General features: G+C 37.1%; 1 protein-coding gene across 4 annotated transcripts; it reads right to left on the reverse strand.

The window, feature by feature from the left end:
• Positions 1–41,412: 41,412 nt before the first annotated feature.
• Positions 41,413–56,824, reverse strand: LOC113347491 (acetyl-CoA carboxylase 1-like). Of its 4 annotated transcripts, none has more exons than XM_026591154.1 (32): positions 56,499–56,816; positions 52,329–52,704; positions 51,658–51,864; positions 51,413–51,574; positions 51,089–51,181; positions 50,887–50,982; positions 50,562–50,735; positions 50,309–50,402; positions 50,042–50,229; positions 49,903–49,953; positions 49,766–49,805; positions 49,293–49,417; positions 49,060–49,176; positions 48,864–48,938; positions 48,700–48,756; positions 48,460–48,564; positions 48,235–48,321; positions 47,961–48,152; positions 47,630–47,818; positions 47,348–47,458; positions 47,157–47,246; positions 46,883–47,059; positions 46,654–46,731; positions 46,419–46,541; positions 46,047–46,316; positions 45,610–45,950; positions 45,142–45,379; positions 44,690–45,042; positions 44,377–44,590; positions 44,080–44,259; positions 41,819–43,981; positions 41,413–41,715 (listed from the first exon to the last, which is right to left on the reverse strand). In XM_026591154.1, the coding sequence occupies exons 1-32, from the start codon at positions 56,666–56,668 to the stop codon at positions 41,656–41,658; spliced, it is 6,996 nt and encodes a 2,331-aa protein (XP_026446939.1). In that variant the 5' UTR covers positions 56,669–56,816; the 3' UTR covers positions 41,413–41,655. The 4 variants fall into 4 exon arrangements, with proteins under 4 accessions (XP_026446939.1, XP_026446941.1, XP_026446940.1 ...); XM_026591156.1 differs by lacking the exon at positions 56,499–56,816 and adding an exon at positions 53,339–53,698; XM_026591155.1 differs by lacking the exon at positions 56,499–56,816 and adding an exon at positions 53,124–53,324.
• Between the last annotated feature and the right edge of the window lie 15,265 nt (positions 56,825–72,089).

Genomic DNA, 72,089 nt, shown 5'->3' on the forward strand with positions numbered 1-72,089 from the left:
TGCATACTAGAGTCGATTCTCCTTTAACCTCTTGTTTTCTTTTCTCAAACGGGGTTAACGACTTAAATACTTCATTGGGATTGTGAAGCCAGACCGATACTACTTTTATCGTAGTTGTGTGATATGATCTTGCATCTTCTATCGTACGAGTACAATCAGATTGATTGGCTTGAGATTGATATCTCCGATAGGCAAGATATAAAAAGTAATCACAAACGTCTGCGTCTCATCGTTTGTGATTTCGCAACATCTTGTTTCGCTCCCATACGATTAAGATTGTTGTGAGGTGTTGATTAATCTAGGATGTTCTTCGGGAATATAAGATCGGATTATCAATTGGTTCATGTTCACCTTGACTATTATCAAAAGACGGAACAAAACCTTTAGGGTTTATCTCTGTGGGAGACAGATTGATCTTTTGATAGACTTGTCTGTGTGAGACAGATTTGTTTATTATCAAAGCCTGCGATTTTGGTTCGTAACAACTCTTTGTTGTGGGTGAGTTCATCTAAGGGAATCAAGTGCGCAGTATCCTGCTGGGATTAGAGGCGTAGGAACATAACTGTACCTTGGATCAGTGATAGATTGATTGGGGTTCAACTACAGTCCAGTCCGAAGTTAGCTTGGAGAAGGCTAGTGTTTGTAGCGGATTAATACAGTGTGTGTTCAATATGGACTAGGTCCCTGGATTTTTCTGCATTTGTGGTTTCCTCGTTAACAAAATTTTTGGTGTCTGTGTTATTACTATTTCCGCATTATATTCGTTTATATAGTTGAAATAATACATGTTGTGCGTTTGAATCAATCAACTGGAAATCCAACCTTTGATTGTTGATTGATATTGATTGATCCTTGGATATTGGTCTTTGGTACCATCCAAGTTATTCCTTGTATTTGATTAGAACTCGCAGTTCCTGCTTGAGTAAATCAAATCAAAAGAGAGATATAAACTTGTTGATATATTTTTAATTGATTGAGTCTTGTTGATTCTCTTAAAAGTATATTCGAGTTAGTATATACAGATTGCTAAGCTAAATATTGGGTGGTGTTGTTAGACCCACGCTTTTTCAATTGCTATCAGAGCAGGCAAACACGTTTAAGACCTCAAATATGTGTTTGTGGCGATTTGACTCTATGGACAGTTGTGCCATCTCAGTAAACGTACCACCAGTCTTCGATGGATCAAACTACCTATGGTGGAAAATTTCTATGCGTACTTTTTTTTCAATCGCGTGATTTCCAATCACGGGTTTATGTTGTTAATGGCTATGAGGCTCTCGTCGTTATAGTTGAAAATGCTACCATGCCTAAAGACATTGGTACATATACTGTTGTTGAGTCACTTGCTGCAAAGAAAAACTCCGACGGTTTGAATGCCATCATGCATGCCATTACCCCAGATCTTCGACACCATGTAGCTTCATGCTCCACGTCTAAATATGCTTGGGATACTTTAGAAACCGTATTTGAAGGTAACACCAACGAAAAGAAATCTAGGATTCAAAACCTTAACTCCGAATGGGAAAACCTTCATATGGCAGAAGAAGATTCATTTGATGAATTTTATCACATGTCTGAAATTGTTAATGCATCTTGTGCATTGGGTAAGACTATTCCTGAAAGGGAAATTATGATGAAGATTCTCAGATCGCTGCCATCTAAATACGAATCTAAAAAACATGCCATCGTTGAGGGAAATAACCTTGATAATCTTTCCAGAAATACTTTGGTTGGGAAGTTAAAGATCTTTGATCATGAGCATACATCCAAAGTCGGAAAGGATGTTGCCTTTAAAGCACAGAAGAACACTAAATTACTTGATAAAGGTAAAAGTGTTTATGTCTCTGAGGATGATCGGTCTGTGGATGATTTTTCGGATGAAGATCTTGACAAATCAATCTCCTTGATCACAAGACAGTTTAGGGATCTTCTATTGAAGATAAGTAAACGGTTTTCAAGAGACAAACCTAGGTCATTAGATAAACCTCACAATCGCGCTCTTCCTAAAAACAAGGATGCTGATGAGGCTGATAACGAGAATATGACACAATGCTTTAAGTGTAAAGGTTTTGGTCATTTTGCAAACGAGTTCCCAAATCGTAGAAAATACACTAGGAACAAAGGTCTTGTTGTAACACTTGATGAGATGTCTGAGATCTATGATTCTGATGAAGACATGGAATCAAGTGTCGGTCTTCTATGTGAAAACATTAATTTTGATAGTTGTAGCAATACATATATTAACCTTGATGGTTTCGGTGAAGAGGAGAATCCAATCAAGCTGGAAGAATCAATTGACCCATCCTTTGGAAACTCTGGTTGTAATATTTCAGGATCTACTATGTGTTTAGCTGCGTTGACACCAAAGATTCCTGAATACTATCCAAGTTTGAAGTGCTCGTTTTGTTCTCAGAAGGGTCATGAACTATCAAGATGTTACAAGTATAAACATCAAGTGAGGCACGCTAAAAAACTTCAACGAAGAGCAAATCGATTGACAAGGAAGCTTAAACTTGCTAAGAAGACTGCTGAGGTATGTAGGATTTTATATTCGTCTAAGAAGTTGGTTTCCAAAGACAAAATAAGACCATTAGGGAAGAAGGTATGGTCAAATCGCTTTGATAGACAGAAGTCTGAGGATTCCTCTCTAGAGGAAAATGGTGGACAAATTGTTGTTCACCACAACACAAATTGATTGTGTTGTTTGGTAAATCTTGTCTCATGTGCCTGATCAAAAGAGATAAGATTTTGTACTGCTCAGGATTTAGGAAAACCTTTTCTTTTAGTTTGTCTATCAAATAAAGTAAAGGGTTACTATCGACAATTCTACTCTTCATAGGGTTCAGAGTTGGGCGTCCAGGAACCTGTTTAAAGGTTGCGAACCCTACATTCCTTTTTCCTCTCTAATATCTTTTATATCTTAAGACTGCTTGATGAGATTGTGAATTCCACTTACAGAAACCAATTGTTTATAATTGTTCTCTGAGCATCATGTCTTTGGATGGAAAAGATGTCAATATGATTGTTAAGCCATCAATCAACGAAAAAGAAAAATCTCCAGTAACTCCTTCCTTGAAAAGAAAGAGAAGGATTACAAGAAAGCCAAGGGTTGTCCCTTCTAACTCTCAGAAGTTTTCCGATGTTCTTGATGAGTTGAAGGAAGTAAGAAAGGAGATTAGTGAAATAAAGGCTTGCGTTTTAAGATCTTTGGAAATTCAGAAGTCACTGGTTCAACATCATCAGCCAAGACGGTTCGTTGGTATTGACTCCTTCCTCCATGAACCCTATATTCCAATGGCTATTGACGACAAGGAGTTGGGTAATGATAAGGAATTTCTCAAAGATATTGTTTCCTAGTATGTCTTCTTTTTGACTTAGTTGGAAGAATAACTAGTGCTTGAATAACAATGATTGTGACTACACATAGCTATTATTTTTCATCTTCTTGTTCTTTTTAGGTTTATTTGGTTTAAATTCTAAAAATATTTGGAGGATGATGTTTTTGCAGTATTAATATTTATGATTTGTTATATTGCAATTTGTTATCGGATATGTATGTTTGCGTCCGTGAACTTGAAGGTCCCATATTTTGTCAAAAGTAAAGTCGTTCATGAGTTGGTATTCACGTACTGGTAAAAGAATGAATAGACTTTTGACAAATACAAAAGTTAAGCCTATATTTCAATTATTTGGTGGAAGATAGGTTAAAATCTTTTGTTTTCAAGGATTATGTCTATTAATTATCATTATGCAAATAGTGATTGAAGATAGAATGAATCCTTGAGTATTCCGCAGTATTGATCATCCCTGATCCATTTTTTATGTATTACTATGAGGCTCCATAATGTGTCTTATGTTGAGCACGATACGACCGAGTTGATTAATTTTTGATTAGCTTTGTTGGTTGTTCCGTAAGGTACTTTATGTTGAGCATTTTTGAACTAAATTAATCATCTTGTTTAGTTATTTAGTTATTGCTCCATAAGTCTTTTATGTTGAGCAAAACAAATGACAATTAAATTGATTACTTTTGTAATTAGTTTGGTTGTGTATTCCAATTAGATTAATTATGGGTTCTCTTGTAATTAATCTAGTTGAGTATCTTCATACTCCGTAGGATTCCTCTTATGTTGAGTATATGAACGACTATCCTATTCATTTTCTAATGGTTATGTTAGTCGTATGCTCTGTAAGTTCTCTTATGTCGAGCATAATCAATTGAGTTGATCACTTTTTGTGTTTAATTTGATTGACTATTCCGATTAAATTAATCATTGGTTTACTTGTGATTAATTTGATTGAGTTTTTGGATATAGAAAATCATTTTCATGGTTTTTGGTGTCCAATAAAATCCTTCTTTTCTTTTGAAATTAAGGTCGCACTTGTTTTTCTTTCGAGAATGACATCAAATGGGGGAAAGTTCTTTTGAACTTGTGCTTAATGGTAATATCTTGAGGGGAGTGCGGATGTGGAATATTAGAGGGGTAATCTTGTATATTTAAACTCCTTGATGAATGCTATTAGCTTCGGCTATATGATTGCATCTAAATTAGATGGTATGTATTTTTATTTTCGTCATGAAATATCTCTTACGGAAATTTCGTTATGATCCCGTTCTTGTACCTTTGCCAATTTTATTGACAAAAAGGGGGAGAATTAATATGTAGTTCACAATACAAATACATACCATCTGATCATTGTGTAAGGGGGAGTGGTTTCCATGTGAGATGGAGTATTGACTAAGGGGGAGTGATACATATCACCATAGTATTATTGTTGAAGTTGTGATACAATTGAACTTTGACACTGTGTAATAATACTATGACACTGTATAACAATGATCGAGACCGATGCTTTCTCATTGTCATAGCTACGGATCTTCAACAACAATGATACTAAACTTACAACCTTTGGGATCATTGGAGTACTTGGAAATGATGAAGATTTCTAGGAATGTTGAAGATTAGACACGTGGAATATGAGCTACTAAAGTTTCTTTATCTTTTTTGTATTCCATATGTATTGATAGTTTTGTCACTAAAATTGACAAAGGGGGAGATTGTTAGAGCATTACTCGGTCGAACTCGCATGCGTTGCTATCTCAAGCATGTTTGTCAATGTTAGTGATCAAAACTATAAGTCTTGATTTCTAGTCTATTATAGCTAAGTCTCGGACTAGGATATAAAGTGTAGTTGAGCTCAAGGAACTCATGGCGATTCATCATACAAGAAGAAGAACTACTCAAGTAACCGGTGGAACTTCTCGAAAAAAAGGTATGTGAAGACTTAAACTTATCTGTCACTCAAAAGTCTATCTACTCTATGTCCTACTCTTTGAGACAAGAAGTCGTATGCTAATATATAGACTTGGATTATACACATTTGGTATTTCGAGCCGAGTATAACTCGCCTATCTATATCTCAAAATATGTGTTGGTAAGCTTTTCGCTTCGATCAAGTTTATCTTTACCTAGTGACGAAAGTCATGATATGTTTCAATCACTTTGAAAATTGCTTTGAAGAGAAATAGTTTGTGAATAAAAACTATATAACGTCCTCTAAGAATGTTACAATGATTGAAACGAGAGTTTAGATTACATAACCAATGGTGGACATAAACATTGTTGTGGAAACACATTTACTTATAAGTCCTATTCCTTGAACCAAAGTTTGCGAACTTTGTTGATCAAGAGAAACCGCAAGAATAGCTTTGCCAAGTCCGCGAACTCAATCCGCGAACTGCCGAACTTCTCATCCCGAGAAATTCTGCTGGAGTTGACAAACTAAACTAGTCCGCCGGCCTAATCCGCGAACCGGCGGAAGGTCTTTGCCGAGATTTTCTGCTGGAGTCTGTAATACCGGTTGCTTAAGTCCGCGAACCTAGTCTGCGAACTTGAGAAAGGTTATATATCTGAAGATGATTTCTGAACTTAAACTTAAAAATACTAAGGAATGCAGTATGAAAACCGTGGCTATAAAAGTTCATGAACCAATTCAAGTGAATCAAATCATCTCTGCTTCAATTGTGTCTTGTGTAGTACATGAGATTTCCTTGCAATTGAACAACTCTCTAACTAGTTCATTTGAAGTCATTTGAACTAGTTATGGTGAAGAAGAACATGGTTGATATGAAATGCTCATACGGATAACCTTTTGGTTGACTATTATTGAACCAACAAGTGCACACGTTTGGGTACGGTAAACAAACCTAGAAGCGTACATTGTCAAGTGTGTGTAACAAGATAAGTTTTGGATCTAACGGTTGAGAAATATTAGCTTGAATCTAAATCAGGTTTTCATCTAACGGTGGATATTGTTTGCTTTGAGACCAAGGCAAAACCCTGATTTGAAAGACTATATAAAGGAGACATCTAGTATTGTGCAAAACTAATCCCCACACCTTACGTGTGATACTAGCTTGCATACTAGAGTCGATTCTCCTTTAACCTCTGGTTTTATTTTCTCAAACCGGGTTAACGACTTAAATACTTCATTGGGATTGTGAATCCAGACTGATACTACTTTTATCGTAGTTGTGTAATCTGATCTTGCATCTTCTATCGTACGAGTACAATCAGATTGATTGGCTTGAGATTGATATCTCCGATAGGAAAGATATAAAAAGTAATCACAAACGCCTTCGTCTCATCGTTTGTGATTCCGCAACATCTTGTTTCACTACCATACAATTAAGATTGTTGTGAGGTGATTGATTAATCTAGGCTATTCTTCGGGAATATAAGATCGGGTTATCAATTGGTTCCTGTTCACCTTGATTATTATCAAAAGACGGAACAAAACCTTTAGGGTTTATCTGTGGGAGACAGATTGATCCTTTGATAGACTTGTCTGTGTGAGACAGATTTGTTTATTGTCAAAGCCTGCGATTTTGGGTCGTAGCAACTCTTAGTTGTGGGTGAGATCAGCTAAGGGAATCAAGTGCGCAGTATCCTGCTGGGATCTGAGGCGTAGGAGCATATCTATACCTTGGATCAGTGGGAGATTGATTGGGGTTCAAATACAGTCCAGTCCGAAGTTAGCTTGGAGTAAGCTAGTGTCTGTAGCGGCTTAATGAAGTGTGTGTTCAACATGGACTAGATCCCTGGGTTTTTCTGCATTTGCAGTTTTTTCGTTAACAAAATTTCTGGTGTCTGTGTTATTTCTATTTTCGCATTATATTCGTTTATATAATTGAAATAATACAGGTTGTGCGTTTGAATCAATCAATTGGAAATCCAAACTTTGGTTGTTTATTGATATTGATTGATCCTTGGATATTGGTCTTTGGTACCATCCAAGTTATTCCTTGTATTTGATTAGAACTCGCAGTTCCTGCTTGAGTAAATCAAATCAAGAGAGAGAGATATACTCGTTGATATACTTTTAATTGATTGAGTCTTGTCGATTCTCTTAAAAGTATGTTCGAGTTAGTCCATACAAATTGCTAAGTGAAATATTGGGTGGTGTTGTTAGACCCCCGCTTATTCATAATGTAATAAACTTGACCATATAATCTGTAATTTTCATACTACCATTACATGTTTCCATATAAAATCGGAGATAATAAGAGATTTTGTCCGTGATAATGAGGGTCGAATTGAAAGCTTACCTGGAAGAAGGATATTTGTGATGGATCTCATGTGTTTTCTGGTGGTACAATAACATCAATAGGAGCAACAAGGCCAACACGTGCAGGGGCTCCAACCCGATGTGAACAGAAGATAGTTTATCAAACTGAATACACATGTGAAAAGAAAAACAAAAAAAATCTTGAAGTTCATTCATGTTGGTTTTTAAGAGTCTATTCCAACAATACCACCACTACCAACGAATATCAATGGATAACCACAAACTCCAACAATACCACCACTACCATCAGTACAACATCAACACACAAATAAAACCAGCCAATATTAACACTCCTAAAACAAGCATGTATAAATGCATGTGTAATTTGGAGTTACACATGGGAATTACACATGCAATATGCATATGTAATCAACAGTTACACATGCTATATCAGGGTATATTTTGCATTTATTCTCATACTAACCATCAAAGTTGCAGTTAGATGAACATCTTTGACGAATAGTTGGTATGATTTGTTCCCTTAAACATACCCATCACCCAAACCATGGTCTACACCATCATCCAAACCACCAGCTGCATAATAGCAAATTGAAATGAAGTAAGAACACTGATAACAAAATGAATACTGAGACGTAATAAAGTGAGAGCATTATAGCAACACTGAAATAAGAGATCAAAAAGAAACTATTTACTATTATCAAGTAATTAATTACCTGAAAGGATTTCAACAAATACCAATCAAGTGGAAACATATAGAGGATCTTACTCTAAACAAGGCATTGGTTTTAGTAATGTAACTGAAATTCTGAGCAAGACAATGACGAACAATCCAATATTCAGAAATGAACAAAAATGAAAGGAAAATCACACAATCAACAAATCCAAAATCCAGAGTAGTTTAGAAAGATGATTTAAATACTTACAACTATTTTTTCGGCTGCTTCACAGTTTTATCGACTTTGGCTTTTAATAATCCTTTAAATACCAGTAAACTCTACAAAAAAGAAGAGAAATTATATATTTATATATTTATTCTTTTCTCTTTTATTTTTGAAATTATGAAAAATAAATTAAATAGCAGGCAAGCGAGCAACAAGCTGCACCGCAAGCCCTTTTTTGAATTGCAAAACCTTTCCTCTTTAAAAATAAACTCTCTCGAACCGGGGGTCATGACATTACTGTGCATGACTTTATGAACTCTCTTGTGCATGAAGAGAAATCAATTAAAATTTTGACAAAACCATGACATTCTCAAGAACTTAAGATTCAAAATCAAAATGTGAGTTTTACCTTTTTGGTATGCATCGTCAATCTATTGCAGGTGTAAATTCCTGCATCTTGAAGCTTCTTAATGTCTATTAGTTGGCATGTGTATCTATAAGTTACACATCTAATTAGCATGTGTAACTAGTAGCTACACATCCATTTAGCTGGTGTACCTAAAAGTTACACATCTAGTTAGCATGTGTAACTAGTAGCTACACATACTTTTAGCTTCCAAGATAACATTGTTACCTACTATTAAGTCAGAATTGTTCGCTGCAATGTGCTAGTCCATATTTGAATCATTCAACGACTACAAGTTATAAACTTCTTTGCATGGATGATATTAACATAACTACTATCATTCAACGAGTGAACTTCAAAGTTGTTCTCAGAAATAAGATATATGACTTAAAGATATTCAAAAATGGTGCGATTGTTTATAAACCCTTGTTCTAAAAAATGGTGTAGATACAAATTAGTGTTCTGCTAGCTTCAAAGTGTTCAAGCTGTACTAATAGCAATCCATATAAAAATAATAATTCATTATTTAAACATACAAAAATTAAAAAGATCTTCCACAAAAAATGCATTTGAAGAACAAAACAAAACAAAACAAAATCAAAACCTTAAAAAATAACTAGAGAGATGTTATAATTATACCTTCAAAGTACATGAAGACATCGTCCTTATGGCGCCAAGCTTTACGTTGTCTAACGATAACAGCAAGCATAACTTTCTTTCTAAGATCTGGTTTACCTTTCCTAACAGTAGACATAACCATATCACCAACACAAGCATATGGTAATATATTAAGACGACCTTTAATACCTTTTACTGAAATGATATACAAATTCTTAGCTCCTGTATTATCAGCACAGTTCACAGTTGCTGCTACTGGTAGACCCAAGGACATCCTAAACTTGCTTCCTGCGGTTCCTCCCCGACTTGTTTATCAAAAGAAAAAAAAAGGTAAGTTTTACACATAAAAAATGCATAATATAAATATATATTGAGATAGCATAATGTAAACACTCCTAAAACAAGCATGTACAACTAGATGGTACACATAAAAATGCATGTGTAATTTGGAGTTACACATACATATGAAATGTGCAATTGGTAGTTACATATGCAACATGCATGTGTAATCAACAGTTACACTTGTTATATCAAGGTATTTTGCATTTATTCTCATACCAACCATCGATGCCGTAGTTAGATGAACTTCTGCGACGAATAGTTGGTCTAATTTTTTCAACAACAACCTGTTACACATAACTTTCAGTTACACATAAATTTGACTAAAGTTACACATGATTCGAACTTGAGTAACTGAGAGAGTAAATTCATATCGCATATGTCATTTTCATGAACTTACAAGCCTAAGTTACCTAAAGTACAATGTCAAATATTTTAGTGCTAGTGTAAGGTGCTAAGGTACATTGTTCAACAACAAATGGTTTATTCCCGATACAAATTTAATTGGTACATTGTGTTCCAAAGTGAGTTTCTGAATATAGTAAATCCAGTGATGCTAAGAACAAATCAATCTTCACTAAACTACCGAATCAGCATAATACTTACAGTACTGATATCAAGTAATCTAAAGAACACCATAAGTTGTATCTCTTAATCACATATCAATTTCCTAACCAAAAAGATCTATCAGACTATAATTAACAGTAATATCTTACAAAACATGAACAAATAGAGAGGCTACTCTAAGATCTGAACGTATTACCTACGCCATATTCTCTCAACTTAAAAGTTAAAATCAATCCTAATAACTAACTTACCTGATTTCAATCCCTATTTTTTCACTTTACCTGCACATCCTCCACATACCAAATATTCCCTGCAAGCAACACAAACACATTACTATATACAAATTGACATTGAAAACACCACTACCAGCACCAGCATTGGCTCCAAATTCTCATCTATAACCTGCACCTCCTCCACCACCACCTCCTAGAATCACAAACATCATAGAAAAGTTGAAACACTCTGCAATTCCACCACCACTGCTGAATATGAAACCTCCACTTACTTCTCCACCACTCAACATGTCAAAAATCCCCCACTAAAACCTGCACCTACTCCACCACCACCACCACCTCCTCCTACTCAGCATGGCTAGAAGCCAACAAAAATCATTCCCTGGAAAAGTTTTTCCCAACATAATCAAACTATGCTAGAAGATTGAACTGCCAATAAAATTGAAAGCATAATTTTCGATTAGATATATAGTTTGTGTCATGAAATTGCATCTGTTGTTATTGTTAAAACAACTGGAGATAAATTTCATAAAATTATCTATCAAGAACAGAATGAAGTCAAAAATTAAGAGTAGTTGAAATTAAAATTGAATCTATGGGTAATACAGACGATGATTTGCTGATATCAAATCTCAAATCAGTTTATAGATCGGAGCTACAAATTAAGATTTAGGTCATTTTGATGAAGAACGGATCTGAAATGTTTGTTCAAAATTCTTCAAAAAAATTACATCAAAACAACCAGAGTGAGTAGATTTTGTAGATCTATGCTCTGATTTGGTTTAAGATAAGTTAATTGAAAAGAATATGAAGATTTATGTTTTGAAAACCCTAATATCCTTTACTGAAATCAATCAACTGAAATCTCTCAATAAGATTAAACTTATTTTGGTTCGTTTTTGTAGATGTTTCTCTTCGATTGAATTGAATCGAGTTTCTTTATGCTTAGATTTAGGTTCGTATCACTTGATTGATTCTACACTGACATGATTCTGCTTCAGATCTTCTCATCACTGTTTCATTTGATTGGATATAATAAAAAGAAACCAAATTTTACTGATATTCAAGTGGAGATTCATAAGCATCATCATTAGATATTGAACCAGAGATCGCTGGAGCTCTGAAAACCCAAGAATTCTTAGCCGAGAGAGAGAAAGTGAAAAAGAAAATGAATCTGGAAATGAACCCTACCACTAGTTTCATTAGAAATATATAATAAATGGCATTCTTGGTATTACCAAATTCCCCCATCCGAAAACTTTATTGACAAGCCCTGAATTCTTAAGTTCTGGGCCTAGAAAAATCAAAATGTGAAAGAATGGAGTTGATAGTGAAGGATCCATTTTGAGGGGCTTCTATATATTGAACCCATATAGTAGGGGGATTATGGTATTTTTTACATCTCACAATACATCAAGTTTTTTGACCATCTTATAAAGAAAAAGAAGTCAACATCTTGTTTGACTGAGTTTCTGACTCCTCTCTGTCAAGAAAATGAGAAAATGAGAAAACTCTTTAAGGGTTACGATTGTGGGTATAATCTCTTACAATATCTTCTTAAATATCGTGAATAAGATGTACGTTCAAAGAATTTTGAATATGAAAATCTTCGTCAAAATCTTTTTGTGTTGAAAGAAAAACTTGCAGAATCAGAATCAACATGTAGCTCTCAACAAAGTTGTTTTAATGACAGAGAAAATGTTTTTCTCGAGCGAGAAAAAAAATTGGAGGCTGGCCTGTTAGAGCACTTCTCGGTCGAACTCGCATGCATTGCTATCTCAAGCATGTTTGTCAATGTTAGTGATCAAAACTATAAGTCTTGATTTCTAGTCTACTATAGCTAAGTCTCGGACTAGGATAGAAAGTGTAGTTGAGCTAAAAAACTCCATGAGATCATCATACAAGACGGAGAACTACTCAAGGAACTGGTGGAACTTCATCGACTAAAAGGTATGTGGAGACTTGAACTTATCTATCACTCAAAAGTCAATATACTCTATCTCCTATCTTGAGACAAAAGTCGTTTTGATATATATACTTTGATTATACACATTTGATATTTCGAGCCGAGTTTATCTCGCCTATCTATTTCTCGAAATATGTGTTGGTAAGCTTTCGCTTTGGCCAAGTTCATCTTTACCTAGTGACAAAAGTCATGTTATGTTTCAATCACATTGAAAATGGCTTTGACGAAAAATGGTTTGTGAATAACAACTATATAATGTCCTCTAAGAATGTTTCAATGATTGAAATGAGAGTTTAGAATATATAGCCAATATTGGATATAAGTATTGTGTGGTAACACATATATGTATAAGTCCTTATTCCTTGAAACAAAGTATGCTTACTTTTTTGATCAGGAAAACCGGAACAAGAGTCGTGAACTCAGTCCGCGAACTGGCGGAGGTTCTCATCCCGAGAAAATCTGTTGGACTTTGTGAACTCCTTCCGGGAACTTAAGTCCGAGAACTTAGTCCGCGTACTTGAGTTGGTTATTTCTAAAGACAATTATTTGTGAACTTATATTTATATAAACTAAGGAGTGCAAGTTTGTAAACCGTGGCTATAAAGTTCATGAATCGATTCGAGTGAATCAAATCGTTTTTTCTTCGATTTTGTCTTGTATACTTCTATGAGATCTAAGCAATTGAACAACTCTCTAACTAGTTCATTTGAGTCATTTCAACTAGTTATGGTGAAGAAGAATATGTTTGATATGGAAGTGCTCATATGGCTAACCATTTAGTTAACTATTGTTGAACCAACAAATGTACATGTTTGGGTACGGTTACACAAACCTAAAATCGTGCATTTCATTTGTGTGTAACAAGCTAAGTTTTCGATCCAACAGTTGAAAGATATTATCTTGAATCTAATCAGGTTTTCATCTAACGGTGAATATTGAATACTTTGTTACCAAGCTAATAGTGATTGCAAACCCTGATTTGAAAGACTATATAAGGGAGAACTTTAGCAACTGGGAAACCTAATCCCCACACTTCCTGTGTGATACTAGTTGTATAAGTTAGAGTCGATTATCCTTTAACCTTAGGTTTCTTCTTGAAAACCAGGTTAACGACTTAAAGACTTCATTGGGATTGTGAATCCATAACGATACTACTTTTTCGTAGTTGTGTGATCTGATCTTGCATATTCTATCGTACGAGTACAATCGCAAATATTGGCTTGAGATTGATATCTCCGATTGGCAAGATACAAAAGTAATCACAAACATATTCGTCTCATCGTTTGTGATTCCACAATATCTTCTTTCACCGCGTCGATTAAGATTATTGTGAGGTGATTGATAATACTAATATGTTCTTCGGGAATATAAGTCTGGTTTATCAATTGGTTCATGTTCACCTTGATTTATCCAAAGACGGAACAAAACTCGTAGGTATTTCTGTGGGAGACAGATTTATCTATTACCATAGACTTATCTGTGTGATACAAATTTCTTTATTAAATTCTTCGACTTTGGGTCGTAGCAACTCTTAGTTGTGGATGAGATCATCTAAGGGAATCAAGTGCGTAGTATCCTGCTGGGATCAGAGACGTAAGGAACATAACTGTACCTTAGATCAGTGTGAGATTGATTGGGGTTCAACTACAGTCCATACCGAAGTTAGTTTGTAGTAGGCTAGTGTCTGTAGCGGCTTAATACAGTGTGTGTTCAATTTGTACTAGGTCCCGGGGTTTTTCTGCATTTGCGGCTTCCTCGTTAACAAAATTCTGGTGTCTGTGTTATTTCTTTTCCGCATTATATTTTTTATATAATTGAAATATCACAAGTTGTGTGTTAGTTCAGTCAATTAGAATATCCGACCTTTGTTGATTTACATTGATTGACACTTGGATATTGGTCTTTGGTAACATCCAAGTTATCTCTCTTATATTTAATCGGACTCGCAGATTTATATTTGCTTGAGCAAGGATTAAATCGAGAGATCGAGATATTATAACTCTTTGATATACTTTATTAAGATTGAGTCTAGTTGATTCTCTTGAAAGTATATTGGAGTTAGTCCATACAGATTGCTAAGTGAAATATTGGGTGTGGTTGTTGTAACCCCGCTTTTTCAATTGGTATCAGAGCAGGCAAACACGTTAAAGACCTTACAAGTCTGTGTTTGTAGCGATCTGATATGGATAAAAGTGTTATCTCAATAAATACACCACCAGATCCAGGGATTTCAGAATTCTCTTCCATGACTGATTAAATAAAATATGTAGAAGAAATTATATCTAAACCTCATTCAGGTTTAAAATCCCTTGAAGTGTTTTCAGGGCTTGAAAAGAAACTTGAAAGCTTATCTCTTGATGTTGAGTTATACCTCCATAAAGAACAAGAATCTCTTGAAAATCTAAATCAAGTTATGATGAATAATACTCATGTCGAGGTTGATATTGATTTACTAATTGGTAAGAGCAATGATCCTCCTCTGTGTAATCCACTTGGTTGTAGTAAACTAAACGTATTACAAGAGGAATTTAAATCCCAGTCATCTGACGGTATCACCTCAAAGCATGAATCAGTTCATTGATCAATTCCTGATACACTGTGTCATGATAATTGTTTTGTTTACTGTTGTAAACATGTCAGGATGTATGGTTACACCAAAAGAGTTTCCCTGCACAGTACTAAACATTATCCGCAAACACTGCTTTTATTAAGTTTTAAAATGAGACATCAGGGACTCAAATTTTTGTGTATCTCTCTAAAGTCTTTTGCAAAACTTGTAAAAACAGATTCTTGGATGTTTCCCAACTTTGTTGAATGCAAAATTAGTTGGAAAGAAACTCTTTCTTGGTGCCATGGTGAGCAAGACATTTTTCACCTCAACGCAACTTGATTGTGTTGTAAGTGCATCCTCACCAAGAAATGCCCTGCTATGTATACGGTGAGGGAAGCACGAGAATTGGGGCACACAGATTATGTTCGGTAAGGCTGTAGAATTCGACTGGATTCTTATAAAAAGGTATGTCTATAAACCTGAGAAAGATTTATGTTTCTATTTGCTTAGAGTACTTATAATGATCCATGTACCATGCTTATTGTTCATTTCTACCTAACTTGATCTGTGTTTAAGGTTCTTAAAAGTTTAGGTTTGAAAATAGTAGTTCGGGATGTTTGGACTTCATGGTACACCTACCTGGTATGCATAACATCATTTAAAAATCAAAATCCAAGTGTTTAAGTACGCATACCCGTTTGCATACTGCTCCAGGATACGAAAATTTGTTTGCAAACCCGTATGCATACTTGACGTCGAAATTCGATAAATTTGTTTTGGCCGTAACTTCTTCGTACAAACTCTAAATGACCTAATTATTTTTGCATTCTCTTCCTCTTTGAAATATATTCAAAATGGTGATGAGAAATACTAAATTTGAATGAGTTGAGGTTGGTCCTTGTTCTGTATCTTGTTTTGAGTAATTTGTTCCGTTTCGTCGCACTTGTTCTACTTTTGTTGGACTTGGGCACTTGGATTCTTGGAGTAATTCTCTTATAAGCTCATTTATAGATTTTACAAGAATGATGTTGGTGAATCACAACGAAGGAAGTTCAAGAATAGGCAGTAGTACGAATTGCTATGGGATTCTTGAATGTTCACAATCATCTTATGTGAACTATGATGCATGGTCTTTAACGAATTTGTATGTTCTTATTTGCTAAGAAAATATTTTTATACGCCTTTGGTAGATATTCTTGATGTAAATCCGGGAGAAAAAGATTGATTCTACCCTCTAAGGACAAATCATCTTATATGTGCATTACGAGTTTGTGTTGATGCCTAGGAAACTTCTTATGAGAATTTATTCTTGTTTTTGAGAAGGATTACTAGGGTTTGGAATAGCCATTATTGTGAGTACACATAGCTATGTCTGACGATTTTCATTTTCTATGTTTTTAGATTTATTTATTTAAATTCTAAGTTTTTTGGAAGATGATTTTTGCAATTTTAATCTTTACGATTTTATATATCGCAAATTGTTATGGGATATGTTGTTTACGTCCGTGAACCTGTGATTGTCCCATACTTGTTCAAAAGTTATCTCTATTATGTCGATATGAATGTATTGATGGAAGATAGAATGAACTTTTGACATTACAAAAGTTAAATCCTTTTATGTCATGTTTTGATAAAAAGAAAGGATAAAACTTTCGTTTACAAGGATTAAGTCTAGTATATGTCATTGTGCAAATAGTGATGAAAAATAGAATGAATCCTTGTCTATTCCGCAGTATTTGGTCGATCTCCGATCCACAATCTTTGTACATATACTATGTTGTTCCATAAGGTTTTTTATGTTGAGCACAATCTATTGAGTTGTTCATTCTTATGATTAAATTAGTTGTTGCTCTATAAGGCTCCCTATGTCGAACATGATCAACTAAAGTAATCATTCTCTTTTGGTTATTTTAGTTGTTGCTCCGTAAGTTCGTTTATGTCGAGCATGACCAATTAAATTGATCGCTTTTTGTGGTTAATTTGGTTGTGTATTCCATTTGAATTAATCATGGGTTTTCTTGTGATTAATTTGGTTGTTATTCGATTGAACTAACTACGAGTTCTCTTGTGGTTATTTCAATTGAATTTTTTGGATACAAAATTCATGTTTTCATGTGATTTGGTTGTCCAAAGAAATCCTTCTTTTCTTGTGAAAGTAAGGTCTCCTTTGTTGTTCCTTCGGGAATGACATTTTATGGGGGAGAGCTCTTAATTGAACTTGTGCTTAATTGCCAAATATTTGTGGGGAGTGCGGTTGTGGAATATTGTAGGAGTTATCTTGTATCTTTATAAACTCCTTGATGAAAGCATTTAGCTTCGGCTATATGATTGCATCTAAATAAGTTGATATGTGCTTACTTTTGGTCATTAAATGTCTCTATGGAATTTTCATTAGGATCCCGTTCTTGTACCTTTGCCAATTTTATTGACAAAAAGGGGGAGAATTAATATGTAGTTCACACTACAAATACATATGGTTTTCGGATCATTATGTAAGGAGGAAGAGTTTCTATGTGAGATGGAGTATTGAATAAGGGGGAGTGATACATATCACCATAGTATTGCTGTCAAAGTAGTGATACAATTGAACTTTGATGCTGCATAATGATACTATGACACTTTATAACAGTGATCAAGAATTCTGTTTCTCATTGTTATAGCTACGGATTTTCAACAACGATGATGCTGAACTTACAACCTTTGGAATCATTGGAGTACTTGGAAGTGACGAAGATTTCAAGTAATGTTGAAGATTAGGCATGTGGCATAGGAGCTACAAAAGTTTATTTATTTTTGTATTCCATATGTATTAATAGTTTTACCACTAAAATTGTCAAAGAGGGAGATTGTTAGAGCACTGCTCGGTCGAACTCGCATGCGGTTCCTATCTCAGGCATGTTTGTCAATGTTAGTGATAAAAAATACAAGTCTTGATTTCTAGTCTACTATAGCTAAGTCTCGGACTAGGATAGAAAGTGTAGTTGAGCTCAAGAACTCTATGACAATCATCATACAAGACGGAGAACTACTCAAGGAACTGGTGGAACTTCATCGACTAAAAGTTATGCGGAGACTTAAACTTATCTATCGCTCAAAAGTATATCTACTCTATCTCCTATCTTGAGACAAAAGTCGTTTTGCTATATAGACTTTGATTATACACATTTGCTATTTCGAGCCGAGTTTATCTCGCCTATCTATTTCTCGAAATATGTGTTGGTAAGCTTTCGCTTTGGCCAAGTTCATCTTTACCTAGTGACGAAAGTCATGTTATGTTTCAATCACTTTGAAAATGTCTTTGACGAAAAATGGTTTGTGAATAACAATTATATAACGTCCTCTAAGAATGTTTCAATGATTGAAATAGGAGTTTAGAATATATAACCAATGTTGGATATAAGCATTGTGTGGTAACACATATATGTATAAGTCCTTATACCTTGAACCAAAGTATGCGTACTTTGTTGATCGAAAAAATCGGAACAAGAGCCGTGAACTCAATCCGCGAACTCAGTCCGTGAACCCAGTTCACGAACTGGCGGAGGTTCTCATCCCGAGAAAATCTGCTGGAGTTTGTGAACTCTTTCCGGGAACTTAAGTCCGCGAACTTAGTTCGCGTACTTGAGTTGGTTATTTCTAAAGACGATTATTTGTGAACTTATATTTATATAAACTAAGGAATGCAAGTTTGCAAACCGTGTCTATAAAGTTCATGAATTCATTCGAGTGAATCAAATCATTTTTGCTTCGATTGTGTCTTGTATACTTCTATAATATCTAAGCAATTGAACAACTCTCTAACTAGTTCATTTGAGTCATTTGAACTAGTTATGGTGAAGAAGAATATGGTTGATATGGAAGTGCTCGTATGGCTAACCATTTGGTTAACTATTGTTGAACCAATAAATGTACATGTTTGGGTACGGTTACACAAACCTAAAATTTTGCATTTCATTTGTGTGTAACAAGCTAAGTTTTCGATCCAACGGTTAAAAGATATTAGCTTGAATCTAATCAGGTTTTCATCTAACAGTGAATATTGAATGCTTTGTTACAAGCCAACATTGATTGCAAACCCTGATTTGAAAGACTATACAAGGGAGAACTCTAGCAACTGGGAAACCTAATCCTCACACCTCCTGTGTGATACTAGTTGTATAATCTAGAGTCGATTATCCTTTAACCTTAGGTTTCTTCTTGAAAACCAGGTTAACGACTTAAAGACTTCATTGGGATTGTGAATCCAGACCGATACTGCTTTCTCGTAGTTGTGTGATCTGATCTTGCATATTCTATCGTACGAGTACAATCGCAAAGACTGGATTGAGATTGATATCTCCGATAGGCAAGATATAAAATTAATCACAAACATCCTCGTCTCATCGTTTGTGATTCTATAATATCTTCTTTCACCGCGTCGATTAAGATTACTGCGAGGTGATTGATAATATTAAGCTGTTCTTTGGAAATATAAGTCTGGTTTATCAATTGGTTCCTATTCACCTTGATTTATCAAAAGACGGAACAAAACTCGTAGGTATTTCTATGGGAGACAGATTTATCTATTACCATAGACTTTTCTGTGTGATACATATTTGTTTATTAAAGTCTCCGACTTTGGGTCGTAGCAACTCTTAGTTGTGGGTGAGATCATCTAAGGGAATCAAGTGCGTAGTATCCTGCTGGGATCAGAGACGTAAGGAGCATAACTGTATCTTGGATCAGTGTGACATTGATTTGGGTTGAACTACAGTCCAGAACGAAGTTAGTTTTTAGTAGGCTAGTGTCTGTAGCGGCTTAATACAGTGTGTGTTCAATTTGGACTAGGTCCCGAGGTTTTTCTGCATTTGCGGTTTCCTCGTTAACAAAATTCTTGTGTCTGTGTTATTTCTTTTCCGCATTATATTTTTTTTATATAATTGAAATATCACAGGTTATGCGTCAGTTCAATCAATTAGAATATCCGACCTTTGGTTGTTGAGTTACATTGATTGACACTTGGATATTGGTCTTTGGTACCATCCAAGTTATCTCTCTTATATTAAATCGGACTCGCATATTTCTATTTGCTTGAGCAAGGATTAAATCGAGAGATCGATATATTATAACTCTTTGATATACTTTATTAAGACTGAGTCTAGTTGATTCTCTTGAAAGTATATTGGAGTTAGTCCATACAGATTGCTAAGCGAAATATTGGGTGTGGTTGTTGTACCCACGCTTTTTCATGACCTTTCTGCGGCTCTCAATAAGGTCAAATTACCGGAAGAAAACTTGAATAAGTTTAACGTTAGTTCAACAAAATTGTCCATTATGCTGGGAGCTTGTAAAAAACATCGTGACACACGAGGTTTGGGATATGAAGGAATAGACGCCCCAAGTAGTAGTTTGATTGATTTTGTTGGTTCTAATAACAATCTCCAGCAGAGAAATCTCATTGATGGCAAAAGTAAAAAGTTACCTTCAGCGGCAGAAGTTTTTAAGAACAAGGGCAGTCAACCTCCAAAGACAGCTCATATGAGAACAAATAATAACATTTCATTCAAGTGTTATTATTACGGAAACAAAGGTCACCTTTAAAAGAGATGTCGTTTTCGTTTGCGGAATGAAAAACTTCGTAACATTCTTTTCTGGATGTCTAAGGAAGTAATCAAACCTGTCTCTCATATTACTGGTTTTAAAAGTCCAACTTTCAGACAAAGAAAGTGTTGTTATGAGACAATTTTCGCTTGTAAAGATAACACAAAAGCTTTTCATAAAATGAATAATTTTATAAGGAAAATGGCTATTTTTTTGATCCAATAAGTAGAAAGGAATTTTTGCAAAATAAAAAATCTTCAAACGCTCCTACCATGGCTGAAGAACTTTTTGGATCAAAAGTGTCAACTGTTCCTGAATACATTCATATCAACAATCGTATCTCGAAACTCAAAACTAGTATAAATAGACTCAAGCACAACATTAAGAAGGCAAGGAAGGCAGCAACATCAGGTATCTCTTGTCCTCCTTTTATTGATTCCCTTGAGACTAATTCTATTGACTTCTCTGACGTTTTTCATAAAAGAAAATGAGAGAGTGTCAACACCCTTGATGAGAAAAATTCTCATCATATTACAACATGACTGCTTACAGTTGTGTGTCCTATTTGAGACCGGGTGAGGATGCACATGATTCTTAAGAAGATACTTTCTTTTTGACAAAGTGGTCTTTGTTGTATTGGTTTTCTATTTAAAAGAATGATCTTCTTATTGCTGAGTCTTGCTCTGGTTAATTATTACACTTGATATTGCAAATGATCAATATCTCTTGAAGTAATACTCCTTGTTGCTTTCTCTGAGAAGATTATTTTTGGTTTTTTCCTTAAGACAATTAATTTGTTGTTTTATCAACAAAAATTCTTATGCCTAAATCTATTTAAGCTAAGATATTCTGTCAAAAGTTAAAAACTTGTTTTTTGATAATCTGTCAAAACATGTTTTTAATAGGGCACAATTGGTTCCTTGGTTATGATTTCTTTTTTCATGACCACGAACTATTTGTGCACCAGGTTCATGACCGAACATATAGTTCCAACACTGCCGTGTTTGGAAAGATTGATATGTGTCCCTAGGGTTTCCCTATGAAATACACACACACACACACACAGACAGACACACACGCACACACGGACACACACACGTATATATATATCAAAGGTTCTCTTTCTTTTGATATATGTATGTTCCACAACCTCCAGAAAACTTCCTGTGATATCATGAACTACATGATGGATGGATGGATGGATGGATGCAAAAAGAAAGACAAAATCAAAAATGAAAAGTTTATTGAGTTTCATAAGGATCCTCTTGTCATAACCTGTTTCTATGCATGCGATCTTGAAGACAATAGACCTGTTCAGATGCCATCTGATTTGGTAGGGAATCTTCTTCGTGATTTTGAGGTTTTTCGTGATCAACTTGAAAATGCGGATGTCTAACAACCACACCCAACAATTCGTTTGGAAATTTGAGAGGACTTACTCCAATACACTTTCTAGAAAATCAACTAGACAGTCAGACTCAATCTAGAATAAAGTATATCAAGGAGTTTAATATCTCTAACTCTTAATTCAATCCGCAATCAGCAAATAGAAATCTGCGAGCCAGAGTGAATATAAGAGGAGTTACTTAAATGGTACCAAAGACCAATGTTCAAGTGTCAATCAATGTAAATCAACAACCAAAGGTTGGATATTCTAATTGATTGATTTTAACGCACAACCTGTGAAATTTCAATTATATAACAAAATATAATGCGGAAAATAAATAACATAGACACCAGAATTTTGTTAACGAGGAAACCGCAAATGCAGAAAAACCCCGAGACCTAGTCCAGATTGAACAACACACTGTACTAAGCCGCTATAGACACTAGCCTACTACCAATTAACTTCGGACTGGACTATAGTTGAACCCTAATCAATCTCACACTAATTCAAGGTATAGTTGCGCTCCTTACGTTTCTGATCCCAGCAGAATACAACGCACTTGATTCCCTTAGCTGATCTCATCCACAACCAAGAGTCGCTACGACCCAAAGTCGAAGGCTTGATAGACAAATCTGTCTCACACAGAAAAGTCTATAGAATTGAATAAATCTGTCTCCCACAGAAATACCCAAGAGTTTTTGTTTCTATCTTTTGATAAATCAAGGAGAACAGGAACCAATTGATAAACCGGACTTATATTCCCGAAGAAAAGCCTAGTATTATCAATCACCTCACAATAAACTTAATAGACTAGCGAAACAAGTTATTATGGAATCATAAACGATGAGACGAAGTTTGTTTGTGATTACTTTTCTATCTTTCCTATCGGAGATATAAATCTCGAGCCAATTAGATCAGATCACGCAACTACAAAGAGAATAGTTGGGTCTGGCTTCACAATCCCAATGAAGTGTTCAAGTCGTTAACCTACAGGGTCTAGAGAAGAAACCTAAGGTTAAAGGATAATCGACTCTAGTTATGCAACTAGTAACACACAGGAGGTGCGGGGATTAGGTTTCCCAGTTGCTAGAGTTCTCCTTTATGTAGTTTTCAAATCAGGGTTTGTAATCCAAGTTACCTTGGTAACAAAGCATTCAATATTCACTGTTAAATGAAAAACCTGATTTAACCAAGCTAATATCTTTCAACCGTTAGATCGAACTTAGCTTGTTACACACAAATGAAATGTACCCTCATTTAGGTTTATGTAACCGTACCTAAACGTGTACACCATGTTGGTTCACAAATAGTTAACCGAGGTTAGCTCTCATATCAACCTTATTCATCTTAATCATAACTAGTTCAAATGACTCAAGTGAAACTAGTTAAGAGTTGTTCAATTGTTTAGAAAATACAATTTAAATCAAATCGGTTTGATTCACTTGAATCAATCATGAAAATTATAGACACGGTTTGCAAAGATTGAATTCCTTATGATTTAAATGTTTAAGTTCATGGACTTGACCGATTTGACAAAGTAACCAGCTTAAGTATGCGTACGGGTATGCGTACTTAAGCAACCGGTTTTGAGTTTGTAAAATTTCCAAACTTAGCAGAAATTTTCGGTTCAAAAACTTCCGCCAGTATGCGTACGGGTACGCATACTTAAGGTAACTAGTTAAGAGTTTTGCCAAAACCATACCCAGCAGAAATTCTCGATTCGAGAACTTCCGCCAGTATGCATACGGGTACACATACTTAACCTTTCTCCTTCACCAATTTCATATACACACATATGCATTCTCTTGGATTCCGTTTTATGGACTTATACACTAATGTGCGAACACACTATATATGCTTATATCCAAAGATGGTTACATCATCAACTCTTTATTTCAATCATTGAAACATTCTTCTATAATGTCAATAGCCGTTTTCACACACTATTATCATCAAAGCAATTTTCAAGATATTGAAATAATCATTATTGAAACCTTCCAAGTCTTACACCAAATGATTGTATCACGCAAACCATGTAAGATGTTACTCGGAAATTTTCTCATGATATAAGATGAACTTGGTCGAAGCGAAAGCTTAACAACACGAGAAATATGTAAGCGAGATATACTCAGCTCGAAATCTCAAATGTGTATAGAGAAAACTATATCGTAACACGACTTATGTCTCAATATATGAGATAGTAGAAATAGACTTTCCAAGTGATAGATAAGTTCAAGTCTCCACATACCTTTTGTCGAAGAAGTTCCAAAAGCTCCCCTTAGTAGTTCTTCGTCTTCAAGAGATGAACATCGAGAGATTTAAGCTCAACTATACTATATATGTCCTAGTCCGAGACATCTACAAATAGGCTATAAATCAAGACTTATAGTTTTGATCACTAACATTGACAAACATGATTGAGATAGAAACGCATGCGAGTTTGACCGAGCAATGCTCTAACAATCTGCCCCTTTTTCAATTTTAGTGAAAAAACTATCAATACATATGGATTACAAAAAAGATAAAAAAATGTAGCTTCTTATCCACACGCTTAATATCCTTGGCATCTTCAACGCGACTCGAAATCTTCGTCACTTCCAAGTACTCCATGATCCTAAAGGTTGTAAGTTCAGCATCACAGTTGTTGAAGATCTGTAGCTATAACAATTAGAAAACAAAATGCTATCAATCATTGTTATACAGTGTCATAATATTATTATACAACATCAAAGTTCAATTGTATCACAACTTTGACAATAACACTATGGTGATATGCATCACTCCCCCTTAGTCAATATATATCTCAACATGAAAACCACTCCCCCTTACATAATGATCCGTAAACCATATGTATTTGTAGTGTGAACTACACATTAATTCTCCCCCATTTTGTCAAAAAAAATTGGACAAAGGTAAGAAAATTAGTGGGATCCAAATGAAATTTCCACGGAGATACATCATGACCAAAAGGTGTATTAACATACCAACAAATTTAGATGCAATGATAAAGCCGAAGCTAAATGCATTCATCAAGGAGTTAATGAAGATACAAGATAACCCCTAAAATTTCCACAGCCGCACTCCTCACAAAGATTTGGCAATTAAGCACAAGTTCAAAAGAACTCTCCCTCATAAAATGTCATCCCCGAAGGAACAACAAAGGCGACCTTACTTTTACAGGAAAAGAAGGATTTCTTTAGACAACCAAATCACGTGAAAACATGAATTTGTATCCAAAAAATTCAATTGAAATAACCACAAGAGGACCCATAGTTAGTTCAATCTAAAAATAACAACCAAATTAATCACAAGAAAACCAATGATTAATTCAATTGGAATACACAACCAAATTAACCACAAAAGCGATCAATTTAATTGGTCATGCTCGACATAAGCGAACTTACGGAGAAACAACTAAAATAACCAAAAGAGAATGACTACTTTAGTTAATCATGTTCGACATAGGGAACCTTACGGAGAAACAACTAAGTTAATCATAAGAATGAACAACTCAGTCGATTGTGCTCAACATAAGAAACCTTATGGAACAACACAGTATATGCATAAAGATTGTGGATCGGAGATCGACCAAATATTGTGGAATAGACAAGGATTCATTCTATTTTTCATCAGTATTTGTACAATGACATATAATAGACTTAATCCTTGTAAATAAAAGTTTTATTCTTTCTTTTTATCAAAACATGACATAAAAGGCTTTAACTTTTGTAATGTCAAAAGTTCATTCTATCTTCCATCAATACATTCATATCGACATAATAGAGATAACTTTTGAACAAGTATGGGATAGTCACAGGTTCACGGACGTAAACAACATATCCCATAACAATTTTGCAATATATAAAATCATAAAGATTAAAATTGCAAAAATCATCTTCCAAAAAATACTTTAGAATTTAAGTAAATAAATCTAAAAAAAATGAAGATAAAACTCGTTGGACATAGCTATGTGTACTCACAATAATGGCTATTCCAAACCCTAGTTATTCTTCTAAAAACATAATAATAAGATTTACTAGATATTGAGACCTCTGAAGAATTCTTTATCGTCCCCAAACTCCTTGTCGTCAACAGCCATAGGTACATAGGGTTCATGGAGAAAGGAGTTAAATCCAACGAACCTTCTAGGCTGAAGATGTCGAACCAGGGCCTTCTGAATTTCAAGAGTTCTCAAAACAAAAGCCTTTATTTGCTGAATCTCCTTCCTTGATTCCTTCAACTCTTCAAGAACATCAAAACTTCTGAAAATTTGAAGGAACAGCTCTTGGCTTCCTCACATTCCTTCTTTTTCTTTTCAAAGTTGGAGGCAACAGAGATTTTTCTTTTTCCTTCATGATTGATGGCTTAACAATCATATTAACATCTTTTCCATCAGAACACATGATGCTTGGAGTCTCCATACGTGTATGGGTTTTTGAGAGTTTCAGAGAAGAAAAAAGGAATGTAGGGTTATTGAACCTTTTAACCACACAGGTTCACGCACACTCGATTCACGACCCTAAAGAGAGTGGAATAGTCCAGAATAACCCTCTTTTGATAAACATGGAGGTTCCTTCCAATATCAATTAGATATGAAAGAATTCAAAATCATACAGCAAATCTAAGAAAAGTAAAACAAAAAAGTATTTTCTTTCTTTTTAAGCCTGAGGTGTGCAAGTTCTTGTCTCTTTTAATCAGGCACATGAGACAAGATGCAGAAAAACAACACAATTAAGTTGTGCTGTGGTGAACAACAATTTGTTCACCCTGACCCTTTTGAACGGAATTCATAGATCCTTGTCTATCAAAGTGTTTAGACCACACTATTTTTTCTAGTGGTCTTGACCTATCTTTGGAAACCAACTTCTTTGAAGAGGATAAAACCTTACATATCTCAACGGTTTTTTGATCAAGTTTGAGCTTGTTTGCTAGGCGATTTGCTCTTCGTTAAAGTCTCTTGACATGTATCATCTTGTGTTTATACTTGAAACACTTTGTAAGTTCATGACCCTTGAGTTAACAATAAGAACATGTCAATGGATATGCTGATTCGGACTCCCGATATGTGCAAGCTGCTAGGCACAGAGTGGAACCTGAAAAATCAGACAGAGAGTTTCCAACAGAAAGGTTAATTTCTTCTTCCAGATTGGTTGAGTTTCTTCTGTAAGAATATCAAGATTGATGTGTGTATTTCTACGGTTATCAAAATCGATATCTTCACAAAGAAGTGCCACGCTTGATTTTTTGTCTTCATTGGAATCATAGTGATCAGACATTTCATCAAGAGTTGCAGCAAGACCTTTGTTTCCAGTGTATTTTCTACGATTTGGACACTCATTCGCAAAATGTCCAAAACCTTTACACTTAAACCACCATGGCATATCCTCGTTATCAGCTTCGTCAGCATCCCTGTTTTTAGGAGGAACGCGATTGTGAGGTTTAGCTGACGACCTAGGTTTGTCTCTTGAAAACCGTTTGCTTCTCTTCAATAGAAGATCCCTAAACTATGTTGTGATCATAGAGACTGATTTGTCAAGATCTTCATCTGATGAATCAGTCTCAGAAAGATCATCCTCAGAGACATAAACACTTTTGCTTTTATCAAGTAATTTAGTATTCTTTTGTGCTTTGAAGGAAACATCTTTTCCAATTTTGGATGTGTGCTCATGATCAAAGATCTTTAGATTTCCAACCAACGTGTTTCTGGAAAGAGCATCAAGGTTATTTCCTTCAACGATGGCATGTTTCTTACAATAGTATCTAGATGGCAGTGATCTGAGAATTTTCATCACAATGTCCTTTTCAGGAATAGTCTTACCCAATGCAAAAGATGCATTAACAATTTCAGACACTTTGTGATTAAACTCGTCAAATGAATCTTCATCTGCCATACGAAGGTTTTCCCAATCGGAATTAAGGTTTTGAAGCCTAGCTTCCTTTTCACTGGTATTACCTTCGAATGCGGTTTCTAAGATATCCCAAGCATCTTTATACCTAGTGCATGTAGTCACACGGTGCTGAAGATATGGGAAAATGGCATGTATGATGGCATTCAAACTGTCGGATTTTTACTTTGCAGCAAGTATCTCGGCAGCATTGTATTCACCAATGTTCTTTGGGACGTTCACATTCTCTACTGCCACAACGGGAGCATCATAGCCATTAACTACATAAACCCATGATTGAAAATCACGCGCTTGAAGAAAGGCATGCATAGCAATTTCCCACCATAAGTAATTAGAGCCATCGAAGACTGGTGGTACGTTTATCGAGATAACACCTTTGTCCATAACAGATCGCTACAAACACAGACTTATAAGGTCTTTAATGTGTTTGCCTGCTCTGATACCAATTGAAAATGCGGGGGTCTAACAATCACACCCAACAATTCGTTTGGCAATCTGAGAGGACTTACTCCAATACACTTTCTAGAGAATCAACTAGACAGTCAGAGTCAATCTAGAATAAATTATATCAAAGAGTTTAGTATCTCTAACTCTTAATTCAATCCGCAATCAGCAAATAGAAATCTGCGAGCCTTATTGAATATAAGAGGAGTTACTTGAACGGTACCAAAGAACAATGTTCAAGTGTCAATCAATGTAAATCAACAACCAAAGGTTGGATATTCTAATTGATTGATCTTAATGCACAACCTGTGATATTTCAATTATATAAAAAAATATAATGCGGAAAAGAAATAACACAGACACCAGAATTTTGTTAACGAGGAAACCGCAAATGCAGAAAAACCTCGGGACCTAGTCCAGATTGAACACCATACTGTATTCAGCCGCTACAGACACTATCCTACTACCAATTAACTTCGGATTGGACTGTATTTGAACCCTAATCAATCTCACACTGATTCAAGGTATAGTTGCGCTCCTTACGTTTCTGATCCCAGCAGAATACAACGCACTTGATTCCCTTAGCTGATCTCATCCACAACCAAGAGTCGCTACGACCCAAAGTCGAAGGCTTGATAGACAAATCTGTCTCACACAGAAAAGTCTATAGAATTGAATAAATCTGTCTCCCACAGAAATACCCAAGAGTTTTTGTTTCTGTCTTTTGATAAATTAAGGAGAACAGGAACCAATTGATAAACCAGACTTATATTCCCGAAGAAAATCCTAGTATTATCAATCACCTCACAATAAACTTAATAGACTAGCGAAACAAGTTATTGTGGAATCATAAACGATGAGACGAAGTTTGTTTGTGATTACTTTTCTATCTTTCCTATCGGAGATATAAATCTCGAGCCAATTATTTCAATTGTACTCAACACGATAGAAACAGCAAGATCAGATCACGCAACTACAAAGAGAATAGTTGGGTCTGGCTTCACAATCCCAATGAAGTCTTCAAGTCGTTAACCTACAGGGTCTCGAGAAGAAACCTAAGGTTAAAGGAGAATCGACTCTAGTTATGCAACTAGTAACACATAGGAGGTGTGGGGATTAGGTTTCCCAGTTGCTAGAGTTGTCCTTTATATAGTTTTCAAATCAGGGTTTGCAATCCAAGTTACCTTGGTAACAAAGCATTCAATATTTACCGTTATATGAAAAACCCGATTCAACCAAGCTAATATCTTTCAACCATTAGATCGAACTTAGCTTGTTACACACAAATGAAATGTACCCTCATTTAGGTTTATGTAGCCGTATCTAAACGTGTACACTATGTTGGTTCATAAATAGTTAACCGAGGTTAGCCATATGATTATTCTCATATAAACCTTATTCATCTTAATCATAACTAGTTCAAATGACTCAAATGAAACTAGTTAAGAGTTGTTCAATTGTTTAGAAAACACAATTGAAACCAAATCGGTTTGATTCACTTGAATCAATCATGATCATTATAGAGACGGTTTGCAAAGATTGCATTCCTTATGATTTAAATGTTTAAGTTCATGGACTTGATCGATTTGACAAAGTAACCAGCTTAAGTATGCGTACGGGTATGCGTACTTAAGCAACTGGTTTTGAGTTTGTAAATTTTCCAAACTCAGTAGAAATTTTCGGTTCAAAAACTTCCACCAGTATGCTTACGGGTACGCATACATAAGGTGACTAGTTAAGAGTTTTCCCAAAACCAAACTCAGCAGAAATCCTCGTTTCGAGAACTTCCAAAACAGTCACCAGAACCCCCCCTTTTCTTCTTCACAATACAAAAAATATATACCAAATAAAGGTGCGTCGTCATTCTCTTAATTAGCCTTAATTGAAACTTGCATGGTGGTCATTAATGTGATCTCCCCATATATATTCTTCTTCATTTTGCTTGCATGCATATTTGGTAGAATCAAAAAGAATCCCGCGGGTGAGAAAGCAAAATCTTCTTAATTCATTTTTCTCCCTCCAATTTATTTGTTCCAATATTCCACTACCTAACAAGATTTCCTTAAAAGCTAATGCCTTTTCAACTTCCCAAAACTGGATGTGTAAATATGCGACGACACATGGCATAGTAACCCGCTATAATGTTTTCTGCTTGCAATTTGCTGAAAATCACACGACTGTTCTTATGAGCCCCACAAAACCATGATTCAGGGGAAAGCATGTGTACGTGCTTGACCTCCTTGTTTTCAATTAGACAGTCCCACCTGTGTATCATCCCTTCTCTGTCTCGTTTTGTTATCTCGGGTAACCTTGCTGGTTTTTTTGTGTGGAAAGCACTGTTTTAGTTTCACATTTCGCCATTTATTTTTGGATGATTGGATTTAATTCTACTTTCTAAAAAAGCATTAAAATAGTATTATTCGCAAAAATATCGAGTCCTAGCTAATATAAATATGGGTACAAAATGTAGCACATACATGCTTATCAGAGAGTTCTTAATTGAACTTGTTCTTAATTGCCAAATCTTTGTGGGGAGTGCAACTATGAAATATTATAGGAGTTATCTTGTATCTTTATAAACTCCTTGATGTATACACTAAGTTTCGACTATGTGAAATCATCGAAACAAAGTTGATATGTTCTCTTTTAGTCATTAATTATCTCTTTGAGAATTCCATTATGATCCCGCAGTTTTCGCCTTTGCCAATTTATATTAGGGGTGGACTTGGGTTGGGTTAACCCACCCAACCCATGCCCACCGATGAACATAACTTGGGCGGGCATGGGAAGTACTTCCATGGGTTCCACGGGTTCGATGGGCAATCTGGGCAAAGGATTCCTAGCTCGGGTATGCCTCGGCCAAGCCTTCTAACCCATCCAACCAACCCAAGTCCCACCCCTTATTTATATTGATAAAAAGAGGGAGAAATATTTGGTAGTTCACATTACATAATATGGTTTACGGATCATTATGTAAAAGGGAGTGGTTTTCATTGTGAGATGGAATTATTGACTAAGAGGGAGTAATACATATCACCATAGTATTATTGTCAAAGTTGTGATACAATTGGACTTTGATATTGTATAATAATACTATGACACTGTATAACAATGATTGAGAAAAAATGTTTTTCATATGTTTTCTTATTGTTATGGCTACGGATCTTCAACGACAACGATGCTGAGTTGAACACGTTCAAAATCACTGGAGTACTTGGAGTGGCGAAGAATTCAAGGAATGTTGAAGAACCAAGGAAATCAAGCATGATGAATGAGAAGCTACAAAGTTTATTTATTTTGTAATCCATATGTATTGATAGTTTTGTCACTAAATTTGGCAAAGGGGGAGATTGTTAGAGCATTTCTCAGTCGAACTCGCAAGCGTTTCTATCTCAAGTTTAGGTGATCAAAACTATAAACCTTGATTTCTAGTCTATTTATATCTATGTCTCGTATTAGGATAGAATGTGTAATTGATATTTAGACTTCATGGCGTTCATCGATTGAAGACGAAGATATACTGCGGAGAGCTTGGAGGAACTTCTTCAACAAAAGGTATATGGAGACTAAAACTTATCTATCACTCAGAAGTCTATTATATTCTATCTCCTAATGATATTAATTCATATAGTTATATATACTTTTATATTATACACATTTGATATTTCAAGCTGAGTTTAACTCAATTATCTATTTCTCGAAATATGTGTTGTAAGCTTTTTGCTTTAGATACGTTCATCATATTCTTGACGAGTTTACTTGGAAACAATTTATTTGTTGGAAACTATATAATAAGTCAAAAGATGATCATGTGAAAATCTCCTTGAAACATCTTACATGATTTGTGTGAGACAATCATTTGATGTCGACTCGGAAAGTTTCGTATTGATCATTCAATCACTTGAAAATTACTTATAAGCTAATAGTTTGTGTGAGACAGCTATTGTCTTCTTCTAAGGATGTTTCAATGATTGGAATGGGAGTTTACAACAAATTAACCTTTGTCTGGATACATCACAGTATGCATACCAGTATGCAAACTGTTGTGGTATGATTCAGGTCCGGAAACATATTTCAAACATATTTCCATACCTTGATCTTTGATCTAAAAGGAAATCAAATAGGATTATCTGTTAGAGGCAGATTGGTATCAAAAGTCTTCACTTTGGCCGAAGCAACTCTTTGGATGTAAAGGACGTCATCTAAGGGAATTAAGTGTGTAGAACCTTGCGAGGTTCAAGAGACGCAAGGAGCGTGACTGTAACTGAATTTCTTGGGGGGGGGGGGGGGGTGTGTGGATTCGGTCTCAAATAGTAAGCTAGTGTCTGTAACGTCTTAGTACAATATGGTGTTCAATCTGGACGAGGTCCCGGGGTTTTTCTGCTATTGTAGTTTCCTCGTTAACAAAATTTCTGGTGTCTTGTGTTTTTCCTTTTCTGCATTATATTGCTTATCTTTACAATTTGATTTGCACAGGTTTGTACGTATTCAATCTAAGTAGATACGTCGTTTAATTGTAATCGATTACGAGACTAATTTCTTGTAGAATTCATATCTTGAAAGATAGATAACAAGTTTAATCACTTGGCAGAATTCCGATTGAATTATTTGGATATGACTAGATTGATCTTGGATATTGATTTTTGAGATCGTCCAAGTACTCTGCTTAACAATTAGGTTCACGGACCCTGTGTCTATATACATACTGATTGAGTAGAGGTTGAGATATTAACTCTATATACATATTATCAAGGATCATTAAGTTGGTATACTTGCATTTGTTTAAGTTTTGTCTATACAGGTTTCCGAATGAAAAAGTTGGGTGTATTTGGTATACCTTGTGTTTTCAGATCCATCTATTTCTTAAAGTTTTTCTTAACTAAATTAGATGGTGGATTGTTAAACACACCACCAAACAACTTAACAACACTGTGTTAGGCAGAAGTGTTAGGATCAGCAAATGATCCATCCATTTTTCATGGTTTATAATGATAAAGTGACTAAAGTAACAAAAAAAAACAAGTAAAGTAACAACTAAGGCTGCACAAATAACCCGGTGTACCGGACTAGAACTGGAAAAAAAAACACGGAACCGGTGTAAGCGGTACAGGGACCGGGACTGGATATGAGAACCGATACAGGACTAGGTACAGGGAGTGGTTCTATCATATTCCCGGACAGTACTGTACCAAAAGTACCAGTTAATAATAGTCGTCTAGATAAGTTAATCCTAGCAGTATATATAGTCTAGGTCTTATCTATCGTGTATTCGTGTTAATCTGTCTCATATCTATTCACTTCTTCCTTTTCCTCTCGACTATCAACTGAAGAGTGAAGAACAGCTTTGCAGAGAGATGGAAAAGTGATATGGGTTAGGGATTCGCTATGAATCGAAAATTTGAGAAGGTGGTTGAAGTTATTAGGGTTCAAAATCTGAGAGAAGAAGAAGATGATGAATCAGGCAGATAGATGAAGAACAAAAGGGGGATCTAGTGATGATAAATAAATGGAATTATTCTATAGAGCTGCTGATGGTTTAATTGTCTTGATGATGATGAGTAATTAAGGAATTGAAGAGGGTTGAAGGAATAAAGAGAGAGAATGAATTAGGGTTTCTATTTTCATCTGCAATAGAGAAGATGAAATTGCTGCTATTGACATGAAGTACAGCGAGGAGTTACGCTCGAGATCCAAGACGATTGAAGAAGTGAAAGTGAAATTAGGGTCTTTGAGATGAAATTCAGATTGGGATCGAGTTAGATTGTGAAAGGAAAGAAGATGATAGGTTTGAGTATGAAACCGATGATAAGTTTAATCGATGAAATCTTGCTGCTGTTGCTACAATTGATGAATATAGAGATGTTGAATTACAGGGAAGGCTGAGTTGTTGTTGATGGACTACACCCATAGAGGACTGAGTTGTTGTTGATGGACTCATTCTGACGGTCTTTGTTCAATTTTCCTGTGTGATTTTGTGTCTCTTTGTCTGGCTACCTCTCTGTCTGATTGAAATTTGTTTACTAGTATTGAACATGAACTTGTATCTTGTGTAGCTAGCTCAAATAATTAGGGTCAAGTTTGGGAAAGTATGAGATGATGTTGTTGAATTCTTGAAACTGCATTGTTATTTTTTTGGTTCTAGCAGTTCATTCAGATGGAGTTTTTTGTTTCATCTCCGTGTCAAAATATGGGTAAAAACCCGGTACCGGTCTTGAACCGGACTGGTCTTACAGGTACATGTACAAGTCCAGGTACAGGTACCGGTCCTCAAAATGAGGTACCGATCAACTATATGTACATTTACCGGTTTCATAAGAAACCCAGACCGTATCGGCCCATGTGTGGTCTTAATAACAACAGGTAACTATCTCGGTCTGAAAATGTGTTTGAATTCGTGTCCTAGTGGTCGGAGTTGGTGTCTTAGTAATCGGAGTTGTTGCTGTTGATGAAACTCCTATCATTTCTGTTGATATTGCTGATATTTTTTCTTCTTCAATTGCTTTTAGCTAAAGTTGATGTTGATTTTTTGCTTGCTGAATCTTGAGTTGTTTTTGAACCAACTTTTCCGACGAAAATAATCCACATCATGGAATGAAAAAGCAAAAAGAAACAAACCAAAAACAATCGAATGATACAGATATAAATCGCTCAAAAGAAACCCGACAGGACATGGAAATCTAAGTTAACAAGCGATATTCAAGTTCAAAAACCAAAACTGAGTTTTTTCTTAAGAACAATTGAAGAAAATAAACGAGATTAAAACCTAAAACTGATTATAGAATAGATGATCAAAAATAACAGAAAATATTAGCGGTTATTTCTGCTACTCAGATCTATTTCCGAATGAGCCGATGTGAGCGGCGACGTTATTAGGGTTTTAGTTTCTTATCGCCTAGAGAAAGAGAACCTAATGCTTTGTAGGTGCATGTTTGGGAATATAAAAAAATTCCTACTACTAATCTTTTGCACTTTGTTTGGGCATGGATAGGCAATTGCATTGGTTTTGACATAGTTAGAGGAAATTATTACTGGGCTATCGGAATGGTAAAAGTGTTTCAATGTGAGATGGTAGATGGAATTCCTAATAGGCCTCAAAAGGTTTTTGAAAGGTTTAGGTCAATTTCAATGAGGATAGTTAATAATCTAATGCTTCCTCGTAAGAATGTTTGGAAAGTAGACCTTTTACATGTTGTATTTGATAATGCAACTGTTAAGGATATATATATATATAAGATGAGAATACCAAGGAGAGATAGTGATTAATTGAGATGGATTCCTTCCCATAATGACATGCTGTAAAACCTGCTTATATAGTTGTTAATGATGGATATAGTTATATTATTGTTGATATACAAAAAAATTCTTGGGTCGCCTTCTGGAAGGAAATTCCCTCCAAAGATTTTGCACTTTCTTTGGAAATGTGTTCATACTTGTCTCACGTTAGGGAGACAATGTCAAAATTTGTGCTTATTGTAGAATCACATTGTCCTTTTTGTAACTTTGAAATTGAATTAGTGGATCGATCATCTCTTTATAAATTGACAGGTGGCTATAACATTACGATTAGACAATCACTTAATATGGAACCATTATATAATCAAAAAGATTTGATTTTTTAATGGTCTCTTTTTCATGAGCGAAAATTTAATCCATCTAATCATTTTGATCTACATATAAGGCGAAAACACTCCAAAAATTCGATTTCACCTTCGGATCGATATGTTGGTGAAATGTTCCAAATCCAATTGTGATGTTGTAGAAGAAATCTCTATTTTTGTAAAGTCACGACCAGTTGATTAAGCCAACAGAGGTGAAAAACAAAAAATAAAGGGTGATAAATGAGAAATATTTTTCTTTTTTTGTTCTTGAGACGTTCACTTCTTGGAAAAGAAATAAGAAAAGTAATTGATCTTAATTTTTCAGGATCGAACAACATAAAGAGTATGAAAATCTCAACCGAACTCATCAAATTATCAAAAACCTATCAAAATATCTGGATTAGAATAAACAACCTCTGCTTCATCACAATCTTATTTTTCCTTGTCTGATATCCCCCAAATCAGGGTTCACAAAGTATTAGAGCATCATTCGGTCAAACTCACGAGTATTTGTATGTCAAGCTTGTTCTCAATGTTAGTTTCACAAAACTATATCTTGATTTACAGTATACTAAATTCAGTCTTGGACCAGGATTAGAGCATGATAGCTAAGTATCAAAATTTACCAAATATGCCTTTGAAGATTGAAGAGCAACGAAGACATCCACGAGAACTTCATCAAAAAATGTATGAGAAGACTCACTATATTACTTACTCATTAAATCTACCATTTTATCTACTAATATAACGTCGTATGTCTTTAGTATAATTGACGAATTGAAACAAGAAAATTTCGAGTTCAATATTATATTTAATTAATCTCGATGTATAATTTCAAGCAACGGATATTCATTGGTTTATCACTTTTGAGGTTGAGAGCAAGTTATTGTCAAAAGACTATGACTACGAAGATATAAACTTAAAGACATCAATAGTTGCTCACGAACTGCTATAAGGTTCAAGAATTATGCAAAAACTTGATGTTCCTAAACTCAAAAGTGCACAAGAGATCACCATCAAATTATGGGTCCACGAACTATGCAATTTCAAGGTGTGTTACTGTACACTTTGAAAAATTACTCTTATGTTCACAAATTGATTTTGATTTATGAATTTGCGAACTATGCACTTTTGGATATGTTCCTATAACTTTTTTCAAACTTGCTCTTGTAAACGAGCTGGTTTATGAGGCGTTTTTGAATATGTTCCTGGACATTTTTAAAGATCTTGTACACGAACTAGTTTATAGGTTCGCAACCTAGCATCTTTTGGGTGTTCATGAACTCCAGTATTGCTTGAAGCTTCACTTTATGCACAATTCTAGAACAACAACTTTTGTATGCATTCTTCTTTGTAACTCAAGGAAAACTTTTCACATGCTTATATGAAATCTATTCCTTGGAATCAAGCAATATTGAAAAGTTTTACTTTACTTGAGACCGAAGTAATTCGCAAACATGGAAACTAATTCACAAACTTGGTTTGATTATAAGCATCATATCCTTGTCTATCATTATAAATAGAGGGGTCTCTGCAACCTAAAATCTCAATCCTGGAACGTTGTGACTTAATTGAGACTGAATTCGTCCTCTAAAGACCTAGCTTTACTCGAGAAGCATAATTAGGCTACAATTTTTTTAAGTTTTCACTAAGGGACTCGTGAATCCCAGTCAGGCTATCTTTTACCTAATAGTTCTTGATATCTAAAATTTTATCTAAGGTTCGTCTCTCCGGTTATACGACCATTCAAGAACTTTTGAGTGAAGCATAAGATTGATGGAAATTATAAATTTCTCATCGTCTCAGATTTTCTATAAGATTTATATCTAGATTTAGGTTGATATTGTGAAGTGCAATCGATTAGGCATCTTGTATTACCTAAGTTATCCTTATTGTTGAGGTTTGCTTGATATCTTCTTTACTCTTGAATATCCCTCATAAGAAAACAGATTTCCATACCTTGATTGAAATATATTTTTAAAATATCAATAAGTTATCTGTTTGTGGCAGATTAGTTTAAGTCCTTCACTTCGGATGAAGCAACTCCCGGGCCTATAGAGGACGTCAAATAGGGGAATCAGGCGCCCAAGATCTTGCGAAATTCAGGTGACATAAGGTGCACGACTGAAACTGAATTTCTCGGAAGGTTGATTTAGTCTCAACTACATTCCAGCCCGAAGTATGATGGTAGGCTAGTGTTTGTGGCAATTTAATACAGTGCGATGTTCAAACTGGACTCGGTCCCGGGGTTTTCCTGCTAGATAGCAGTTTTCCTCGTTAACAAAATTTCAGGTATCTTGTGTTATTTCTTTTCCACATTAGATTATTTGTTTGTATAATTGAAATATCACAAGTAATACGTTAATTAACCTAGATAGTCCAAGCCGGAAATGATACAGAAAAGCGTCTCGGATCAGGTATAATTACTTGTTGTTGTGTTACATGCACCTTTGTACTTTAGTATCTGTCACTTTTGTATCTCCATCATTCTCGTGTCACAACTCATGCTGACTAGAAGTACCGCCAGAATCTACACGACCATCAGGATTTAAACTTGAACTCAATCTAAATAGGATGGTATCCAAATGATGTTATCGAACCGCCTCTAAGTGCAAAGCCGTCATATTTTAATTAATCCACCACAAAAATTTGTATTCTATCCTTAATTGATATTCAGTGCATCTATATTGCAATAAGGATATGTATGTTCCGTAGTTGTCGAAACTATTGGAAATAGTGGTTGTCTCCCCCATGTGAAGTTATACTTGGAAACCCCTAATATACTTCAGGCATATTTGAAATTACCGGATTTACGATTCTCTGGTACCATTTCAGATAATGTGATTTAGTAATATTCGTTTGTGAGTTTTCATGGTATCGTTCCCATGACGTCTATCCAAACCTATCAAAATATGACGCAGATACGTGAGTTTTCTTTTGGGGGTTAATGGATCTTGCAAAAGTAATCTGTAAATGGAAAATAACTCTTTTCTCGAAATATCAAACACCGCGGTTCGATATCATGCTAAATAGAACATCTATTCTTAGTGAATAATTCAGAATACCTTGCGTCTCAGGATCCACAAACTCAACAAAATTACCATTGTAAGGATGAACAAAAATATTTTGGCAATTCCTTGTCATTTGTTGATATCTGTGAGTAAAAACGAAAAGTATTTTATCATCACAAGGTTTGTTTTCCCAATTGCACTTGATGTACATTCCATTGGTGAAACTCTTTGGGTGTTGTCAATAAGAGATGGTTTACCAACATATAAGTAAATATATCACCAATACTGGAAATAAATTCATTTGTTTTTATTTAAAAAAATTATTCAATTTAAAAAAAGAAAATTTAATATTTACTTCTATGATGTCCCAAAACCGTTGAAGCTTGTGTTGCCTATAGATATTGGAGGTCAAGGTATATTTTTGTTAAAGTTACAAATCCCCAATCATAATATGGTGCCTCGTACAGATTTTGTAAAATTTCAATCCAACTAACTTTTGAAACATTGGTTGAGTTAGGAAAAGACGTTTGGCGCATTAACTATAACATAAACACTCTTTCGATTTCATTATATTTGGCTTGATTATTTGGACTTTCCTTGGATCGTAGGAAAGCTTTCAACACTAAACAACATATTCTACCTCCTTTCAACTTTTTATGATTCGCTCGTACGGGGGTTTGCAAAAACAATGGAAGATCTGTCTTCCATTCTTTATTTAGCAACCATTAGCTTTGATTGAATGGTACGCGAGCTCCCACACCTCTTGGTATTCCAAAATGGAAATACAAGGGGGATAATTTTCATAACAACAATGATGGCATTGTTAATATTTTGGGTTTGGTCAACAATTTTTTTAAAAATAAAATTTATGTTTGATATCAAATGTATATAAAAATAAATTTGAATCGTAATAAACTTACCAATTCCAAAGTCCATGAAATTGAGCATGTGCGTCGTAGGTCTCCACCTTTCTAGCAACGTTCGCACAATTACGTTGTTGTGTTTTCTGTGATCTAAAAATAAATTGATGCCAAAGGTACATATCCACTCTTTCTCCGACTAGACGGGGAAATCATAGAAAAAACGAACATAACTCTTTGTAACGGCTTCTCTTTCTGTGATATCCAGATCGATCCTGACATCCTGATATATGACCTGTGAATCAACAACTAAATTCAACGAACTAAACTCTACAACACGATTTTGTTCCCAATTGATATTTGGAACAGGCAATGACATTATTTCATTTTTACGATTTACTTTCCCCGTAAAGTGTATGTGATGCACTTCATTTTATAAACTAGTTTTTACTAAGAATTGTAAAGAACAGGTAGAAGATTTTTGTTTAGAAAAATTAGGAAGTAGAGAGTGGACTGATGTGAGTCAAAATAGATGAATTTATATTGTATCAAAAATAGAACCTTTGGCAAATAAACCGTTGGAGACACTTGTTCAATCGCCGGTGACTCTTCTTAGGGCGCGCGTCTCTATTACTGTCATGGATTAAGTTTTTCCATAGTGAAAAATGCCTTTTATATCCACATAGTTGGGTTGGACAAAAAACAACATTTGCAAATTACCGTGGGAACTATATTTAAATCAAATATTAGGTTACATGGCAGATTTCGGTTACTAAGCAATTATTGGGTCACATGATAATTTTTGTGTCGGGTTTGAGTCATTAGCCAATGCAAATCTAAAATCATAATTATAACATTTACAAGACAAATTTTTAGTTTGTTTATTTTTCTAAAAATGGAATGTATTCGGTAGAAGGAAAAAAAAAATTCTAGTTTTTTCATGAGATAGTTTTGGGATTTTAACTTCTGAGATGGGTTTTGTTATCTTGTGCACCCATACACAAGATAATATCCGATCATTGCATTGGGAAAGTGCGAAAACAATTAAAAAAATAGAAGATATGGTTTCCACTTGCATTGGAGAGAGTAAATTAACATAGATTTATCAAACATGATTTATTGAGAATGAAATTTTGTACTCTTCAATGCGTAAGTGACAATCATCTCTCCTATTTTTTTAATTATTTTTGCACATGTTATAATAACAAAACCCGAGCGAAGATTTTAAGTTACGCGGGACAGATTTTAGATCATAATACCAAATTTTGAGTTGCACACAATTTTAGTCATGAGGCAAATCTTAGATAGAGAAAAAATGTGTTTCAAAAAACAGATTTCGAGTCGGGACACATCTTTTGAGCCACTGCGCTAATATTGGTCACACCATTAACCTTCCGAACCCACTTTTAAGCTAATCAATGCAAATAAAGTTCCGAAAGTAATAAGCAAGAAGCACTTAAGTGAGGAACAAGAGAGGACAGGGATGAATGATATTTAAATCTATACCAAGCTGATATAACAGAATTTACAAGTTCAGAATTAAAAGAATGGATAGTAAGAAACCGTAGTGCAAGAAATTATTAAAGGTTAAGTTGTTTCCACCGGATTATTCTATCACCGGTTCTGAACCATATTCTACAGATGATGATAACAAATATAAATATTAACTACTCTATGAGATGGTGATCCCCCAAGATCTTTGCTCCTAAAATATGTCTCTATGCTTCGAGCACCTTCCGAAGCTCCTCAATCAATTTCACCCGATTTGACGATTCCACCTGCAAATTCAGTTCCAGAAAAAACATACATAAATGGTTCAGACACAAGAAAGAGAGAGAGCAATAAGAGAGAGAGCAATGAAAGTAGATCATTACTCAGTACCTTGCTTAGAAGCATAGTGAGAGCATGAGGAAGAACTTGTAAATCTGATGCCGATTCACCAAGATTAGATAACTGAAGCATTACTTTCTCTGCCCGCAATTCTTGCAACTGTTCTTCATAGTTCTTCCCATCATCTTTCCACTGGAAGAAAGCTTCGTCATCTAACCAGGAGTCTTCTCTCACTTCAGCTGGTTTGGAATCAAGAAACCACTTCTTAATCAACTCCAATGCTGACTTATGACAAAGGCGATCACCGGCAGCATTTATCAAAGTTCGAACTAGTGATCCTTCTGCAACTCTCCTGTTTAACCTCTTGTAAAAGAAAGATCTTGAGTTGCTCCAATCCACAACTTCTTTAATTACTCCTTTTGCAGCCATCCTGTAGGAAGTATCATGCAACTCGGCAAAACGAGTGGCAATTTGAGTATAAACAGGTAAAATCTGCTTCTCGCGGGATCTTATCTGCTGTCGTAGGGTCTCAATGGTGTTTGTAACTCCACTACTCTTGGCTTCCTTAAGTTTCGCTTTCAGAGAGATCAGCTTCTGATCAAGCCTACCCATGCACTCCAAAAGTTCCCTCGTCCTAAACTTAATTTCTATCATTCCCTCTGGTTCGAGAACATTCCCCTTGGCCGTTTTTTCAGCATACATTTCAATGTGGTCAGGATTGATTCTGCTATCCACAACAACCCAAGCTCCACCACGAAGCTCTCCCATCATAGGAATGTAAACAAACACAGGTTGTTTGTACGTACGAAGATTCTCAACAATAGTGGAACCCGCTTGAAGAATACCTTCGAAAAGATCCCTCTGTCCGCCAGAGAATCCTCTCCAATTGGCCATTATAAATAGTGGAAGTTCTTCCCTGTTAAAATCTAACAGAGCTTGAGATGTTTTACTGGCAGAATCAGGGAACCAAACTTGCCCTGCTTGAGGAACAACCCTCTCATGAGAATCAAGCTGACCAGGATCCGCAGGGATAACTTGCATCATAGTTTGTGTTTCAACAGCGACGATTCCTACAGGGATCCCCCCAAGTTTTGCCCTACCTGTGACAACAGTTCTAGCCCAACCTTCTAATGTCTCGACAAAGCTATTTCTATCGAAAATTCCCCCAAGCCATCTTCCCATACTATCATTAAGACCACAGATAGCTGCTCGAGGATCACATGAGTTCTCCGGAAAGTACTCAACAAGCCTTTGAGGAGGATCTGAGGGGGTCAAAATGGGTAGGGGGCCACCTACACATGATGGGACATAGCTAAGCCACTTCAAGATTGCTGAAACACCTTCGAGATCATCTGAGACAGTCAAATGGACAACCCCATTAGTTCCCATGATTTTAGGACCTCCAAGTTGCATGTGAGAACTATATACTTCCCGGCCAAGAAGTTTATTCAGTGCAGAAAAACCTGTGAGAATTATAGGCTGATCTAACCTTTGGATGCACCGCATACCAAGACGAGCCAGATAAGCTCCAATACCAACTGTTCGACCTGTCACATAGGTTAAGGTAAACGTCTCCTTGTATGCCCTAGAGTATGCACCCGCAATTGCTCCACTGCCTGTTAAGTTCTCAACCCCTAATCCATCCTCTTTACCCACGATTGTGTCAATGACCCATCTTGTTTCACCGCTTTCTAGTTTTAATTCGTGTGCTATCACAGAAGAGCCGACTTCTGCATAATCTTCAGGAGTTAAATATATATACTGAAATCCTCGTTCAGGACTTGATTCGTCGGACCATCCAACTTCGAAGCAAGCTTTAACCTCCTCAGCTACCCCAATACGAGCACCAGAGTTTGCTGCCAGATAAATTAAAGGGATTTTCTTTTCACAAGCTAGGTTGCTCACTGCAAGGAAGAATGCATCCTCTCTTGGACCAAAGGAACCAGCTTTAAAGGTCACATCATTTGCTACAATCAGAATGGTCCTTCCACTGGGGAATTCGGGAGTAGACATTTCCATACTCCATGCCACCATTCCAATATCGTTTTGGGCAGGTGGGCGTTCGACAGAAACAAGAGGACTGCCCCAAGAACCTTCCTTGTTTTCAAACATGAGCTCCTTGACTTTAACACAAGCTTCCTCTTCAGGTTTATTTATACCCGGGGATTGGGAGGATTGGGACACCCACAACTGTCGCAAGGCAGTCTCAAATGCCTGCAAATATACAAATTGTTCAGCACGTAGGTTGTACATGACTTTAATGGAGCAATAATACATGAGTTGGGATGAGTTAATGGAGCGATCAAACCCACCAGTGGAAAGTCATAGCAGTAAGTGGTATTGCTTTTTCTAGCCACAAGCCGCTTCCTAGCGAGCAATCCTAAAGGCTGATAGCGAGCATTCACTGGAACACCATGCAGAGGACCGACAGGAGAGAAGGCTGAATGATAGACTACTTCACGTCTGCTTGCATCCTCTACTTCTCGGTATATCTGCAAGTCAGACCTTACTAAGTTAACATCAAAGAAAATAAGTTGCAACTAACCTGACTAATTTTGAGGAACCATGATGTACTTGCTGATCAGGTCCTGAAAGGTAAAGAAACTTACATGTACAGTACAGGTGTGCCCAGTCACATTCGTAACAACAAGTCTCCAGGCACCGCTAGCGAGTCCTACAGACGGCATCCGTAGTTTGACTTCCCACTCACAAACACCTAAACGGTGCATTCTCACGCCAACATTCTCATGAATCTCATGTGCTAGTTCTTGCAAAGTCATCCCAACCATAGCTTCTTCTTGGCCCTCCACCAGGTCAATGCTCCTGATACAAACATCTCAGACTTTAGACTGTGAAATGCTGGTATATCTTTTTTGCTTTCTCCTATTTTCGAAAAGGACGGTTTCATGAACCTTAACATACCTTGGATATGGCACAAGATCATCTATTTCCTGTCCTCTTAAGATGTAAAGATACATATGGGCATGATCAGGTCTGACAGTTGCATTATGCCCGTGCAATTCCAATTCTTCGAGGGCAGCCATCATGGACCTCAAGATGCTTCTGGACGTAAAGGACAAAGCACGTTGATTTTGCGTTTGACCAACTGCCAGACCTTGATATGTCCAGAACCCTTCATTTACATTTGGTTGCCTAACAAGGGTTCTCAAAAACATCCTTTGGACGGGTTGTGGTTTGTCCACAACAGTATAAAGATGCCATTGGCGATCCCGGGATGGTGTATACTGTGTTTTCTCGTACCCTTTTAGCTTTTCCTGAAGCAGAATAAATAGCATGAGATAATCTATTCAGTCGAACGCAGCGAAATAAAGTCAAACAAGAAAGTGAAGCCAAGGCTGGTATATTTTACAAACCAGTTCAAGAAATATGGATAGAGGTGGTTCCAAGTGACGCATTAGAGGTTCTTCTTCATAATGAAGATTCTCAAGAGACCAGTGGAAGGAGTGCCTCGTTGGAGTCCGTCCCTCATCCCTCTGTATGATACAGCTGATTACTTTAACACCGACTGATCGGAGAGCAGAACCAACTTGTTGCTCTTTAAGGATCTTGGCCAATTTATTTATTCTTTCCTGAGCCTGATCTTCATCGCCACTTCAATAAAGAAAGAAACAACACTAGTTAGGAAGGAAAATGCATACAATTTATGCACTGCTTAACTTGATTCATTTCAACTGCCTGGACCATAAAATCAACCCTAAGATGGAAGACAGAGAGTATCTTCCTCAACGTAGTGAGGTAAAATGAACACTCAAGCACAAAATTTGATGCTTTCGATCCTTCCTAATTGGAAAGACTAAAGAGAAAAAAAAGCATGTCTATACCTATCTTGAAGTGAACTCATTGGGTTGTTGATGCCCACCAATGCAATATGCAACATGTTCCCATTGCTAACTGCTTCTGCGGACCCTTTTGGCATCATCTCACGAGAGCCATGAGAAGTTTCCTTCAACACAGTACTGATTGCCATTGGCAAGGACTGAAGAGATTTGACAATAACCATGGCACCCCATTTTCTCTCAGTGTGCTTCTCAACCATCAGACTCGTGGATGTTTCATCCTCTGAAGCATTCCTTCTTTCGACATGTTCTTCTGAAAACTCCCATGAAGCTATAAGACCAGATCTATGCCATTGCATTCTGACGCTTTCTTTCACAAGGTACGGCTGAAAACAGATGAAGGGGGTTATAGATTGAAGACGGATCTTCAGGATAAGAACAAATGAACTAGCATAAAAGTATAAAATTCAAAGCCATATCACCTGGTAAAGTCTTCGAATATAAGTCTCAACAACCCGTCTTAGTAGAGTATGATCACTGTGATCAAACAGACCCACAAGAGCATCTTCAACTGCAAGAGGAGTACTTACAAGATCCTCCATCCTTTCATTGATTGCACTCTTTCTTCTTGGGGTATCAAGATGTTCACCTTCCTCTGTAAACATCTCCAACTCTGATAAGCTTCTAGCTATGTTAGAACGGAGTTCACTCAGTTTGGTTTGTTCGAGCAATTGGCTTGCCTTTAGTGCTAACTGCATAAATGTGATTTATGTCAATATTGAGCATGGAGAAGAATCAATACTAACTTCAGCCTAGACTCTGATGGCAATACAGAAACTAGTAAGAGCTTAAACCTCAGAGTAACTTGTATGGTTAAGAGCAGAGAAGCGGATCAGTTTCTCCCTGTATGCTGCAGGATTAGGGTAAACCAGTGCTTCCATGAGTCTCAAGACTAGCTTATTTTTGCTACGGACACCCTGCAAGACATTATTGATCAATTTCTCATCATTTGTTTAAGCAACAATACCAATAAACTGAACACTTTTAACCACTTCATAAGAAAGCGGCTGACATATAACTCGTAGGTACCTGGCGAGAAAGCACAATGTCCACTATCTTCAGAAGATCTTTTTTATATTGAAGTCGAAGACGTTCGATTACATCAGCCTAGAGAAAGCACAGAAATTAATAGTTAAGTCAACCATTAGAAAACAAGACAAGCTTCAAATATATTACAAATTAGTTTACCAAGTTTACAGCAAGAGATGTCACATGTCAGGAATTTTTACTGTCCAAAGGTATCAAGAGATACACTTACCTGGATATTGTCACTGAATAATTCTTCAACTGAAAGATATTCCTCAAAAAGCGAATGGACAATCACACGGGCATGACTCTCTCTTCCACCCTCGTAAGATTTAACAAGACTCATTAGAGGTTCAATAAGCCTTTCTTGGGTTGCTTTCTCTTTTTCAGGACAAGCTAACATATGAGACTGCAGTAAAAGCAAAAAAAAAACACCTTCCAATAAGCACCACAACCAAAACTTTTTAAGAATAGGTATTTGACACCAAAGCTCGTGAAGGACTAACCTCGAGAACACTGCGCAATAGTTTGGTTGGGAAATCAATATTTTTGAGAGAGCTTGAGAATCCTTCGTACTCCTTGTATTTCATGTCCAACTGATGATATTCAAGGAATGTATAAAATCAGTTCTATATTTGAGCTGGAAGTAACAAATGCCAAGCATAACTAAGAGAGGAACTACACAAGAAAACAGAACCTCATCTCTGAGATTTTTGGGAAGACGGGTTGCTAGAACCGACATACACTCTTGCCACTGAAGGAAAGGAAGCTCTGGACTGTCGAGGCAGTTAAGTAAATCTTGTACAACCTGAAATGGATTTGGAGCCAATGAATATGACAATTGACGAGGACAGGAAATCTAGAAGAAAAATGAAACACAATTGGGTGCATATTTGCACCCAGTGAAAAATAATTGATCAGGAATTGATCTTTTATGCATGAGTGTTTGCTAATCATGATATCGGGGTCTGAGTTTTACTTCATTGATGTCATGCTCATAGCCGGCAAGAATCATCCGCGCAGCATTTAAACTTGCAGCCAATCTCTGATGAACTCTCCCAGAAACTGCAGTTGGGGGTCCCAAAAGAGGGAAACTTCCGTGAAAGGGTTCAGCTTTTCTTACAGCTGTTGGATCATCCAGATCAAGCCTTGCTATAAGATCACCAGCCTGCAGTTGAAGTAATATAGAAAGCCAGAATTAGGGGGCAAAAAAATATCAAATTCATCTCAGTGGGACTAATTCTCTGAGAGAGAGAGAGAGAGAGAGAGAGAGAGAGAGAGAGAGAGAGAGAGAGAGAGAGAGAGAGAACCTGCATCGGTTGGCCTTCAGATATCTTGAAATGAATAATTCCTGAAGCAGGTAACAGAAGAGGCATACACATCTTCATAACCTCAACCTCTGCATATGGACTATCAGCTTCAACATGACTGCCATCTGGGACTAGAAAACGGAGAAGCTTGCATGGTGTTTCTGAAACTAACTTAGATGGGTCGTGATCATTCTGAAAATTCAAAAGAAAATAATAAGATACTTATTTCAGCAAGAACAAATTCAAACTGCCAAGAAGAAACTCTTGGTGGTACCTGTAACAAACAAGTCCTTCCATCAATTAGAAGGCGGGTCCCAGCTGCCTCTTCCTCTGCATAGATCACATGACTGCTTCCATCCAACTGTGACAATGTAGAGGTAATAAGAGCTCTAAATTAAGCTTAACTACACCAGTGGAATGTGGTTGTAAGAATTGTTATCACATAAGAGAGAGAGAGAGGGAGGGGGGGGGGGGGGGAGAGAGAGAGGTATATTCAAACCTGCATCAAGAGACCACCATCACGCAAGCTATGTATTTCAGCTTCAATCTCTGACTGGTTCATCCTTAACTTATAGCTTCTTGGTCCTCCCCTTACCATGTCAACCTAATTAACAACCTTCAGCAGACTTAGTACAGGAATATAATGTTGTCCATCTCCCAATGAGCTAAAAATCATCAATCTCGAAAACAATAGAAAGAACATAATCCCTTTACTGGTAATAAACTATTATTAATTTACCGTATATTTGCTTCCTTCAATGTTCAAAGAAACTTGAGAATTGACAAGTGAGATGTGCTGCAATTAAGGAAGAATTAGCGTTAATCAATATAGATAAGCAACTGATCGCAAGCATCTCAATGCACAAGTGACGTATCAAAGCAAGTTATAGCATCGAATCATACCTTAGGTGGAATTTGACCCTTTTCAAGGTAGCCCACATAGTCAGATACCATTGTCGTGCTGCTGGTTGATGCTTTCTGGAGAGAGGGGAAAAAAGAATAGAGTAAACAAGACTTGAATAAGAATGTCTACCTTGTCAAAGTAAAGTGTTACAGACATAACTCTTGAAGCCAAAAAGTAGTACTTCAGTTTCCTTACATAAAGGGCCCCTCCGACCACTGAGAGGTACCAAGGAGGTCTTTCAGCTCTAACACGCATAGCAATTCTACTGTCCAGCCAGCCAGTGTGGATCTTGTTGTCTCTATATTCTGCAGCCTGTGGAAGCCAATTACTCGTATCAGTGTTTTCTAGACAAAGACTGGGTGTAGGATTCAGTCTTTTCAAGATAAAATGAGATGGATAATGGCTTTATTGAAACACATGAAGCTTACATGTAAAAGATCTATTGTGTAATCGACATTTGTACGGATTTCCCCACGAATATGAATTTCCTTTAGCCCAAGAACCATATTAGCTATAGCTAAGGCTCTCGACTCCCCAAAAGCAAATACATGTCCTGAAAAACAATGTATTAAGCCGATCAAAAAAAAAAAAAAATTAAGGAAGAAAGAAAATCTAAACAGCCATCTATTAGAACAGTAAACTCAATAGATGAAGAGTATACTCCCTCAAGCTGTGGCTAATTTAACAAAACCCTCAGTTATACTGTCTACTTCATCTGCCCAACCAGTATTTTCAATATAAAACTCCATTGAAGATGAAATTAGTAGTTTGTACACAGTATCGCTGACTAAACTGCTGTTTCGACTCTCGACTCTAAGAAAAAATAATTTCCAGTTTCTCCAAAGGTTTTTGCATAAGTAGTCGAGCTTAGTTGATGAGAACAAGGACTTTTACAACTTACCAAACTGAGAATCCGAAAACTCATGAATACCTCCTCCAGACTGCACAAGTTAGGAAATTTCACCACGACATCAGTCACAACACATATGTAAGGTCAAAATCAGGCAGCTATGCACGTCTAATCACTCAGAAGATTACCTTTACAGAGAAGTACGCCCAAGCGTTTGGCTTGCTTTTAAAACTCAATTCCTAAAAGAATCAAAGTTTGAGATTTATCATAAAAGTGGAAGATAGAAAGATAGACAAAATACTTTCAGAATTCTCCGCAAATACGAACCTGCACTTTCCCACCAGTAGGCTTAAAACCATCATCTGGGTCTTCACTTGTTACACGTACAGCAACACAATGACCTTTTGGCCTTACAGACTCAGCTTTGTCAAAATCAAAAGGGGTGGCAACGGCCGATGTTCTCCTCCAAGCATCATATCCACCATTATAGTCCATTCCATAAAATCTCCTTATTTCTGAAAAGAAATATGAAGGTCATTATTATGAGTTGTGAGGTCAACGTAAAGCCAGACAAATCATCAATACTTTCCATACCAGGAATTTGCCAGAGAGGAATTCCCATCCCCACTGCAACTTGAGCTGCTGGAAGATTAACCTCTGCTATCCACTCAGTAACAGGATGCTCAACCTAAAATTGAACTAGAGAATCAGTTATAAAATCTACAGGACCACAGAAATCTAATTGATGACGATATCTGCTGAACTATGGCTTGGAAATTGCCCACAAAAAAAAAATGATCATTTCCAGTAATTATGTCAATTATTATTATCAACTAACGTGACGGACCTGTAACCGCGGGTTGAGCTCTAAGAAATAGTACTCCCCAGTGTCCATACTATACAGATACTCCACAGTAGCAGCTCCAACATAGTTCACACATTTAGCAAGCCTTCGAGCTGCCTGCTCGAGCTTCTTTACCGTCTCCATTGGCGCTACTGTAATTGGACCTTCCTCAATAATCTATCAAACACAAGACAGAAGACACACAATACCCAATCATGATAATATCCATCGACTGACGCCAGCGAGAAGGAATAAAGACAACGACAGCCCAAAATTATTACACTTGATAATCAGAGAAACCCCGCCAAAATAAAACTAAACAATTTACCTTTTGATGCCGTCTCTGAACACTACAATCACGGCTGTGCAAAGCTGCAACATTTCCATGTTGATCGCAAATTAACTGGACTTCTAAATGCCGGCTCTAAGTAATGGAAACATAATGCGATGTCAGAAAAGAGCTTAATCCTCAAAACCTTGTAAACGATGTACTTAGTTATAGATAAATTGAATGCTGAGGATGGTCTCACCTGTGATGCAACCTTCATGATAAAAATTGGAGACCCAGGAACTTCTCCCTGCACTTGCTTGAACAAAGCCTTCACTTCATCATCATTATGAACCTACATATTAACAGGAAACCAGAGTATAATGCAGTGTACAGATAAAATACGTCTACTTGGAGTTCAAAACTATCCCCCTGCCAGTGCCGCTTCTCTAGATAAAGAGAGAAAAAAAATCTTTGTATACATATTCCATATCAAAAAGTGTGGATGCTGTCTTTGTTTGAAATTGAGTACTTAATTTATACATTGTTGATGATTAACATGATAGGGGCTAAGTATGATACTAACCTTTCTTATCCCTTTACCACCGCCACCCCAAGATGCCTTGATCATTGCAGGATAACCGATCACCTGACAGCTTGCCACAGCCTCTTCTGTAGTATAAACACAGGCTTCGCGGTAGATGTTTTCAGGTATGTTATCCAAGCAACTTTGTGGAGGAATTTTGACCTAGAAAGAAACATTGATTATTGGACAATGGTTACCTCAACATACTTAACACATAACAAAAAAACTTTGTTGAAGAAATGTACATGTGAACCACTCCATGGAACTGTTGGTACTCCTGCTGCTTGGGCAATCAGTGATGAACCGATCTTATCTCCTAGTGCCCCCATTGATGAAGCTGGGGGGCCCAAAAATATGATTCCTTTTGCAGTCAGAGCATCAGGAAGCTCAGGGTTCTCTGATGCATGGCCCCATCCAGGCCAAACAGCATCTACATGTGTGATCTCTGCCATCTGGGATGACCCAAAAGTTAAAGTATAGTGTATCAGAAAAAGAAGAAAGAGTCCAGCAGAGTTAAAAATATAATGCCGCTAATTTTGTTAAGCCTAAGATAGGTCATGTAGAAACATAGCCAACAGGTAGCAAAGTCAGTGAAGTTTAGAACTTAGCATGTATCTAAATGTAGAACCTTTTAAGACTTTTAAATTCATAAAATAACAACTAGATGGTTATGTATGGATTTCGGAATCCTCTCGCAGATGCTGATTATCCAATGTCAGTGCACGAAATTGGTTAATTAGGAAAACAGAAGAGCTGCTACATCATTCCTAATAGGGGAGTCGTTGCATATTCGCAATAGTACAAATTTGTTAGAATATGAAACATTTAAAATATCACAGTGCTTATAGGAGTTCCAAATATGTTTACTTGTTGCAGTATCAGTAGGATCCAATAATCAACAATAAAATGAACATACCTCCACAATGAGCTGAACATTAGCATAATTATTGTTGTTAGTTCCACCTGGGACTTCCACAAACTGGTCAGCAATTCTAATATGTTCAGCATTAATTCTCATGTCCTCTGGAGTGGCCATCGCAACCAGCAAAATTGCCTTCTCAGTTCCGAATGCTTCATATGCCCACGTTCTTATACTTCGAATAAATTTCACGGCTGCCATCCCATTGTTTGCAATTAAGATACTATGAATAGGCCGTGATCCTCCAAGAGCAAAGCAGAAATCATCTATTTTGGACAAAGTGGTGGGGTTCCTAGTCGAGTTGATTCCATTTACAGTCCCATTACCTCGCCAACTCTCCACCATGGTTGCACCGTTTTGAAGCGCCGACATGCTACATTCCAATCATCACAATCAATGGTCCAATTTTAGTAAAATCAGTTGCACTAATACTAATTCACTTCAAAATATCACATTCAGACATATAATATTTTAACTTCCTAGCAAATGGGTACTCAATTATACATAGATCATCAAGTAAGTAAAATAAATTTGGGAAAATCAGGTGAATTATACAGTAATTCACCTAAAAACTCCAAATTAAGCAGGAACCCATACTACAGACATGATAACCCAGATCTTCAAAAGCCTCACAAAGTCAAATACATAAATCAAAAACTCTAGCAGTCCAATTTCATTCTGGGGTGACAACAAAATCTTAGCTTTCTAGTTTAGACTACTTCCAGAAACAACCCAAATCAAAAGCTTGAAAAAAAAACCAGAAAGAAGAATGAGATTCAATTAACTACTCACCTCGTGAAAGAGCAAACAAAAAGACAAACCCAGACAATCAAAAACCCAAATCAGATTTCTTTCTGATCTCTTCTGGTATGATCATTCAAGCATTATAACGTTTAAAGTGAAACAAACAAAACCCAGTTTAGAGGATTTTGCAGTTTGTATTGTTTAGAAAGAAGGAAAGAAATAAGTAGTATTAACGGCTTTAAATGAGAGAGTGCACGTGTTACCAGCCCAAGCCTTTGCTCTTCACAGAGGTAGTTCCCAACTACCCTTATTTGTGTCTCAATGAAAAATCGAAAAAGAACTTGAAATCTATGGTTTTTAAAGAGTCCACATAAAACCCATATTTGTTGTTTCATGTGCTGCTGAACAGCAATAAGGTTGGTAAGTATTGACTGCAAGTTGGGTAGTAGTCGACCAACCTGTTGAGCTTTCTTACAGAATGGAAAAGAAGAGGACTGTTGACAAAATTGACAACTTCATTCTGATTTGAATAAAAATGTCTTTTTCCATCTGTATCTGTCTGTTTATTCATGATGAATGGTGGTAGTAATTAAGAAGACAACAAGTGAGAGAGATAAAAAGAAGAGAAGAGATGAGAAAAGGAGAAATAGGGAATGGAATTTGGAAGGAGGAAGTTGTGTCATGTCATGTGTGTATTTAGTACAAAGTTAAAGATGGAGGTTGGAACACATGCTCATTAAACTATGAGGGTCCGACTCCGAATTAGTTGTATTCCATCACCCATAGAGATTGGATATTACCACAGGAATCAAATGAGAATCAAACAATAGTTAAAATTGATTTGTTTGGATAATTTTAACTGTTGCATTTTATTGTAAACCTTTTTGGTTTCCAAATAAATAATAACAAATATGGTTGAGAAGTAGGTCTATCCATGCCATCCTCACTTCACATCTCTATCTGTCTCTATTTATTTCATTTTATGAGGTAGAATGGTGGTCATGGGAAAGATAATAGATTAGTTAGCATTAAATAGTCTTGTATTTAGGTTAGGTTTGAAGTTGGTCGATGTTTTCTGAATACTTGATGTCTTGCATAAATATATCCAAATATTACAACTATTATTTTAATAGAATGGTAAAGTTATTAGATGATTCTCGTTATACAGTAAATAAAACAAAAAAAAAATAGATGCATCATCGTAACGTGTCCAAGTTTAATTACTGATGAATAAAATCTCACAAGTTGTCAAGAAGGAAATGATGGGGATATAATTAGCAAGTTGGGTGTTATATCATATGCTTAAAGTTACAGGGGATGAACTAAATCTAGGGGAAACTTGTAAAGGGAATATGATGTTACTGTTTTTCTTTATTCTCCAACAAACACTTTAGATTTGAAATGGTATAAAACAATAAGACATCACTTTGAAATTTGAAGATTGACCTATAGGCCATAATTGTCCTTTCTTTATAAATGTGTAGCTATAAAAGCCACTTAAAGGCCAATGGTTGTGTACTTACTAAGAGCAACTGCAGTGGTGCGATCAAAACCAAAGATCAAAGATCAAAAAAAAGATCAAATTTTGGGTTTAGTCCGTGTTGTCACGTAACGGTGGCGATTAAAATTTGGTCGCGCGTAATTTAAAGATCCGCCCCAAAAAAATTTCATCGGGCGTATCTCAAATGTCCGCCCAATCAATCACCAGGCGGACTTTAAGTTTACGCCTGTCAACAGGCGTACTTTAAGTTTACGCCTCATTTTTTTTTTTAATTTGAATTTTCATCGGGCGTAATTTAAATCTCCGCCCGTTAACAAGCGTACTTTAAATTTACGCCCAGTAACAAGCGTACTTTAAATTTACGCCCGACTATATTAGGATTTGGTATTTGGTCGCGACCAAATATGGTCTGGAATTTGATCTTTGGCTGGGATTTGATCTTTACTCCGTCCCACTGCGTCACGATCTCATCCCAAATTTTTGGTTATACTCGCCCACTGTGGATGCTCTAAATATAACCTAACTCATACCTACTTAATCAATCCCAACCCCAAAATCTAGCTACCGACATTCTATCTTTCCTTCTTTAACATATCAATTCCATCATTTTATTGGTTTGTATTGGTTTCTCAGAAGTTTCTTCCACATGCCTCACTAATTGTTCCAACTTTTAGGACTTATTAAAATGTCTAATTTTGATTTTCTCTTGATGTAAAAAATTCTCGGACAAAACTAGAACTTTGAATTTTACTTGTAATTCAATGGTATCCTATGTATTTTAAACTTTTCCATGTGTATTAGCCGTCACGCTTTAATTAAGAAAAAAAGTGTGCTAGGGAAGAAATTAGTGATAAAAATCTAAGTAAATTTTCAAACAATTATAATTATGTGGAGAAATGAAAGTAACTAACTCACTTGCTGGAGGAGGAACCGGAGGTGTTGAAGGCTGAAACCTTAGAAACCTTATTACTAAAATTTAGAGACGATGATCTCATGGCGATAATGCGATGATTAGTTGCTCCAAGGGGTGTATTATTTAGAAATAATTTTATCGTGTTGTTCCCTTTCAGCATGGTATAGAGTCAATCGTATCCCAAAAATTAGCTCATTTCAAAATTGTAAGCGAAAACTGTTTTTGATTTCATATTTATATTGATAATGTATGTTGTTGTATTTCCTTACTAATCACGCTTTTTTGGATCACATTTTAACTAGATTGGTTGCTCATGTATATTAGCCCTAGCTTCAAAATTGTGCCTGATACATGTCATATAATACAATTGAACAACAATTTTACTTTCGTTTGAGAGAGAAATATACCTGTGTCACTTATGAAGCTCTTGCAGTTGATTTTATACTTGTTCTAAAATGAATATGGTTTTCATGGGGACAAATATAGTTGAGAAGTAGGTTTATGATCCATGCCGTTCACATCTCACTATCTGTCCCTATTTTGTATTTTATTTAGTGGAATTGAATATCAGCGAGCGGTGAGATTTGAAATGAAACTAGCCAGCCAGATCCACTAGGCACTAGGAAATAAACTCAGCTGGGCTCTAACTCATCGCAGCGTAAACTTTACAAGGCCCAAATGGTGTTTGTTTCGTTGAAAAATACAAATCTCAGTTATACACCAAGGAGACTTTAACCTAAAATGCTAAAATTTTCTGATCCAGTTACGCTTTAAAGGAATCTTATTATAGGTTTCATTTAATAATACTCTTTTAAGTTTCAATCTACATTGTTTGATCCATTAAATCAAATAATTCTACCAATGGTAGCATTTTATAAATAAGCTAATATTGTTGTGAATAAAAAAGAAAATCTTGGTGCAGTATGATGCCTATAAATTTTTCCAATGGTGAATGTAAATTTCTAAAATAATAATAATTAAATTAGATAGACAAATGAAAGAAACTCACTTGCTCGAGGAGGAAGAGGAGTCTGCAACCTTAGTAACCTTCTTACTGATACTCGGAGCTGATGATTTCATGGTGATGATGCGATTAGTAACTAATGAACTCTTCTTGTTATAGTTGGCTGACCTAGAAACACCAATGGAGGCAGCCGTGGAAGGATATTTTAGAGACATTTTCTCTCTTGCAACTCCGACAGATCCGTAGAATATCGTGTAACTATATATATTCTAGAATGAACTTAGTTGTGTAGCAGTTTCATGGAGTTTAATTTCTCATTAATCCAATGAATGAAGAACAAACAAATAAGGGGATTAAAGGAAGCTTACTCCTCTCCCTCTAGACAGACAGAGAAGAAAGCATTGCCCAAACTGAAGAGATGCATGATTTTGTTTATAATCGGAAACGTATATCAAAAAAATCAAATCTAATAAATAACAAAAATATTAAGACTATTAAGTAAAATATATATGTGCCTTAATTTTCTCCATTTACCTCTTTTTTAAAAGGAAACTTGGTACCCAAACATTGCTTTATTGTAGGTATGAATTAGTATAAGCCTAAAAATTAGGAGACCATATAGGTGATAATCAAAAGACTTGTTCTAAAAAAGAAGTCTCTAGTAAGTTGGTAGCAACGAAACTCTAGGTTTTACACTAAAACATAGCAACGGGGACCGGCTCACTTTACCTGACAAATATTTGACTTCATTTTCATACGTTCATGGTTTATAAATTGCTCAGACCATGTGTACTAGTGGTCCGCCCGTGGCTGAAATTTGGTTGTCCCAAATCTAAGTATTATTCTTTTGTACAAAAGAATAAAAATCTAAGTAATTATTCATCACGACTCTTCTTCTCTCTGTTAGCGGAATCGGCCACAAGAACCAAAAAAATATGAATTTATAGCCTTAAAATGTTACAAACACCTTTGATCCCAATTCCCCAACCTTAGCCAGGACACCAGATTTGTGCACTTGTACGTGTTACATTAAACAATGTGGTTATATCCATTTACAATGCGTCCAACACCAGCAACTGATGCAACTCCCAATAGTAACGCAGTTGGCAGTATCCGTCCGTATTCACCCAATCACACTTGTTATTGACGCTGGTATAGCAGAGCACAGCAGAAGTTGAGTGACTTACCATGACACTCACTACAATGTTAATAAAAATTCAGACTTGTGATTTACAATTGTTAGATAAATCATAAACAAACCCATAAAGAAATATCAACATGGATGAAATACCCATACCCAGAAATCCGCAATGCAGAGATAAAAAAAGTGACAAAAGAGACTGACCTCCATTCATCCAAAAGAATGGGAGGCTTTAAAGAAGGGTCTTCGATGGCTTCAATGTACCATTACAAAAGATTTCTCCCTGCATCTTCATTGACTGTAACATATCCAGCGTAGTAATGTTCAAAACCAACATAAAATACTGCCATTGGAGATGATTAACTTTGTAAAGTTCTTGTTGGTCAATTGGGCTTAAGCTAAAACTACTATTAGTAGGACTAATACGACTCTTAGCAATTAGGAAGAAAATTTGAAGAAGAAAAAAACCATCTCTGTTTTTCCCATTTCCTTGAATTTGAAAGTTCGAATCTGTTTCGCCTTTGAAATTACTGGCATCAATAAGCTCTGGAGCAATTGATCAAACTACTCTTTAAAATAATAATTCTGCTGATATTAAACAAAGAAACAAAATTAAAAGAACTTACAAAAGACATCTATAACAAGATAACCAAATGCATAAACTATTCGATCATGCTGAAAAGTTCTTAGGCTATATTAGCCAGGTGATTCAGTCAGGACAATCACCATTCCAAGGGAATTTCGAAGAACTAATAAATAAATACAGATTGGAGTGAATTTGCTAATGGAGAACTAATAGTTTATCAGCCTCTTACATTCGTTTCCGTCTGTGGGAATCGAACCCACATCCTCGGGGCAGAATGCCACACGCTCTGCCAATTGAGCTAAGACGGCAAATAATGGTATAGGGAATTATGTATGAAGGTTAAGAGAACACCGGCGATAAATGACTGATGTAGAATCATGGGAGGGTTACATGTTATAACAAACTGTATAACCACTACCATAATAAGAAAATATGGTGCTAAATCTATACCCGTGGAAACATAAGTGTACGCTATCAGAATATGTACACATACCTCAATGATCCAACAGCCACATCTCCTAGTGAACATTTCCATGCACGGTCGCTTCGACAAACTAAAAGTCAAGCCTTCAGTTCAACATAAAGAGAAAAATGAATTCTTAAAAGAAAATTAGAAACATTTGTAAGTCATAGAGACAAATACAACCCAAGGGTATTTATTGAAGCAACAAAAAATGCAAGCTTCCCTGGCTTGCTTTATTTTCTTCTGCGAGTTAGCAATCTGCACATACAGCATGAAGAATACCTAGTGGCTCTTTCAACAAAATGTGACAGGCTAATCTTCTTCTAGTCTAAAAATGCATGAATCTCCATCAACCAAACAGAAAAACTACACTCCAGTTCACTATGACAAAACCAAATTGTTTTACCAATTCTCTATGTACACAGTAGTGTCCACCTTTCCCAGGCATCTTACCCTTGCTTAATTTCTTTAGGCTGCAAACTTCAGACCTACATGATTGACAGAGTGTGAGGCACATAAAACCACTACTATCGTAGCGAACACATTGCAATCCAATGAAATAACCTCGTTTGTTATAGCGTAAAACAGATTATATATTGTTATTTTATGCAGGAGGCATACGTCAGGGACCACAGACCTTCATGAGTCGTTCAGGAATCCAAGGAAGAAATAAAACAGCATAAGCTCTCAAGCCCGGTAAAAGGTGAATGCTCTTAGGTGGCGACAACGAATTTTGCATTCCGAAAGATCACCCTAAATGGACATTCATGATAATTACTCACTAATTTTATGCAGTTTCAAGTTAAAACCAAGACAAATAGGACATCTAGTAGCAGACCAGAAATATGTCATCCTACTTTGGTCCTCCACTTCAGTTCAATTACTAAAACCCTTCGCAAAACACACAAAATACATAAAAAAGATCACTCCTTTTGCAAGCTAGGTACATGATAAATAATTAAGAGTACCAACTTTTTTAAAGGTTCCTCTTAATCGCTATCTCTATTGATGATCAAATATATGCTTAATTAGCATGTAGCATGTAGAAAGTTTTAATCCACGAAACAAATGATCGGGTGCGAATATAAACAACATAAGAAGTAGACATGTTAGTCAGACCGATCAAAGAGAATAAGAATAATTTGAATTATAACATACAACAAATAGTTGATATGATTTAACAATCATTATATTATACATATAGGCAGAGAGGGACGTGTATAAAGTGGGTCAGTCACTTCATTAGTTTATCATCACATCTGTTGATTGGTTGGTAACACAATTTACACAAATGATACGCATGCTTATGAACAATTGGATCTTTTCATGGAGTTTGGCATACACAGACAACTGAACGTGGCTTAAGTAACCTCGAATTGTCTTTCGGCATAGAGCATACATAATTCAAATCAAACAATTCAAAATTTGGCCTTAATTTAATTAGGCCCACTCTGCAGCGTGCCATATATTTTATTTTGCAATGAGTCTGTCTGCTATAAACCACAACTACACCTCCTTGGCTATTGAAAATTATCTTTTACAGATCAGTAGCAAGAAAACAGATCATCAAGGCAAATTTGGGACTTCTGCCTTCGTCCAACCTCAAGTCGTCTGCATTCTTTTCGTAAGAAAGAAGATAACTTTTCTATCTGCTGAAAAGGGTTTGATCTGTTTTAGTCTACAACAATTAAACAATAGTTCCTACAATACCTTTAATAAACAATGGAGGTTTTCATATAAAGAATATGGACACCTCTTCTTACTAAACTAAACAACGGATTTCTGGAGAAGAATCCTTACAGTGAAATTGCATTTTGATTCACAATATTATCAATGTTCAGTAAACCATATAAAGCAACATAAGATTTCAGATATCAATTCTCTTAAGTAGCATCAAAAAGATAAATCTGTTCACATAAACTACAAATCTAACTAAACTAACCTTGAACGCTGCTTCAAAAATCAAAATCATCTCATGGATCAGCATCACATTTAAGGAATGTTTTAAGCGCGTCAACTTCACTGGATACTACCAGTACACCTAAGATTAGGTGATGAATCAGTATAAATATTCAGATGACCTAATTAGCTTACTGACCTTAACTGTGAAGTATGCATTATGCAATAGACCTTATATCCTACCCACACCTTTATGAAACATTACCAAAGAGAGTTCTTCTCAGTTCGTTTTTCTCTTACCGTGAACTCAAAAAAACTAAAAACGATTCCGGAGAAGATTTAAGAGAAAACATCATGACACAAAATTAAAAAGATAATCAGAGAAGTGACAAAAAAAAAAGAAAAAAAAACATTACCAATAGAGAATTGTTATTCCCTTCGCACCTAAAAGATCAAATCAGAGAAGAGATCAGTAGATCAAGAAGTGATTAGTAATTCATTGAATGAATAAGTAACGCAATTGGATTTTAGCTTAGTACTTTATCAAATTTAAGTAGGAACTTACCTATATCAGAGAAGAGACTACGAAATCAAAACCCAAATTTAAAAAAAAAAAAATGGAAGAGGGAGTAATGCGATTTTACCTACGATGTGAAACAAGAACAAATCAATAATCTGTTATGGTACCAACACCTATTCCTGGTAGAATCCTTAATTAGTTTCTCTTTATTTTCCTTGTTAAGTTAGAACTACTTTGTTTGTTTCGCACTTATTATTGGCCATATATATATTTGGCTCTCGAGTTCTGTAAGGGTTAACAGTTTTAAAGAAACCTAACTCTTATTCAACTTCTTTTCTTATCTTCCTTATCACCCTGTTCTCCTCTTCTCAACTTGTTCTAACTCAATTCTCGTGTGTTTAACTCTCACCAAAAGGGTATATCAAGTTACTCAATTGTCTGTCCATTGTATTTGGGACTAGAACCCTAATATCTGGTACAGAGCAAGGTTGCGTTTTTATCAAAAAAAAAATTTTTACAATGGGCGGTCATGACTATACGGATAATTTGAAGGGCGTTCATGACAGCGTTACAAGTATGTCGGCTAAAATTGATTCCCTCCTTCAGAAAATTATTGACGATCTCGCAGCAAAAGAAACAGCTAGAGAGGAGAAGAAACTTGCTCGTCAGGAAGAGGCCGATGCTTTAACAAAGAGTTTGACAGAGGGTCTAGCTAAGACTTTTGAATCAGCTCTCACAAATTCAATACGCTCTGTCCTTGAAGAGTTTATACCTAAAAAGAACACTGAAGGTGAAGGTTCTGGTGTTCCACCCAAAACACCTCCTGTTCGTACTGGTATACTTGATACCCCTCGTCCTCCACCGGTGCAGTTGAAGTTTCCTGTGTTTGATGGTGACGACCCAGATGGTTGGATTTTCCAGGCAGATCAATATTTTCTTTGGCATTCTATTGCTAATAATTTGAAAGTAAATTTAGCTGCTGCTCATCTCAAAGGTGAGGCTAATGCTTGGTTCAGGTGGAAACGAACTCAACAGAAGATTCTCACATGGGTTACGTTTTGTACTCTTCTTCGTGAGAGATTTCAGAAAACGTTTGTGGATCCGAAAATCGCAATTTGTACAATCAAACAAAAGGGTTCAGTTAAAGATTTTCTTCCTGAATTTGAACATCTTCTCAACTTTGTGGATTTTGAGGAAAGTCACTTAATTAACCTTTTTATTCTTGCTATAAAACCAGAGGTTGGAAATGTGGTTAAGTTGTTTGAGCCTACAACTTTGTCTTCTGCTTTTAAGAAAGCACTCAATCAGGATGAAGTTTTGTTGTCTACCAGACATTCATGGCGGTCAAGACAGCATACTGTTTCTACTCCTCCTCAATTTCGAAAACCTTCTCCACCTATGGGTAAGAAACTGCTTACAGTGGAAGAACAAAGGGAACGTCAAGCCAAAGGCTTATGTTTCAACTGTGATGAACAGTACACGCGAGGGCATGTCTGTGTTCAGCCACGGTTATTGGTTTTAGAGGTGGATCCATCCGGAGTTGATGACAAGGAGGTCTTCTCAAATGAAGATAGCACTGAGGAAGATTTTACAACTGCAGACACTTCTCAGGATCAGGTTCAACCTACCATCTCTTTACATTCTTTGCTTGGCTCTTCGTTTCCTAAGACAATGCGCTTGGACGGCTACACCAAATCTCAACCTCTTCGTGCTGGATCTACGCATAATTTTTTGCTTCCAAGATGGGCTAAGCATTGTGGCTATTCCATCCATTCAGATGTTACAGCTTTGCAGGTCACAGTTGGTAATGGTACTCAAATACCAACTAAAGGATGTTGTCTGAATGTACCAATTACACTTCAAAATCACTCTTTCACCATAGATTTTCATCTTTTAGAGATTGGGGGTTATGATGCCGTGTTAGGAGTTCAGTGGCTACGAACATTGGGCACAATCATGTGGGATTTCTCCAACCTCACAATGCAGTTCACAGTAAAGGATACAGCCGTCTATTTACAAGGGAGTAATTGCTCATCATTCATGTTGATGGATTCTGTGCCCATGCAACAATTACTCTGTCGTGAAAGTTATGTTGTTATGTTCCAACTGACCGCAGTAAATGCTTCAATTAATGATTCGGGTTCAGCTACTAGTACCAATTCACCAGCTTTACAAGAACTTCTTTCTCAATATGCTGATATTTTTGCTACACCGACTACATTACCTCCTGAAAGACTACAGGATCACCGCATTCCTTTGGTGTCAGGTGCTACTCCAGTCAACATAAGACCGTACCGTTATCCATATTTCCAAAAGGCTGAAATAGAGAAAATAGTTTCTGAACTACAAGACTCTGGCTTTATCCGACACAGCAACAGTCCCTACTCTTCTCCAATATTAATGGTACGCAAGAAAGATAATTCATGGCGCATGTGTGTCGATTATCGGGCATTGAATAAACTCACTGTGAAGGACCGTTTTCCGATTCCGATGGTTGATGAGTTATTAGACGAATTGCATGGTGCTGGGGTATTTACAAAGCTCGATTTGCGATCAGGGTACTACCAAATTCGAGTTCACCCTGATGACATTTCTAAGACAGCCTTCCGCACTCATGATGGCCATTACGAGTTCCTCGTTATGCCGTTTGGTCTGTCTAATGCACCAGCAACCTTTCAAGGGCTCATGAATTTTATCTTCAGAGCTTATTTACGAAGGTTCATGTTGGTCTTCTTTGACGACATTTTGATCTACAGTACGAATTTCTCTGATCATCTACTTCATTTACAATTAGTATTTGATCTTCTTCGTACCCATAAACTCTTTGTGAAGGAGTCTAAGTGCACATTTGCACAACCTACGGTAGGTTACTTGGGGCATGTAATTTCGTCTAATGGGGTATCAGTCGAGCAAGAGAAGATCGAATGTATTGTTTCGTGGCCTATTCCTACAACAGTCAAGAAACTACGCGAGTTTTTGGGATTAGACGGCTACTATCGTAAATTTGTTAAGGATTTTGGCAAGATTAGTGCTCCACTTACTCAACTATTAAAGAAGGATGCTTTCGTATGGTCTGACGAAGCTACTACTGCCTTTCGTACTCTTCAACAGGCTTTATCCTCCACTCCAGTGTTGATACTGCCGGATTTCTCCAAAGAATTCGCTCTAGAATGTGATGCTTCAGGAGAGGGGATAGGTGCAGTACTACTCCAATCTGGTAGGCCTATTGCCTTTCATAGTAAGTCATTAGCTCCTAAGAATCTTAATTTATCGGTTTATGATAAGGAAATGTTAGCAATTGTGTCAGCTGTGCACAAGTGGAGGGCATATTTATTGGGTAGACACTTCAAAATTTTTACTAATCATAGAAGTCTCAAATACTTTCTAGATCAAAAGTTGTCTTCTATGGAACAACAGAAATGGGTTTCTAAACTTTTGGGTTATGATTACGAAATCATTTTTCGTCCGGGCAAAGACAATGCCGCTGCAGATGCATTGTCTAGAAGAATCAGCACACACTTCAGTTTGTCTACCCCAATATTTTCAGGGATCGATGATATAGTTCAGGAGTGCCATACTGACATGGAATTGGGTGGTTTAATTCAACAGTTGATTACATCCCCTGATTCTAAGCCTAACTTTGCTTATATCAATGGCATTTTACGCTACAAAAATCGAATTGTTGTGGTTCCTACGTCTGCGTGGTGCCTCAAACTTTTAGAAGAATTTCATACCAATCCAATTGGTGGCCATTCTGGGTATTTACGCACTTACAAGAGGGTACAACAGAATTTCTATTGGAGAGGACTCAAAAAGTCAGTCAAGAACTTTATTTCACACTGCGATATCTGCCAAAGAAACAAGTCAGAATCTGTAGCACCACCAGGTCTGTTGAATCCTTTACCAATCCCCGCTGATGTGTTGCTTGACATATCAATGGATTTTATTAATGGTTTTCCTTCTTCGAACCGGAAAAATTCAATTTTGGTTGTGATTGATCGATTGTCTAAATACGCTCATTTTATAGCACTAAGACATCCATACTCAGCTAGCTCGATTGCAGAAATATTTGTGAAAGAAATAGTTCGTCTCCATGGCATGCCAAGAAGCATTGTCAGTGACCGTGATCCAATTTTCTTAAGCAAATTTTGGGAGGCTTACTTTTCTCTTCAGAAGACACAATTGTGTCGTAGCTCGGCTTATCATCCACAATCTGATGGACAAACTGAAGTCACAAACCGTACATTGGAGTGTTATTTACGGTGTTTTGCTGGGATGAAGCCAACTGATTGGACGAAATGGCTTCCATGGGCTGAATGGTGGTATAATACCAGTTTTCATTCCGCTATTCATATGACACCCTATCAGGCTTTATACAGTCGTCCTCCGCCCACTATTTCCTCTTATTTGCCAGGCTCTTCTTCTGTTCATGATGTGGACTTAACTCTAAGGGCTCGTGATCATACACTTACACTCCTGAAGTCCAACTTGCTTGCTGCCAAAACTCGTATGAAGAACTATGCTGATAACCATCGAACCGAACGACAATTTTCTATTGGTGATTGGGTTTATCTTCGCCTGCAGCCTTATCGACAGACGACAGTAGCTCACCAATCCTTCTCTAAACTATCTCCTAAGTTTTATGGTCCTTATAGAGTTATTGAAAAGATTGGTTCTGTCTCTTATAAGTTGGAATTACCAGCCACCAGTCGTATCCATCCGGTGTTTCATGTTTCGCAACTTAAACTTAAGCTTGGTAACCATGCTTCCGTGCAGCAATCCTTACCTTCTATAGTTGATTATGAGAAATGGGAACCAGATTCGATACTTGAGCGTCGAATTTATCAGAAAGGTGATAGTGCAGGGACAAGATGGTTAATTAAGTGGAAGAATCAAACCCATGAAGACGCAACCTGGGAGGATGCAGATGATTTCTTGGTTCGTTTTCCAGAGTTTGAGGCTTGAGGACAAGCCTCATTTCAAGGGGGGTAGGATGTTATGGTACCAACACCTATTCCTGGTAGAATCCTTAATTAGTTTCTCTTTATTTGGTATAGTTCAGTTTCCTTGTTAAGTTAGAACTACTTTGCTTGTTTCGCACTTATTATTGGCCATATATATATTTGGCTCTCGAGTTCTGTAAGGGTTAACAAGTTTTAAAGAAACCTAACTCTTATTCAACTTCTTTTCTTATCTTCCTTATCACCCTGTTCTCCTCTTATCAACTTGTTCTAACTCAATTCTCGTGTGTTTAACCCTCACCAAAAGGGTATATCAAGTTACTCAATTGTCTGTCCATTGTATTTGGGACTAGAACCCTAATATAATCCGAACAAAATTAATAATCATAACTAATACCGTGAAAAAGAAAGGGAGAAAATGAAAATATGGAGAAGAAGGGAGAAGAAAAGAGGTAGGGAAAACTCGGGCAAAAGAGACGATTGAACCCTTCTGCACCGATCGAGAAACTGAACAAATTTAAAACCGACTGTCACAACTTTTTTGGTGGACCGGTTTCCCCACCCCCACTAGAGTAACTGGTCAGTTCGGGGTGAACAAATTATAGACTTGCCAATTTTGCTCCCTCATGGCAATTCCTATGGGAATGAACAAATCCATTCATTTGTTGAGGTAGGTGGATGGCCAAATTAGATTTTTCACTTTCCATTATGGTAAAGCATTGGGCGTTAGATCAGCGTGCGATCCAGGTAAAAATGTTAGAGTCGGTAGATCCAACGCTGGCGTTAGAAGAACCAACGCGGCGTCAAAAGATAAAACGCCAGCGTTTTTGCTACAGACGCCAACGTGTAGTTTTTTAAAATTGGAAATTCACTTTTTATCTCTATAAATTACCACCATCTTCAAACAATTCAGCCACACCAAAATTCACTTGAATTTTCTCTTGTAAAATGACTAAAAAGGCGATCACACTTTTTTGCGATGCTTAACTTGAAGCTGCTGTTTCTAAGATATGTGGGAGTTAAGATTGAAAATTGTAAAAGGGAAGTGCAAGTTTTAGAAGTTGCTCCAAGAAAATGTTCCGCTAAAAGGCAAAGAAGAGCTCCAGTTTTGAAAGTTAACAACAAAATAATCAAAAACAAAGGTGAAATTATCAAAGAGCGCGTTGAATGGAAAATACGTCAAATGAAGATAAACAGGAGGCCAAAACTTGTACTTGATTTTTATTGAAGTTTTTATAATTGTCTAAGTTTATATCTTGTAAAAGAATTGGCAGTAATATCAATGAATAAAAATGTTTATATTTTAAAATAGATTTCCACTTCAGATTAAGTGAAATTTTGTTACAATTTAAACTTGCAAATAACATCAAACTACATTTTAATAAACCACAACAAAAACATCAAACTACATCAAATCCAGCGACATTCTCTTTGTAAAGTTCATAGCATTCAAAATGCCTAAACTCTCTTCCGCTTTCTTCGGTAAACTTGGTATGAGCGATGGTTTTCTGTAAAACAGATAAATAACAAGTTCAGATATTTTTATGATGCAATTGAGCCCATGAGGACAAAGGTAAGATACTCACCAGTTCTTCGTTGGATATTCCAGAATTGCTACGGTGAACCATCCACAATAGTTATGTATAATGTTTGACTTCCTTAGTGATGAATGCAATTCTTAGTTCTATGCTCTCACTATTTCTTATGGCTTCATTCCGCGATGCTACAAAATGTCCCAATACTCTTTCCCAGAAATTGTCATTGTTCATTGGTCTCATCATACGATGTAACCAACATCGAACAAGTGCAACATCTTCTTCCATTGTAAAGACCGGAAGCGGCATTCGAGTGCAGTAACGATGTGCTTGAGATGAACCATCTTTTAGAATTCTGAAACACCCTTCTGTTGATGGTGGTTTTTAGCTTAGGGTCAAAATCGTAAAGCTGTACATCTGACATGACATCACTATGACCATTGGCACATTTATTGAATCAATCAGCATGCCTACGTAAGAATTACCGGGGTACCCTTTTTTTTTACATGGGTCATGTTCCACGGCAGAACCCTTAAAACTGACTGACATCATCTATTCCAAACCCTAATTCCCATGTTACCGCTCCAAGGCATGCCAGCCACACCACTGTGCCAATGGCATACCATGCCAACCACATCTCCGCGCCAAGGCATGCCAACCATGCCAGCTGCACCAACGCCATGCCATGCCAGCCGCACCTCCGCGCCAAGGCATGCCAACCATGCCATCCGCACCACTGCGCCAATGGCATGCCATGCCAGCCACACCTCCGCGCCAAGGCATGCCAACCATGCCAGCCGCACCACTGCGCCAATGGCATGCCAACCACCTTGCTGCGCCATACCATGCTGCGACATGAAGTGTATTATTTTTCTGATTTGGCTCCAACTCATCAGGAAACCATTGAGACACCCACCAGCCATAGAAGCACCTTGTCTCGTTTTTTTTCGAACGAATCCTTTTGATTTCGAAACCAGAGCGTCGCACATTTCTTCTTCATCTGCAGACAACTTGACATCGAGGTTTCCTATTACGGGAAGGTTCAGCAAGACGGCCACGCTCTCTAAAGAGATAGTCATTTTACCCCACCTGCATATGGCCGTGTGAGTGTACGGACACCGTCTGGAAATAAAAGCAACCAAGCATGGAATATCTTTCCTAATTTGAAGTACTGCGAAAGCCGCGACAGCATCAATAATCTGTGCCTTGGTCAAACTGTCGTTTACACATTCCTGGCTCATCATGAATCGCATCCATTTCTCAAAGGGACGAAACGGACTCACGCAGATTTTAAAGTCAATGGGAGAAGCAGGATATTCTTTCCTCTGAAGACAAAACCTCATTACACCTCCAGGCCGAACTGACCGGGCCTCTTCTTCACTTTCCGGACTAGACAGAAGAATCGACACATACTTGGGATGATTTTTCCTAATTGTGGCGGATGTTGTAAAGAACTCATCGTCTATGATTGGCTTGGAATTTCCAACATCTTTCGGTACGGCAGAACTTTTCTCAAATGACATCCTAACGAAATACTCTCACGCTACTTTCACCTTCGAAATAACTACAATGGAACAATACGTAGAGAAATTATTACGGAAAGTGCATGGAAATTATTTTATCAGACACAGGAGATCCATCCTGGACGCAAACCAATTTGTTGCATAGTCATAATGCGCATGAGCAAAGAAATAGGGACTGACAGACCCTGCATCACTACCTCATGCCAAGGTCGTACCCTGCAGCAGGAAATTTGCGCCCGGACGAGGAGGCGTTCCCCACCATGGGAATAATACACACGACCACACCAAGAAAAGGGAGGAAACTCTAGGAGCTAGGTTTTCACGGGAAGGGAATGACAGTTACTATCTCATGCATGCCTACTTTGCACAGTGATTGAGGCGGCCAACATTACTACGGTATTCACGCCTAAATGTTACTACAAGTTCATGCAAAGCATATTTACGGATAGGATTCATACCAACACAAAAGAACAATATTTTTACAATTTCATGAAAAGGTACACCTACAGCTAGGGTTTGCACAAACACAAGAAAAACAAGTTAAAGAGGAAGTGCTAGAAGACATACCTGGGATTCGCTCGTCCGTTTTACTATTACCACACGGCCAGAATAAAAAAACAAAAGGTGTGAAATAAAAGGAGAGGCCGACCCCCTTTTATAGGCGTGGTACTTGGGAGTTTGAATAAGGAAAGGACTTCCTATTTGAGTCAAGTAAGGAAAAGAGGCAACCGGGCCCGCGAAGAAAAATCACCATGCCAAGCCATCCGCGCATGCTTTGCCTCACCAAACCGCGCCATTGCCTTGGCCCCACCATGACAAGCCGTCCGCACCATGCCTTGGCCCCACCATGCCAAGCCGTCCACATGCTTTGCCTCACCAAACCGCGCCTTGCCTTGGCCCCACCATGCCAAGCTGTCCGCGCCATGACTTGTCGCGCCAACACCAACAACTCGCCAAGCCAGCGTCATGATGTTACCTAACCCAGCCAAGGTGATACATGGCCAGACTAAGCCGACGCTCTTCATCTCACCACTTCACGGTCTACACCACAAATAGAATCTACGCAAGGCCGCCAAACATGAGGATCATGAACTCTCCTTACCTCTCGAAAAAGGTTAGTCGGACTTTTCTGACCATCTTTTCACGACCTGTCATTTCGATTTTTGTCCTCGCCTGTCACCATCTTATGCTTACCTCGCAACAATGCTCCTCATCCGAGCTAAGCAGGGGACTTAATGTTGATAGTGGTTTTTAGCTTAGGGTCAAAATCGTAAAACTGTACAGCTGACATGACGTCACTATGACCATTAGCACATTTATTGAATCAATCAGCATGCCTACGTAAGAATTACCGAGGTACCCTTTTTTTTACATGGGTCATGTTCCACGGCAGAACCCTTAACACTGACTGACATCAGCTATGTCAAACCCTAATTCTCATGTTACCGTGCCAAGGCATGCCAACCATGCCAGCCGCACCACTGTGCCAATGGCAGACCATGCCAGCCACGTCATCGCGCCAAGGAATGCCAACCATGCCAGCCACACCACTGTGCCAATGGAATACCATGCCAGTCACATCTCCGCTCCAAGGCATGCCAACCATGCCAGCCGCACCACTGCGCCAATGGCATGCCATGTCAGCCGCACCACATGTGCCAATGGCATGCCAACCACTTTGTTGCGCCATACCATGTCGGCCTTCACTATGCGGCTACCAAAACGAAGGCGTGCGATGATCAACGGCCACCCTTCCATCTTAGATGCAAATCTTAGCTGTCCAAGGTCGCCAAACAACGCATGGTAACCTTTGTCCCAACGCCAAAACCCTAGATTGGTCGCGCCTAAAACACACCAAGGCATGCCGACCATGCCACATGTGCCAATGGCATGCCTCGCCATCCACCTTGCCACGCCTAAGCCATGCCATGCCGGCCTTCCCTTCGCGGCTTCCAAAACGAAGGCGTGCGACAATCAACGACCACCTTTCCATCTTAGATGCAAATCTCAGCCGTCCGAGGTCACCAACCAACACATGGTAACCTTTAGACCAACGCCAAAACCCTAGTTTGGTCGCGCCTAAACCACGCCAAGGCATGCCAACCATGCCACATGTGCCAATGGCATGCCGCACCATCCACCTTGCCGCGCCTAAGCCATGCCATGCCGGCCTTCCCTTCGCGGCTACCAAAACAAAGGCGTGCGATGAAAAACGGCCACCCTTCCATCTTAGATGCAAATCTTATCTTTCCAAGGTCGCCAAACAACGCATGGTAACCTTTGGACCAACGCCAAAACCCTTGTTTGGCCGCGCCTAAACCACTCCAAGGCATGCCGACCATGCCACATGTGCCAATGGCATGCCGCGCCTAAGCCATGCCATGTCGACCTTCCCTTCACGACTGCCAAAATGAAGGCGTGCGACAATCAACGGCCACCCTTCCATCTTAGATGCAAATCTCAGCCATCCAAGGTCACCAACCAATGCATGGTAACATTTGGACCAACTCCAAAACCCTAGTTTGGCCGCGCATAAACCAGGCCAAGGCATGCCGACCATGCCACATGTGCCAATGGCGTGCCGCGCCATCCACCTTGTTGCGCCTAATCCATGCCATGTCGGCCTTCCCTTTACGTCTACCAAAACGAAGGCGTGCGACAATCAACGGCCACCCTTCCATCTTAGATGCAAATCTCAGACGTCCAAGGTCACCAACCAACACATGGTAACCTCTGTCCCAACGCCAAAACCCTAGTTTTGATCACGCCCAAACCGCGCCAAGGCATGCCGGCCATGCCACATGTTCCAATGGCATGCCATCCACCTTTCCGCGCTATACCATGCCGGCCTTCCCTATGTGGTTACCAAAACAAAGGCTAACGACGATCAACGTCCATCCTTCCATCTAAGATGCAAATCTTAGCCGTCCAAGGTTACCAGCTAACGCATGGAAACCTTTGGCCCGACGCCAAGCCCTAGTTTGGTCGCGCCCAAACAAATCCAAAAC

This window comes from Papaver somniferum, chromosome 2 (assembly GCF_003573695.1).
Source record: "Papaver somniferum cultivar HN1 chromosome 2, ASM357369v1, whole genome shotgun sequence".
Classification (NCBI taxonomy): domain Eukaryota; kingdom Viridiplantae; phylum Streptophyta; class Magnoliopsida; order Ranunculales; family Papaveraceae; genus Papaver; species Papaver somniferum.

Bases quoted from the DNA above. Each gene is read 5' to 3' on its own strand.
- LOC113347491 (XM_026591154.1), bottom strand. From the start codon at position 56,668: ATGTCTCTAAAATATCCTTCCACGGCTGCCTCCATTGGTGTTTCTAGG. The intron at 43,982-44,079 runs GTGGGTTTGATC...GTATATTTGCAG, and splicing joins ACTGCTATGACTTTCCACTG to GCATTTGAGACTGCCTTGCG. The intron at 41,716-41,818 runs GTACTGAGTAAT...CTGAATTTGCAG, and splicing joins TCACTATGCTTCTAAGCAAG to GTGGAATCGTCAAATCGGGT.